Consider the following 72,089-nt stretch of genomic DNA (forward strand, 5'->3'; position numbering starts at 1 on the left):
ATATTTCTATTAACCAATCAAAAAAGGGAGGGTTTGGGGGGATAGAAAACTACTGACTGAATCATCTGTTGACTTGGGCACCTATGGTTAAACACACACACATGTGTGCATGCATGTGCAGGCACACACACTAGCAAGATTCAGCCTTGACTTGTTAAAGGGTCATTCACATCACATGGACTCACTAGCTTAGATGATTGCTTCATCCCTTACATAGCTTGGTCTGCACAGTTGTGGCTACAGTCACTTCAAGGCTCTCCTACTAGTTTACAACATTATAAGGGTGTTTTTTTATCAGCAGAACATTGGCGATAAATGTCTATTAGTCAAAATAACTGCGGCAGTTTTATAGGGCCTGTGTATTTTCCCACTGCTTCTTAAATTACCAAGAATGTAAAAATAACCAATAGTCTGACCTTTGAAATCATAAATTGGATAGGCTCATCATTAAAATATATTGTAAACGTGTTTCCCATTACTTAGCTCATTTAGCACATTCAGCAGCAAGCCTTCTGAGTTTTGAGTTTTGTTTTTCTTTTTTACTTCACAGAAAGCACTAGATTATTTTTTTTTCAAGACAAGAGATACTTACAAGAGTAGAATATAATTGGAATGTTGCTAATAGATTGTTATTAACCATCAGCATAAATAATAAAAATATAAAAGATGCAATAGGATAAGAAATTATTTGATTTTGTATTAATCATTTTGATAGTTTTCATTGTGAAATGTTAACATAATTTGTTCAATTTGAAAAGTTGTATGACTACATCACATCCATAGAGTACAAAAGCAGCAACTAGAATTAAGGTTTACAATGTAAAAATGATTACCCTGAGGGCTGAAGAAATGACCAATAATAAATGAAGAAACAAATAAAAATTATTCCAAATACAAGGAACTTCAAGTTTATCTATGTTTATTATTAATATTAGAATATTGCATATTGAGTAGTATAAGTGAGCATCTATCTATTGACATTTTCTTCCCTAAAGCAAGTTGACATCTTTATCCTCAATTTTATTTACCTGAAAAGTATTTTTAAAGTTTAAGGAAATATGTACATTTTAAAAAGTAATCTTTTGTCTTAACCTCTGTGTATACTTGGGATTTTCTGTGATATAGTTGAAAATACTGAAATGCTATGAAAAGTGTGGAATAAGTATGTGGTCTGTGAGTTACAAGATCTGGTCACAGGTCACCAGGCAGCGACATCATGTCAGAGATATTTTTCACAGATCTCTTGCATGAATCACAAAAATTAAAGTGATGGGCCACAGTTAATTATTATCAACTGGAGTTCAAAGATGGATTGATGAGCTGAAAAGATGACCAGGCAGAGTAGCAGTAATCCCACTGTCCTTGTCACACACAGTTGGGATTTGGTCTACATTTAAGCATCCCATTTAATGTATTGTAATGTGATTTTAAAGGGGGGAGATTTTAAAGAGAGTGTCACTTCAATCTCAGTTTACATGAATGCTATAATCCAAATTCACTTATCCTACATTTTTAAATAATTAATACATGATGGGATATAGTTGTTTATTATAATCTTCAAAATAAATATTCCTTTATGTAAAAGACAGAAGACTTTTTTCATATTGCTCTTTCAGGATTAGTCAAGGATTTTAAAAAGTGTAAGTTGATCTCTTACTCTGGGTACTTAAAGAGTCCTGTAACATTTGCTTCAGACTAAGCTCTTCTGTGCAAGGTTTTTCCAACACACCCTGTCGTTTCAACATTTTTTTTATTGCCTTAAAAGTAAAGCTAGAACAGGGAGGAAATCTAATTACAAGTAGGTTACATTTTAGAGAAAAGTACTACATAGGTATAAAACACTACTATTAGAAGATTAAACCCTGAATTTAAAATAAGGAAGCCTTTTCCCCTTTCTTTTCATCTTGGGAAATATTGAGTGGCTTATAATAAGCCAAAGGAAATGAAAGCGTCGATGAGAGAGGCTTGCAGGTGGTTGATAATGGCCAACATCGCCTGCAGTTTGTTGAGGAGTAGGACGTAGCTTCAAATCTATATTGTATTTCAGAAAGCATGACATAAAGGTAGAAACATGTTCCATTAAAATTAGATTTTAAATGTGTTTCATTAAAACAAGATTTTGCAAGCTATCCATATGAAGTCTAGGTTCTTGCAGGCAGAAAATTGAAGCATGTGATTTCTCAAAGAATGGGTAAAAGTTCTCTGTTTCTTTGAGTTGGCTATTTATCATTTGTATGTAGCTCCTCTTTTTAATAATGATAGTGGATAAAAACCTCAACAATAAAATTTAGCACCTGTTACTGCTTACATAATCTCGTTCATTCAGCCAAACGAAAGACAAAGTAGTGGATTTAGAAGCTCTCAACTATACAGTCCACATTTGTGTTAAGTCAAAAATGAAATCACTAACATGAATGAGAGCAGGGCAGTGTAGCAGGTAACCCATAGTATTCTTACAACAAATATGAAGCACTGAATCTATGTCTTGAAATGAATGGTTTGTTGTCCTTCCAAAGAAAGAACCCTGGTATTATTATTCTGTTTTTAAAGTAATTTTTATCTAAAATTTACATAACTCTTTCTATCTCTCTCTCTCTCAGTTTGAATAGATATTGTGGTTGTTTAGAAGCATTTTTGAGTTTCTTAGTACACTCTAAATGTACATTATAATTTCCACCTCTTCCCCAACACTTCCCTTCAATTAAGTGAATTTTAGTTAATGGGGTAAACAAATAGCCCACTTGAGCTTTAAAGCGTTTCCCAATACTTAATGTGCAATGTAATTTAGCACAAAATAAAAGTGAGTTGAAAAATATGTATATAGTTCTCTCTTTTATATTATTAGCTGTATAGCAATCCTTGATGAATTACTCAACGTTTAGCTATTTTGTGGTGCCAACTCTTTAACTAGATTAGAATGTAACAAGTGCTTTAATAATCTATGGAACATTTTAGTTTCTTTCATTCACATTTTCATCTCAAAGTCTTAGATTAAAAACACTATGTTCCTTATACTTCAAAGTCATACATGAGCTAGAAATTATCCTAACTATAAGGAACTTTAATCCTAAGGTTATTCCTATATTCCCATTCCTGGTATTTGAAAATCACATTTGAAGATATAAGGCATACTGATTAGGAATTAGGGTTTTGAGAAGGATTGCTTAACTGCTTCAAGACTCAGTTTTTTTCCACTGTAAAATGGAAAATAATATACCCATCTCACAATATTATGATAAAAATTAAGTGAGGTAATTCATAAAGCATTTAACAGTGGAGTTAGCTCCATCTCCAGGGACGATGTGTGAAGTGAGGGACAGGTTGTGAATAGAAAAAAGAAACATATCTTACTTGTCTATTCATTGGGAGGTGCATCCTGGGAGCTGCAGACCTGCTGCTGCGCCTGCTGTCTCTGCTCAGGTGGGTGTAGTTAATCAATCACGTAACTGAAAATCGAGGTTACCTGTTTTGTGCCCCTGCGTGGACGGCCCCAGAATGGAGTAAACATCAAGGATCGCTTTTCTCCTGCCACATGTGTGAGCTGGCTTGTTGCTTCCATCATTCTTTCTCTGTCTATGAGAGGATCAAACTCCCAGGGGAAAATATCAAAGTCATCGTCAGAGTGTGAACATAAAAAGTGCGTACTGAATGGACATTTTGTTGTCAAATGGTACTTGCTCATCTCTCTTGCTTCAGGGCCATTCCTGTTGAGAAGGCAGATGGAAGTAGTGAACTTGACAATTCCTAGAGGCACCTCACATTTCCACAGGGAGGAATGAGCTAAAATTTCCAGAGACTGCTTTTGTTGCGTCCACAAACAGGAAAAAAAAAAAAAACAAAGTAAGTCATGTATCTGGAAATAGGTATTCTGTGTTCTAGCTTGTACATAACCTCAGTGTACAAGTAGTTAATTTATCTGAGCCTCAGTTTTTTTATACATAACTCAAAGTTATGGATTAGTTTATCTTGAAGGTCCAGCTGGGTTTAAAATAATGGGAAAATTTAGCAGAGGCACAGTTAAAGTACTAGAGACTAAGCCAGCTCCTATAAATGGCCTGTCAGCTCACTCATCTTCCTAAAGGACTTGAGGCATGATTGTCCCTTCAAATAAGGGAAGAAACTTAGTTGAATGCATATGGACCCAGCTCTGTCAATAATACAGCATTCTGGCTAATGTTCTAGCAAAACCTATGCTCTTGACCACATTATGCATTGGAGACAATTTTACCTGCTGGCTGGCACTTACCTGAAGTTGTTAGATCATATATAATGAATCAAATGACACTCAGCAATTCAGACTTTAGTAACAATGCCAGTATTTAAATATTTTACTGAACTTTTATCTCTAAAAATATCTGGAAATCTCATGAAAAGCTTTTTTATTTGTTTACTTTTCAAGTACACAAAACTGCAATAAAGCAAAAGGCAACGGAAAACAGCCTTTGGCTGGAGACTTTTCTCTGCTTCCTAATTTTACTCAACTCAAAAGCTCATCTTTCACAACTGTGGAAATAGTAACTGTGGTATTAGACTAATCAGGAACAGTAGAAAGACTAGGATGACTAAAATAAATTAGTCATGGAGTATTTTTACTTTCATATAGGTTTGGGGTTCAGTGCATCTTAGTGATGAAAATTCCAGTATGTTTAGATTCTATGTAATCTGATTTATCAAACATAATTCAAATTATCCATTCCTAAAATGTATCTGTGTTTGCCTTTCTCCAAAGTATAAAAAATAGAATAAATTTCATATAGTAATATGTATCAAAATTAAAATTGAAATTACTTAAAATTTTTAGCTTCTTAAATGACCAAAAAATAAAAATAAAAAAACACAATGTTTTCTCCTAGGAATCTGGTAAAATACAGTGTAATCACATTACTGTAACTTTATTTGTTCTCTAGAAGAAAAAATCAAGGAAATAACAGGTGCTGGGTTAGGTAAGTCTCTTGTGGTTGTAAAAATAACAATGAAGGTTTAAATGGGAATACTCTAAGAACGGGAAGTGTTGGAAGAGCATATTGAAGAATAGAATCAGAATTCACATGGGATAGAAGGAGGTAGACTATTTACCATAAATCATCTAGATACTTAATTTGAAATCAAACATGAACCTGAACATGTGTCATATAATCTGGCTAAATACACCTGGGTTTTATTAAGATGGTGTGAGCCAAAGACCACAGTGTTTCAGATAAGCTTGAGCGGGTCATTTGCTTAAGTGAATAACAAACGTACTGCATGTCTTGCAAAATAAAACCCCCAAATCCCAACACACCAACTTCAAGTAACTAATTAATGGACTGAAGTTTCAAACACACATTATATTTGGAAATCGGTATAATGCAATGTTTAACGGCACACATTTTATAGTGATGTATGTGGGATTCAAATCTTGACATTTCTTCGTACTAACTGTAAGCAGCTTACTTCTCATCACTTCAATTCTTTATCCATGAAATGGGCACTATTATAGTCCAGTGTTATAGGGTTGTTGTGTAAAATAAACACAATGCATGTAAAATGCATGCTGCAATGCCTGTATAAAACAAGGTAATAGCAACTTTCATTTTTATTATAAATTGAGTGTTCATTTAGTGCTATTTGTTGCGCGTGGGTCACTGGCCAGTAGTGACCATGGAACGCTGTGGATGGCTCGACAATAAACACGCGAGAAAAAAACGACACATGCACAGAGACAAACTAGTTTCTGTGGGGAAGTAGGGATGAAATGGCCACCCCCCCTAGTGGGGAGCGCGCTGATTTACCGTCCATACCTGCTTTTATTAGGCTCATGCTGCATAATAATTCAGGTAAAGTACAGTACTCATTAGGGGAAGTAAGGAACTATAGAAAACAAAGAACTCTGCCGGTCTATTGAGTTGGGGGTCAAAGAGCTGTAAGACTGAGGAACAAACTAACTTCCTCCTAAGACCCTTCTCATTCAACTGAGAGCATTCTAAACAAAGAAGGTTTCACAGTAATTTACATGTTCTTTCTTAGGCCTGATCACCCTGGGGAATCCGCACTTCTCAGTACCCAGCGGCACCACCCTGTCATTGTTTCAGGCTTAGGTGGAGCAAGGGAACTAGGTAACCAAGAGATAAGGAGATTTTTTCCCAGACGCTGAGAACTCAGACTTTGTCAAAGCCGAGGAGTGAGGGTCCATCACCCCCTTTTGCTGCAGCCCCCAAAGTCCTTCTTTTGGGGGGCCTCCCAAAGTGATCGTGCCTGGCTTAGGTCGTTCCCCCCGTGGGGAATCTTACCCGTCTTTGGCTAACCGACCAAGTTTTTTGGGGTTCAGTTATGAATAAAGCAGCAGAAGCAGCATTCCTGCCAGGGAGATAAGCTTTTGTCTCCTTGCTGGCTTACAGTTCCAAGGGCGTTCCCTTAGCCTTAGCTAGGCGGGGGTTTCAGCCTCTGATACCAGTCAGGGCAGTTCCCAACAGCTATTTAGGCTCTTTTAATCCATAGGATATTTAATTATGTTAAAATTATAAATGTATGTATCCTCAGTGCTACTTCACACATCCTAACAAATACAACCATTAACTATTTAAAAATTTTTATTGTATTTTTTCTATTATCATATAATCCCCTTATACCCCTCCCCCACAGAGAGATATATGTCTTGAATATATGCCTTGAACCCCATGAGCAACCACACTGTTGTTCATGTCCATGAGTCCTTTATCCTCTTTGCTCAATCCCTTCACCCCCTACTCTCTCCTCACCCCTTAGCTGTCTTCCTGCTCTATCTATAAGTCTGTTTGTAGTTTGCTTGTTAGTTCAGTTTGTTCACTAGATTCCATATGGTATTTGTCTTTCTCTGACTGGATTATTTCACTTAGTAAATCATCTCCAGGTCCATCTACATTGTCACAAATGGTAAAACTTTCTTTTTTACTGACGAGTAGTATTCCATGGTGTAAATATTCCATAGTTGTTTTATCCACTCATCTACTGATGGACACTTCTACTGCTTTCATATCTTGGTGATTGTAAATAACACTGCAATCAGTGAACATAGGGGTGCTTATGTTTTTTCAAATTAGTGTTTTTGGTTTCTTGTGACATATTCCCAGAAGTGGGATTATTGGGTGAAGGCAGATCCATTTTTAATTTTTTGAGATATCTCCATACTGCTTTCCAAGTGACTTACCAATCTGCATTCCCACCAATGGAGCAAAAGGGATCCTCTTTGCCCATGTCCTCACCAGCACTTGTGGTTTGTTGATTTATTGATGATAGCCATTCTGATAGGTATGAGGTGATACCTCATTGTGATTTTAATTTGTATTTTTCTGATGATTAGTGACTTTTCATATGTCTATTGTCTGTTTATATGTCTGGAGTATTGTCTATTTAGGTCCTTTGTCCATTTTTTAATTGGATTTTTTTTTGGTGTTGAGTTTTGTAAACTCTGTAAATTTTGGATTTTAACCTCTTATCAGATGTACCAGTGAATATGTTCTTCTGTTCAGTGAGTTGTCTTTTCATTTTGTTGATTATATCCTTTGCTGTGCAAAAACTTTTTTTAGTTTGATGTAGATCCATTTGTTTATTTTGTCTTTTGTTTCCCTAGCCTGGGGAGATATATTCTATAAAATACTGCTACGAGCAATGTTTGAGATTTTATTGCCTATGTTTTCTTCTAGGATTTTTATGGTTTTTATCTAACATTTAAGTTTTTGATCCATTTTGAATTTATTCTTGTGTATGGTGTACGAAGGTGGTCCAGTTTCATTTTTCTGCATGTGTCTATCCAATTTTCCCAACATCACTTACTGACTAAACTCCCTTAGCCCATTGTATGTGCTTGCTTCCTGTCAAATATTAACTGACTATAAAGATACAGGTTTATTTATGGGCTCTCTAATCTATGTGTCTGTTTTTATGCCAGTACCATGCTGTTTTGATTACTATGGCCTTGCAGTATAATTTGATATTAGGTAGTATGATTCCACCAACTCTGTTCTTCTCTTTCAGGATTGCTGTTGCTATGTGGACCCTTCTGTGGTTCTACATAAATTTTTGAAAATTTTGTCCTAGTTCTATGAAATATATTATTGGAATCTTGACAGGAATTGTGTTGAATCTATAGATTGGTTTGGGTAGTATGAACATTTTGATGATGTTAATTCTTCCTATCCATGAACATGGTATTTACTTTCACTTATTTGTATCTTCTTCAATTTCTTTCATCAGTGTCTTGTAAATTCCCAAGTATAAGTAAGTCTTTTACATCTTTGGTTAGGTTTATTCCTAGGTATTTTATTCTTTTGAAGCAATTGCAAATGGGATTGTTTTCTTGACTTCCCCTCTGTTAGTTCATTATTGGCATTTAAAAATGCAACCAATTTCTAGATATTAATTCTATATGCTACTACTTTACTGAATTCATTTATCAGTTCTAGCAGTTTCTTGGTATTGTTCTCTATGTGCAGTATCATGTCATCTGCACATAAAGGAAGTTTTACTTCTTCCTTTCCAATTTGGATGCCTTTTATTTCTTCTTCTTTTGTGTAACTTTTTAAGAATTTTTTTATGATAAACAGTGGTAAATTTTATTTTACTCTTCTTTTATATCTATAGAAAAGTTTCAAGTAACTAAAAAATGGCCTTTGCCAGACTTACCAAGTGGTTATATTTTTGCCCCATTTGTTTTATTACATGTTCTCTCCTCTCTTCCCCTTGCCTCCCCTCCCCATCTCTCTTTTTTATTCTCTCTCCCCATCCCTGCCACACACACCTACACTTTCTGTTTGTTGTAAACATGTAAAAGTTGAAGAAATTGTTCTCTTTTACTCTAAATACTTTGATGCATATGTCGTAAAACTTCCCTTACATAAGTTTAGCTATCAAATGCAGGAAATTGAACATTGATATTATACTGTTACCCAATCCACAGTCCATATTCGAATATGATGAATTGTTTCATTATACCTTATATACCTATTTTTCCCAGTCCAGGATCCAATATAAGATCATGTATTATAATTTATTTTGATGAGCCTTTAGTCTCTTTCAATCTGAAACAGTTCAACATTTTTAAAATCTTTCTTGACATTAGCATCATTGAAGAGTACAGGTCAGTTACTCTATAGAATGCCCCTCAGTTTGTTTCTTTTTTGCTGGTTTTCTCATGACTAGATTTAGCTTATGTATGACAGGAATACCACTGAAGTGATGTTATATTCTCCTCAGTGCATTTTATTAAGAGCTGTGTAATATCAGTTTATCACACTTTTGATAATATTGTATTATTGATGAAAATGAAGTTAGGTGCTAAGTTGGTTAAGAGGGAAAACACCAGGTGTCAATTTTGACTAATAAAGAGATACTTTGATGCTAGAAGAAAAACCAATTACTGAAAAATTTCCAAATTTTATAAGCTCATAGATCAAAGAATCTCAATTTAAAGCAGATTTAATATACAGAAATCATACTATCATAAATTATGATCATATTTCTGAAAGTAAGCTTTGAAAAGAGACTCTCCAAAATGGCCAGAGAAAAGTGATGCACAGAGGAAAGCAAGGTAAGAATGACTCTTGGCTCCTCCTCAGGTACTATGCCCACCAGAAGACATTGGAATGACATCTTCAAAATACTGAAAGAAACAAACTGTCAACCAGGAATTCCAAATGAAAATGACCAGGAAACACAATGTGAAAATATCCTTCACAAAGGCAAACATATTTTTTTTTCAGAAATACATTAGTTGAGAGGATTTGTTGTTGGCAGATCTAACTAAAAGAAATAAAAAGGGAGTTATGTGGGCTAAAAGAAAAATAATATAGGATGGAAACTCAGAAACATAAAAATGGAAAAATAATGCTGAAAATGGTAAATATTTTCTTAAATATAAAATACCTTTTTTATTTTTAAATTTCTCAAAAAGTAATTAACTATTTAAATAAGAAAGTATTTGGGGGTTAATAACATATGTGTAAGTATAATGTATGAAAACAGTAGCAATAAGAGTGGGGAAACAGAATCCATTGCTGTGGGATTATTGTGGGATTATGAAAAGGCATACTATTATTTCAAGGAATACTGTGGTGAGTTAAATATGCATATTATAACCCTGTAGAAACCACTTAAAGTTTAAGAAATTCTACTTAATACTGAGAAAAATGAAATATATTCACCGAATCCCAGAAAAATCAGGAATTGGGAATAAACCACAGATAGAAGAATACAAAACAAATGTAAAGATAGTAGATGGAAACTGTGAGATGGCAAAGACTTCAATAAAAAAAAAATCAATGGATAAAAAAAGCAAGACCCAGCTATATACTGTCTATGAAAGACACACTTTAAATCTAACGAGAGTTATGTTAAAAGCTTGGAAAAAATATATCACACATAAGAAAACCAAAGAATGGACTATATTACTATGATACTTTAGAATAAGAAATGGTACCAGAGATAAAAGCAAATATTTCATAAAATAAGTGCATCAATTAAACAAGAAGACCAAATAATCTTAAATGTCTATGTCTAAAATGTTTCACAATACATAAGCAAAAACTGAGAGATCTGAAAGGAAAAACAGAAAAATCTGCAATTATGTTCATATTACTTTCAGTAATTTAAAGAATAAGTAGACAGAAACTGAATAAGAATAAAAAGTTTAAATGAATTGTCTATTGATTTTTTACTTAATTCATATTAATAGAATGGTTCACTCAACAACGGCAGAACACATTTTTTTTCAAGTAAAGTGAACATTCCCCAAATATGCTATAAGCTAATCCAGAAAACAGGCAATTAAGATTTACCCTTTTACTGTCTAAAGTAAGTTGAAAAGAATTGAAGCATAGAAAGTATATTCTCTAACTTAAGTAATTAAGTTAGAAATTAATAACAGAAAGATACTTGGAAATTACCAAATATCAGGAAATTAAATGTTTTTCTAGATAATCCATGAATTACAAAATAAATTGCAAAGGAAATTATAATATATTTAAAACTAGATGAAAGTGAAAACTCAATATATCAAACATATCAAAGTATGTGAAATATAGCTAAACCAATGTTTAGGGAAATATTTACAACTGTAAATGTTTATATTAGAAAAAATAAATGATCTAAAATTAGTGATCTAAAGTTCCAACTTTAAAACCTAAAAAAATAAAATTAATATAAATAGAAGGAAGGAAAATATAAATACAAGATCAGAAATTGATTAAATAAAAATGGATATTATAATACAATGGACATGTCAGAAAATCAACTATTAATAAAATTGATAATCCTGTAGGTAGACTAAAAAAGAAAAAAAGGAAGACACAAAATTTCTAATATCAGAGATGAAAGCAGGGATATCACAAAGATCCTACATTAAAAAGGCTAATAAAGTAATATTATAAAGAATTTTATGTCAATAAATTGACTCTTGGATAAAATGAACAAATTTCTTGAAAGACAAACAAAATTGACTCAAGAGAAAAATTGAATAGGTCTGTATCTACTATGGAAGTTTGTGACTAAAATCTTCCTCACAGAGCAAACTCCAGGCCCAGTGGACATTACTGGTGAAGTCTAGTAAGCTTTTAAGGAAGATGCAGTGCCAACCTTATGCAATAGTAAAAGGGAACACTTCCTAATTCATTTAGTGTGATTGGCACATGCTGATATCAATATAAGAAAACTACAGACCAATATTTTCATAAATATAATGGCAAAAATATTACTGAAAAATATTAACAAATATTATCATGATCCAGTTGTTTATTCCCAGTATGCAAGGTTGGTTTAACAATTGAAAACTAATCTAGTTTACCATATTTTACCAATATATTTACCCTATTAATAGACTAGATTAGAAAATTTATATAATCGTAATAGATGGAAGAAGAAATAATGGACAAAATTAACTTGCATTCATTATAAAAACTAAGAACAGTAGGGCATCCATCAAATATCTACAGCTAATACCAAATGACTTTCATTTTCTTAAAGGATGTTACCATATTATAGGATCAGCATTGGATTCTTTTGCTGGAGGGTTGGATACTGCTGGGTGACAGTAGCTGGGTGTTTTGACATGAGGGAGCTCACGCTTTTGGGCTCATTCACATCATCCATCTCTGTCACTATCGTTACTGTGTTGACAATTTTATTGCTAGAGCACTGGGGTGGCTAATGATAGAGTCTGGCTGACATCTACTGGTCGAGTCATTCTGCTGTTGACTTGGTAGTGTAGTTCATTTCTACAAATGGGTGGTGTCTAGGGGGCATTGAGCTAATGGATAAAATAACAAGATCCTCATACCTTGTTCCTTCCCCCATAGGCTTAAAACTACATGCCTTTTTCTCAAGCATCTTCATCTTGGATTTCCAATGTTTCTCCTTTTCTCCTTTCTTGTTCCTGACCATTTGCTATTGCTTATCAATTCTTGTAAAGACAGCCATCACTTCACATGGTATAACAACCATGCAAGCTGAAACCATGCAAAGCTAACTGAATAATCAGTAAGAAAGATTATGATTGCTCAGTGATCTTTGAAAATATTTAAAAAGACAATAAAAACTCTTACTGATATGTATAAATATATAAAAATAAAAATTATAAAATTAATATTTATTTGGTAGGCTGTAATTTAAAATATTTAAAGTGTTTTTTTCTTTTTTGCATTTAATATTTATAGCTTCATTGAGGTATAATCAACAAATAAGATTATAAATATTTTTAAATGTACATATAACTTTGTATACATATAACATTGTAAATGTATTTACCAATATCAAGTAAACTCACACATTTACTACCTCATAGTTGCCTTTGTGTGTGTGTGCATGTGCATGCACACGTGTGGTGAGAACACTTAAAATCTACTCTCAGACTAGTTTGAGTATACAATACAGTATCATTTAACTACAGTCGCCATGCTGTACATTAGCTTTAGGAACTTATTTACCTATAACTAAAAGTTTTATTTCTTTGTGAAAATTGCTAAGAGCAGTGTGAACATCACTTGCTTTCTTCTCATTGTATAACTTGGAATATGAAGCAAGAATTTTTTTTATGCCTCAGCCTCCAACATTTTGTCCTTTAATGTCATAAAATGCTTACAAGAGTTCATACAATGTGAAGATTTTTTTACAAAGGTCACTTTTTGGGGGACATCATTCATTTCCTCACAACTACTTCTTTTCTCATGTCTGTCCACAAGTTCACATTCACTGACTTTCTCTAGCTGCATGTCTAGAGGCTTTCAAAGGGTAACAATGTCACCTTTTCTGTGGCCAACTATGCCTTCTACAACTCAAGTCTGAATCAAATCCTGCAAAAAATATTTCTATAGCGCAGCAAAAGTTTCTACCTTCTACACAGAATTTAATATAGAAGTAAATGTTCTAAAGTGGCTTTCTGTTCCTAGTGAAATTTAAAATGAAAGATGCTGAAGGGACTTACTCTTGTTATTTATTATAACCTAACTTTTAAATATGGTTCAGATTGTAGCTTCAAGCAGATTTACCTCTCAGACTCTCTTTGCTTTGCTATTACCATTTTCAAATCTTCTAACCACATCCAATTTCACATCAAGTTTTGATTTCTTTGCTGAACTTTCACCTTTGTTCATTGATTTGTTTTTTGAATTATCTAATTTAGTAAAATGTCTTGTGGGTTTACAACTGGGAGGCAAAGTGGTAACACAACTGCCTCTGTGCTCTCTGTGCTTGCACTGAAGAATAGCTTGCAGTGACCAATTGCTGTCATATTTGGAAAAAGTGATTGTTTGGTCACTGATCATGATGCACATGTTTTTACATAGTGACTTGTGGACTGAGGAGTTAGTAGCCAAGTTTGTACTTTATGGAGTTACTCATAATTAACATGCCATGGTAACTGAACTTTGAATCGTGTTGTTGGAAGAATGGTGTTAGCCAAACCACGGTCACTGAAATCTTTGTATTCAGAACCCGTGCAAAGTGAGGATTGCCTGCAAGTCCTGATAGCAGGGCACTTCTCTCTCTTTACAAAGTGGATGACCAAGTACATTGGCTAAAGCCCTGGAAAGGTTTCATTTTTACTCTTCATTTTACTCTTCAGAGTCATCATCAGGGAATGGATCTCTCCTGCTACAGCAGTGCATCTCCAGCTCACCATTGCATATCAAAGTGATTCATCCTTGAAACAAGTTTTGGCTTTTTCCTCCTCCAACAGGTTATCCAGTGCCTCATAAAGACAGGTGTTAAATGGAGGAGAGGTGTGAATACAAACTTGATAGGGGACATGGAGGTCTGAGTCACCTATTTCGGGACCAGCTTAATCCTGAACTAATTCTTGACTTAGACGCTTTGATTTAGACATAGGCGAAGCTCTTTAACAATTTACAAAAAAATCAAACACAAATAAATGCACGTGTACATATGAACAATTGAAAGATGGTAAATTACATAGTTTTCAAGTGCAGGGTTTAAAGCCCATTCTTACTGTGTACTTAATCCAGATTTTCTATGTACTAGATTTAGGACCTTTAGCAAGATGCTTAACCCTTTCATGATTCCATTTCTTCATTTGTAAAGTGAAGAGAGTAAAATGTCATGCCCTAATACTGCTTCACCCTCTGTTCTATAGTAAGTGATATTTTTTGCCACACACAAAACTTATACAGATGATTCTCCCAGCATCACTTGCAAGCTTGTGGGTGTGCATGTGTGTGTGATTGTGACTAACATGTAGCCAAAATAAACTAACCAAAACTGGCATGTGATAGATTTAATTAGCTTTCCTGAGGAAATAAACAAAGCTTACCTTTTGCCTGTCCTTATTTCCATTGGTTTCTCTGCCCTGTGGCCTGGAAGCTGTCTGTACAGACATACCTAGTTATATTGCACTTTCCTTTATTGCACTTCACAGATGTTGCGTTTAGAAATTGTAGACAAGACCAAAAAGATTACAACTCACTTCATTGCTATACTCACTTTATCATGGAAGTCAGAATCCCAAACTCACAGTATCTCCAATGTATACCCATATTGGTCATTGACCATGAAAATGAGGGTCACACCCTGGGCATGGCAGAGCAAATTGATGGGAGGACCTTGGGTTCTTGCAGACATTTTGGAGTAGAGCCCTTCACCAGACTTTGCCCTCTTCTCTTCAGACACTTGTTATGTGTGAGAGCAGTGAGCATCTCTCTTTTGTTTAAGTTACTTTTACTTAGGGTTTACTGTCACTTGCAGCCAAATAATTCAAGTTCACTTGCATAACTCATCTATTAACTAAGTAGATATATATAAAGCATGTGTATAGCTTTTAATATATGTAAATCACTAAGAACTCTGTCAGTTATTTATTTTAGCTATTATTGGTAATCATATACATACATACTCAATGAGAAACAAATTTTTCATCTCTTATTTGAGATAAATAACAAAATAGTTGACAATACCCAATAGTGGAAATGATGCTGTGAGATGTTTAAATTTAAATATTGTTCATCAAAGTAGAAATTATTCATGTTTCTTGGGTACATATAATATCTTTTATGCATAAAACTTTAGAAGGAGTGTTACAGAACAGACGGGGTTGTGGGGAATGATATACTATTACTGAATGAACCCATTCTTGTGCTCCGGGGTCCCCCACCCCATACTTGGTTTGCTTTCCCTGATGCCTGCCACCAGGGAAAGACATCTCTCAATGCCAGAGATTGGTGAAAAGGAAAGGGATTATTTATTTAAAGAGTTATACAAACTCTTAAGAGTAAAGACTTAATGTCTTCACTGAGATTCCAAAGTCCTTTAGAATACCCACAAATGCACAGCCCTTCCTTCCCCCTCTGCCCAGTCTGGGGTACTGCATCTCAGAAAAAGAAATAGAAGTTCATGGTTCTTCTCTGCCCAAGACAAATGGTCCCAAAAAGATGCTGTATGGTTACCATGCCTGTGTTTAAATCCCAGCACCAATCTTCCTCTGCAGCACTATTTTCAACTTTTCCTACAATTTACCACAGCTGCCAGCATTCCCATATTTTTCCAGCATTACTGGGCTGCCATAGTAAATCTGGGCAGGCATGGCCCTATGGCATGGAGCCAATCATCTCCAAGCTCTTACTCAGGCTCTGTAACCAGGGGGAGTTGCCTCCCAGTTACATCATGGGTTGAAGTCACTCCCATCCCCCTGGCTCAAAGCATGGCCACAGCTATTTAACAGTCCATGAAACCAGTTAAAGGTTATAGATATGTTAAATGACCATTCTAGATGTTATCTGCAAAACTGTTGCTGTGCAAAACAGCTCTCAATGGCCCTGCTCCATGTGTCCCATCCCCCAGCTCAGACTCGTGAGTGTGAGGACATCCTATATATATTTTTTTCTAATATTTCCTGGACACCGAGTTCTGAACCCATTACAAATCCCTATTCCCCCCCCCCCACCCTTGGCTGTACCCTGTTACAGGAGTACAACTTGCTGCTCTATCAAATACAGTTATCTATGATAGTCACTAAGCAAAAAAAATGAAGAAAAATTTAAATTTTATCACATTAAAATAATGCACATATATACAGTAAAAAACAAATAGTACTACAACTTTTGAAAAAAAAAGAACAACTTTCTGCTCACTCCTCTTCCTCCAAAATTTACTTTAATTTTAACTTTTTGTTCTATTAGCCTTTACATTTCTTAAAAGTCACCTAGCACTAATTTTGAATTAAAAAATTAACATCTACTTTGATCTTGTTAAAATGGATTAGAATTTAGTATACACACTTCTCCTTAACCTTCCAATATACCACAATTTCTCATGTATCAATAGTCAATGTTTACATTATTATGATTAACTAAGCAGTTTGTATAGCCAAGCCATATTGCACAGCTTCATTGCATTTCCCTTCTTTTACAACCGTTCTTTCTGGAAGTTGGAAGTTGCCTTGATTTTTATTTGTTTAACTTTCTGTGTGACTAATACTAATTCTTTTCAAACTTTCCCATAGAGCTGCCTGAGGCCCTCTGAGAACAATCACATGTATCAGTTACTCTGGCAATTCCACTTCTGTATCCATCCTGCAGCCTTCTATCTTTTCACTCCTGTTTGGCTGGTCACTCTCCAGGCAACTCACATAGCTTCCATATTCCTCTCTCCATACGCTGGCAGTTGTCTCTCCCTTGTTTCTGTGGTTTCTGGAGCCCATACATTGCTGTTCCTTTGTGCTATCACTTTGATGATAGGCTATACTAGCTTCCTGAGAAAAGGTCCATGGAGAATACATGTTTGGAAATTTTGTAAAATAAATGTATATGTTTTTCTATCAACAAATTTGGTTGCTTCTGAAAAGGCATAGAATTCTAGGTTAGAAACCACTTTCCCTGAGTTTTGAAAGCACTGCTACTTTGCTCCTGCATCACAGTGGGGATGTCAGATGCCATTTGATGACATCAGCCCTTCATAGGTAACCCTTCTTTTTCCCCTCTAGAAATTTCCAGAATTTTTCATTTAGCCCTATTTATTTATTTATTTTTAAATGTAATTTTTTACATTACCTTTTAGTCTGCTTATACTCCCTCTTCACCCCATAATGACCATGTCCATGGACAAGGTTGCCCATGTCCATGAGTCCTTTTTCCTTTTTGCTCAACCCCTCCACCCGCTAACACTCCCACCCCTGCCACTAGCTGTCATCTGGTCTCCATCTATGAGTCTGTTCTCATTGTTCTTGTTAGTTCAGCTCATTCAGAGAAAATACTAGAGGAAAAAAATCACCAAATTTTTAGAAGCTACAAAGTGGATTGATGAATGGTAACCAACTTGGCAGAGCAGGGAAAGGTGAAATATAAATACCCACAGAGGGAAAAATTAAGAAGCAACATTTAAGACTAGAAAAATCTGGTGTAACAGGTTACCAATAAAGTCACAGATGAGGGAGAAGAATGGTTTAAAAGTTTATATAGGAGAAGTTGGACCCCATTTACCCTCTGACAACCTATACCTCTATCACCTTTCCTGACTGTAGCATGAAGCTGAGATTTGCTCTCTGGAGAAAGCTCACAGAAAGTCTCTGTGTGTGAAACAGAGGCAAGGGCACATGGAACAGACTGACAGCTGTCAGAAGGGAGGAGTGGGAATGGATGAAAGAAGGTGAAGGGATTAAGAAAAAAATATATAATTTTAATTACCTATATAATTTAATGCTATTTGTGGAAGTATTGGAGATAAACATATATGTTTAATGTCTATGCCTAATAAAGGGTCTCAAATATTATTTTAACCTTTTCTCTTTTTTTTGTACTGGGACAAAGCTGTACATGCACATTTATCAGATTTTTCCACCCTCATTTGTAGGAAGAAAAACACTGGTATTTTGGGGCCAACAGAGAATAAAAATGAAATAGATTATAGTTACACAGTTATATTTTCCCCAGTTGGAAATCTCTAAAGACACTTGCCAGTGCAAGAATTTGTAGCACTTTGCCTAGGCTCTGCTACTGTTCTGCTTCTCATTCCTACAACTCTTACTTTGCTGTATTCTATGAGGGTTGTTTCAGGTTCTTCCCAAGATGTGAGTAATTCATACCACTGCTCTTCAGAAAATTAATCTTAATCACCCCAAATCTGCCTGGGTAAGCTACTTCAGATAAACATGTAAATGCTTCAAGGGTGGTAAGAGGCCATATAGGCCAAGGGAAGGGATCAGAGAGGAGAGTACTTAGGAAAATAGTCTGCAGGACATAAGGTAAATGGATGAGAATGTGGGTGGGTTTATTGTCAGGAAGTGACAGGACAATAGGTGGGAGAGAGAGATAGGTATTTGGGCTGTTAGCCAAGTAAACTTTGAATTTTAATTGACAATTAGTTTCCCACTTTACTAATGTGATCATTTAAGATGTAATTTCATTGAATGTAAACAGTTCAATTATATGTAAAAGCTCATTTTGCAATCCCATTTAATTTCAGATCCGCAGATTTGTTTATTTTCATTGAAGAAGTTTACATGTACTTCTAGCAAGACCTAAATATATCCCTCCATTCTCTCTCCTTTAATAAGGAATTTCTGATTTTATTTAAGGTGGCAATATGCCACGCTAAAAGATTATATTTCGCTTCTTCTAACATGGGTCAGACTATATGATTATGAACTGTACAGTTAAATTTAAATGGAATTGTTTTATGGGGACTTCTTGAAGTTTCATATCCCACTTGCCTGCCAGGAAAGTATATGTGGTCCAGAGTACCATGGAGGCAGCGAAATATCCAGAAAGTGTGGGTACAAACATGGAGGGGCCCTGACAACCTCAAAGTCCCTGTGTCCCTGATCTTGGCATGCCTTCTTCTGGCCTCACCGTGTGTGAAGAAGTTACTGTATTTAAATCATTCTGTTTTGATGTAGTTATATTCTGCTGAGTATATCTGTACTGAATTCAAAAGAGAATCTAGAGCATTCTTGTGAAAACTTGACTAAGGATCACAGAATCTTAAAACATTTATACTTTATGAACTGTTACCTAAACTTGGAGATCATTTTATGCTAACAAAAATGCCTCTTCTTAGAGGCTTCCGGGCAAGGTGGCAGTGTAGGTGACATGGCTCACCTCTTTGCACAACCACATCAAAATTACACCTAAAATATAGAACAACCATGACTCAGAACCATCAGAAATTGAGTTGAATGGAAATCTGACAATTACAGAATTAAAGAAAGCACATCCATCCAGACTGGTAGGAGGGGTGCATATACCTAACAGACTGGTCCCTCACCCATCTGGGGTGAATAAAAATTTAGGATGAATATCTCAGAAGCAAAAAAGCCCAGCCCCACACCAGGCCCACCCAGGCCAGGCATCCAGTGCCATGAAGATAAGTCCCCACAATTTCTGGCTGCAAAAACCAGTGAAGATTGAGTTGATGGAATAAACTTCTCGAGCCCCAAGAAGTTCCTCTTAAAGAACCCACACACAGACTCACCTACTCAGACTCCCTTTGAGCTCCAGTGCTGGGTTGGGAGCTTGAAGGGCACCAGTGGCACAGTGGGAGAGGCTGAAGTGTTTGGCATCAAGGCAAGCAGAGGCCATTGTCACTTTTCTAAGCCCTCCATCCTGCAGAGCCATGGAATCGGCAGGCTAGTGCCATATTTGAAACACCAACACACTGGCTAGTACTGTTTGACCTACCTTGAAGATCCCCAGAGGCTCCACCCCACCCAAATTATGGGCCCACCCAACCTGCTTTTCCAAATGAAGGGCAGATCTTGGCTCATGCTCCACAACTTCCTAAATCCTCTCAAACAAGCAACAGCTGGCCTCAGTGAGCTCCAGGCCAGGCGCTAGCAGCAGCCAGATTAGTTTCACAGCTTGGGTGCACCTGGGAATCTCTAAGCCCAGCACAACTAGAAGCCACCTCAGGTTGCTTTATAGCTCAGTCAGGTTGCCCTGGGCAAAACTCAGGTGGGGGCTGACCTTGGACCGCACCACCTGGGAAACCCTAGGGCCAATGCACCCCGTGGACAGCTACAGACCACCAACCTGCCCCACCAACCTGCCCCTGCACAGCTAATCCTCCCCAGAGGGTAGAGGGTGGTAAGTGGTCACGGCAAGTCCTTGCTGCTGACTGGCCTGGGTAAATTCCTCCCATTGATCTTCCAACAGCAACCAAGGCTCAACTATAAGAGGAGGGTGTACCCAGCCCACACAAAGGGCACACCTTGAGTATCCAGTTTGGGTGATAATGGGAGGCCGTGCCACTGGACCCTATAGGACAGCTACTACATTAAGGCATACTACTATCAAGACAGGGAGTCATAGAAACTCTGCCTAGTACATAGAAACAAACACAGGGAGGCTGCCAAAATGAGGCAAAGAAACATGGCCCTCATGAAAGAACAGATCAAAACTCTAGAAAAAGAGCTACATGAAATGGAGACAAGCAATCTATCAGATGCAGAGTTCAAAACACTGGTTATAAGGATGATCAAGGAACTGAGTGAGGACTTCAGGAGCATAAAAGAGACCCAGTCAGAAACGAAGGATACACTAATTGAAATAAAGAACAATTTACAGGGAAACAACAGTAGAGTGGATAAAGCTGAGAATCAAATCAATGATTGGTACATAAGAAAGCAAAACACAACCAATTAGAACAAAAAGAAAAAACAATCCAAGGAAACAAGAATAGTATAAATGGCCTTTGGGACAACTTTAAGAGGTCAAGCATTTGCATCAGAGGGGTGCCAGAAGTAGAAAAGAAAGAGCAAGGAATTGGAAATCTATTTGAGAAAATAATGAAAGAAAATTTCCCTAATTTGGTGAAAGAAATAGATATGCAAGTCCAGGAAACACAGAGAATCCCAAACAAGTTGGATACAAAGAGGCCCACTCCAAGACACCTCAAAATTAAAATGCCAAAGGTTACAGACATCTTAATAGCAGCAAGAAAAAAGCAGAGATTTACCTTCGAAGGATTTCCCATAAGACGATCAGCTGATTTCTCAAAAGAAAATTTTCAGGCAAGAAGGGGCTAGCAAGGAGTATTCCAAGTGTTGAAAAGCAAGGACCTACAACCAAGATTACTCTATCCAGCAAAGTTATCATTTAGAATGGAAGGGCAGATAAAGTGCTTCCCAAAGTAAAGCTAAAGGACTTAATCATCACTAAGCCATTATTACATGAAATGTTGAAAGACTTATATAAGAAAAAGAAGATCAAAACTATGAACAATTAAAATGATGGTAAACTCACAACTATCAACAACTGAATCTAAAGAAAAACAAACTAATCAAACAACCAGAACAGGAACAGAATCATAGGTATGGGGACCATTTGGAGTGTTATACACTGTGAGGGGGAAGTGGGAGAAAAGAGGAAATAGTGCTGGATCAAGAAGCATAATTGGTAGGAATAAAGTAGACAGAGGGATGTTAAGAATAGTATAGGAAAAGGAGAAGCCAAAGAACTTACATGCACGACACATGGACATGAACTAAGGGGGTGAGGGGATTGCTGTCAGGAAGAGGGATATCGAGCAGAGAGGGGCAAAGGGAAAAAAGTTGGGACAACTGTAACAGCATAATCAATACAATATACTTTAAGAAAAAGAAAAAAAATTCTTGCTTTTATCTTGAAGCAGAGACCTAGCATATAAAAGGCACTGAATAAATATTTAAGTAAATGATCATATTGCTTAAATTTTAATTATTGAGGGCCTACATAAGTATACAGAAATAAGTACTTTGTCTGCCCTAATGAGTTTCTATTTTTATGAGTGATGTAAACAATTAGCACTTATGCAAGATGAAAAGAATTAAGTCTCATAGCATAAGCATATGCAAAGTGTTGAGTTGTGGTAATAAAGTGACAGTCCCATAAGAGTGGGATTTAGACCTTGACTAGAACAGAGAGTGATAAAACAGGGAAAGTAGATCTGGCAAGATTGTAAAATCATGATAAGAAATGTTAATTTTTTTTCTAGCTAATTAAGAGACATTCAATTAATTTTTGCAAGATAATCCCCATGGCCATATGAAAAATTTCCTGCAGAGACAGAGACTGAAAGCCAAAAGATAGTCAGAAACAAACCTCTGATTTTCTCACACTCAACAGGAAGAGGGAGAATTAATCTCACTCTTGTGAGTCCCATGGGGCTGAAGTAAGGGCAGAGTCCAACAGGCAGAGAAAGACCATTGGAAAAGGAACTGTGGATGGACAGAAAAATAGAGGGACCATTTTGTGGACTGAATTGTGTGCCCTCCCCCAATTAATATCTTGAGGCTCTAAGCCCCAATGTGAGTATATTTGGAGATGGGGTTTTCTAGGAAATAAATAATATTAAATGAAGTCATAAGGGTATATCCTAATGCAATAGAACTGGTGACTTTTTTAGAAAAATGGGGGACACCAGAGATCCCTCTTTCTCTGAGCAAATAGAGAAAAGGCCCTGTGAGGACACAGTGAGAAGGCTACATTCCAGGAAGGAAACATCACCTGAAACCAATCAGGAAAGCACCTGACCTTGGACTTCTGGCTTCTAGAATGTGATAAAATGCATTTTAAACTAAAATGAAGACCTGAAGAAACTAAAGATCTGAATCTATGACTCACATAAAGAAATCTGGAGATGAGGTCTTCGAGGAAACATGGTAGGTATGTGTTTAGGCATAAATTGCTGACACGCTGAATTCTGTACCATAACAATTGAATTATGGCAAAGCTCAAGCTGTTCAAAGCCATAATACCCACCCTGTGTTCATTTCTTCCCATAGTGAACTTACCAGACAAGATAAAATTGTCAAAACAAACTCACATGAATCATAGTTCTTGTCCAACACCAAACTACTAATGATTCAAAAGATACAAATAATAAGCAGGCACACGTAGTATTCCTTTCTTGAGGGGCTTGAGCCTTTAAACTAGCTTCCTAATTGTCCTTTGTCCCACACTGGGAGTCGAAAACATCCACCAACAATATGTGGTGTGCATGTAGCTCAGCCACTTAGGTTTAGAGCTTCTTAGTTTTTACAGATGTTCAGTGTCCCATAATTGCATGCAGTCCAGATTTATTTATAGTAATTAGTATAGAAAGACAGATATATCTTGCTCAAATGATCTTTTAGATAACAACTCTACAGAAACTACCATTAGCATGTTTACCAGGAAGTTTGGTGGACAGAGCTCAATATTTCCCACAGTCTGCTGTTAACTCTTCTCCATCCAACGCAGCCCCCTTCTGGAAGGAGGCAGGTTAGATAGTGGAGCATGGCTTCTCCATCAGGCTGGCCTGGATTCAAACAATGGTTTACTATACTTGGCTGTTCACGCTTGGCAGGTTACCTAATCTATCATTACCTCATTTATTGATTTGCACAATGGGCCTAAGAGTGATTGAATTTTCTCCACTCCAGTGAAATTACTGTGGAGATTTAATGAGTTAATAAATGTAAAGTATTTACATTACTACATGGCATATGCAGAATTTTCAATAATATTAGCTAACAAATTTAATGTTACTATGATTCTAGAAAGAGGGTCTGTGAATTAGACTGTTTTTTTTGTGTGTGTGTGGTTGTTGTTCTATCTACCATCACTTTGTATGAGCTCCTTTTCTGTTCCTGATAAACATGTCATAAGTTCTCCTTCTTAAAGGGAAACCTTTGTGTCTTTTTGCAAGTCTCATCTCATGATATCTTTCTTAACAGGATAAAGAGAGAAAATAGTCCCCAAATAAAGAGAAAAAAAACAGGATAATAAAGTATCATTCAGGGTTGGTCACTTCTCTGGTTTATCTCAGCAAACCAGGGCACAGTCCTCCGAGTACTGGGATGAATTGTATAAAGCTCTAACGAGCTTACAGAGAGACAAAGTTATATGCTTGGCTTGAAACTTTCTGAAGGGTTTTATCAGTGATGATGATGTCTTTTACTCAGCAGCCTTCTTACTATCCACACTGGTCCAGGCTTAAAAGGTCCATATTTACTGAATGCTTATAATTGCTTCTCAATTCTATTGTGCCTCACATTTTACTGCTTCTGCCCTTGCACACCATCCATTTGCTACCCAAATTCTTCAAAATTAGCCAACTAAATTAATTAGCTGTCCAAGTCACTTCTTTCTTAAAAGTGATCTCAGACTCCAAATTTCCCCCAAGATAAAGTCAAACTCTTTTACAGGAACTTGGGGCTTGTCAAAATATGATTCCAACACTCACTCTTCAGTGGCTTCTTTCACTGTTCACTGTGGCCTAATCAGCTCCCCAGACACCTGGAGGTGTCCTGATCCCTGAAGACATCACGTGGCCCTTTGTGTGTTTTGTTTTAATTTCTTAGCTCTGTGACTTTGACCATTCTCTTCCCTGTACTTGGATTGCACCTCAGGTTGAAATCTTATCTTTAATTTCTGATTTCAAAAAAATTCCTGATTCTCCTAGGTTGTTGGTTCCTCTCTCCATAATTCACTTGGCACAGTGGTTCTCAACAGAGGAATGTGGAAAGTATGAGAATTTCTCAAGAGACTTGTTCAAAGTATACCACATTCCAGTATTCACATCTCCCTGAGAATTAATGGTGAAGTCTTTTGATGGGAATACTTTTTTATAGCAGTTAAAGTAGATCATTGTTATTTATCCACAGGCCTGTTTCTAATTATAGACTGAGCCCCTCAAGGAAAATAAAAAACTCTATCTTGGTCACACACACATCTACCCTACATACTATAGATACTATAAAATTATTTCTTATATTGTATCTATACTTTTCTATTATACCTATAATGTACTCATTTTATCAAATTTCAGAGGAAGGCTGTTTCCAAACATAGTTAGTAAAAGTTTCATTCATGGTGATGGAGATTAATATAGAAACTAACTGTATATTTAAGTTTCTATAGAGATTGTGATCTATGAATTATAAAGAGCATTTTTTCATTTCTCTTTTGTTTTAATCATAATAGTTCACTCTACAAATACCTTTCACAGAGTTTTATAGAAAAATAGAGAAAACACTGTGGGTGTGCTTTCTGTAACACATAAATGACATGTAAAAAGTATGTGTTATTTGCCTTAATCATAATAAGTTTATTTTAAATGTACTATTCAGGGAAGATATTTGATATATTCAATGGCATATAAGCTATAATCTATTAAACATAATTTTCATTTTTCTGAAAAGCCAACTGAAAGAAAAATGAGAGCCCTCTGGTGGGCAATACTTTAAGTTATAAATGTCATATAAGGTATTTTCCTGATAGGATTTTCTAAATATCAAACAAACATTATACTTCTAAATAGCTCAGTAACAAAAAGTTAAGATGAACTTTAAAAATTATTTCAACTAGTTAGGTAAAATTTATGTACATTAATTTTTCACACAAAATATCTGATCTAAGTAACTCAAAACAAACAAGAACAAAAAAAATCATCCTCTCACATTGAGTTTAAATAAAATAATCATAAAATAAATTAAAACTCAGAAAAATGATGAAATTATAAGTTTTGAAGTGCAAATTATACAAGGGACAGATGTATTTTTTAAAATTTATTTCTAATTGAAGTAAAATTATCAAATCATAAAATTAAATATTATGAAGTAAACAAGTGTATGACATTTAGTATGTTTAAAATACTGTGTAGCACCACTTCTACTTCCAAAACATCTTTTTTAAACAAAATTAAAACCCCATATCCATCCTTCTTTTCCCCTGTCCCTGGAAATCACCAACCTGCTGTTTATCTCTACAGACGTACCTATTCTGAGTATTTCATAGAAATGGAATCATACAACATGAGACCTTTTGTGTCTGGCTTCTTTCACTTATCCTAATGCTTTTGAACCTAATTCTTTTGTACCATAACATGCATTATCACTCTATTTATGGCTGAAAAATGTTCACATATGTATATGTATACAAATTTATTATCCACTCATCTGTTGATAGGCATTTGGATTGTTTCCACCTTTTGGCTACCGTGAATAGTGCTGCTATGAACACTAGAGTAAGAGTACAGTGGGTCCTAGAATAATGTCATTTTGTTCAATGTCATTTCATTACAACATGGATGAGATGTCATAGGAACTTCACTCTTGATTATATAACAAGATTGGTTTCATTTATGTGTCATTTCACTACAGTTCCAAGAACTTATCAAGGACTTTAAACGAGGACTTGTATCTAATTTGAGTACCTGTTTTCAGTTCTTGGGGGCACAAACATGGAGAATTGCTAGATTATGGTAATTCTATGTTTAACTTTTTGAGGAACTACTAAGCTTTTTTCCACAGCACCTGCACCATTTTACATGCTACCGGCAACATATGAGGGTTCAAATTTCTCCACATCCTGAATAATGCTTGTCTTTTTTATTATACACAAGCTAGTGGGTATTAAGTGGTATCTCATTGTGGTTGTGATTTACATTTCCCTAATGCTTAATCATGTTCAGCATCTTTTCATGTGCTTACTTGTCCTTTGTGTATCTTTTCAGACATGTATATTCAAGTATTTCTGTTGTTTATGATATTGTAAAGGGTGTTGTTTCTCTAATTTCCTTTTCAGATAGCTTGTGCAACTGATTTTTGTGTTTTGATTTTGTTTCCTAATGTTCACTGGTCTCATTTAGTAGTTCAGTTGTTGTGTAGTCTTTAGGGTTTACTATATGTAAAATTATGTCATTTGCAACAGGAACCATTTTACTTCTTCTTTTCAAATTTGGATTCCTTTTATCTTTTTTCTTATTTAATTGATCTGGCTAGTGACAACCATATAATAAAATGATAGAGCTCACATCTTAGAAAATTATAACAGGTAAGATAGCTAAGTAGCTAAATATGTCCTTAACATACCATTATAAAGAATAGAAAAATGTACTTACTCTTTTATTTACAATGGACTTACTCTCCAGAATATATATGTTTTGTTATAAGCTCTGTTAAGTAGTCTAGCTTGTAAGGAATAATTTGAGAGGAGTAAATTTTAAGATTTGTGCCTACTGATTTATAGTTTATTGTAATGTCCAGGCTAGCTAACCTCTATAAAAAACTATACCTAAAACAGTTTTTATATGAGTTTTTGAAATTTATTTTGGATAAAGTATAACACGTTTCTTTTTTAACTTTTTAAAAAATAATTTTAAAATTAAGCATTTCAGTTATAGCCTGGTCAAGTATTCATTCAAAGGTATTTTAAATATTAAATTTCTTCTCACAGATGTTATGTCTATTTTCTTCATTATCTTCTCTTATTACCACTCTGTCTCCAGTATTGGTTTTCCACCTTTGCAAGTATATACTTGGGTTTATAAGCAGCATAAATGAAACATTAATCTCTCAAGTGTGACATCAAAATTCTGATGTACCTGTTCACTAACACTGGAAAATGCAAATTATCTCCTAACAATATGATGCTCTTAAAAATGATAGTTGTGTTTTTTTTCAAGTATGTGCTGAAGAAAATAGATCATAGTTTCTGGAATTCCAATTCTTTTTGAATATGTGTGTTGAAGAGATTAAAGAGTATTTCTGGAAAAGCAGATCCCTCATTGGACTCATTAAGTATTTGTTTCCTAAATTTGTATTTCTCCTCTTAGGATCAAATCTTCCCATCAGTGTCTCAAAAATTAGTAAAATATGATTTGATTCCCAATGCTTTTTGTAATGGACTGAAGTGTGTCTTTGGCAAAAGTCAGAGACTGAAGCCTAATTCTCAGTATTATTTTAAGGCCTTTTAGGAGGTAATTTAAGTTAAATAACGTCATAGGACGGGACCCTAATCCAATAAGGCTGAGATTGTTATAAGTAGAAGGGACACCAGAGAGTTCTCTCTCTTTCTACAGCCGCACAAAGAGGCAATATGAGGACACAGTGAGAAGCCAGCTGTTTGAAAATGAGGAATAAAATCTCACCAAAAACCAAACTTGTGGGCATCTTGATCTTAGATTTTTCCGCTTCCGGACCTGTAAAAAAATAAATTTACATTGTTTAAGCCACCTAGTTTATGGTTTTTGTTATGGAAGCTCTAGCACATTAAGACATTATGAAATCTGTATTACTCAGAGTGCCCCAGAGAAATAGAATAGGATGTGTGTGTGTGTGTGTGTGTGTGTGTGTGAGAGAGAGAGAGAGAAAGAGGGGGGGGAAGAAGAAGAAGAGGAGGAGGGGGAGGAAGAGGAGGAGGAGGAGGAAGGAATGAAGAAGAAAAAGAAGGAGGAGGAGGAGAAGAGGAAAAAGAAGAAAATTGGCTCACATGACTATGGACCCTGGTGAATCCAAAATCTTCAGTGTGGACAAGCAAGCTGGAAACAATAATTCTAGATAAATTTTGAAAGCAGTGTGATGAAGAATTCTGTCTTACTTGGGGAAGCCAATCTTTTTGTTCTATTTAGGCCTTCAACTGATGAGATGAGGCCCACATATGTTATAAAGGGCAATCTGCTTCTTCAAAGTTCACTTTTTTAAATGTTGATCTCATCCAAGAGTACCCCTCATGTTGACATATGAAGTTAACAATTATACCTTTCAAAGGCATTTTAAAATTATACTGAATTTAAGCAATATGTGATCCAAAATTACAGCATTGCCTTCTTTTAATTTTGTGATATCTCTTTTGAATTTTGAAATATCATTTCTATAAAAATCCTGAGACATACATACAATATAGATTTTCTTTCATTGGGTTAATCATGTGTTTCAGAATATGTAATTGCCTGAGGAAATGATCTGCTTTCAATGAGTGGTTAAGAGTATTCTTCCTACATTTGTTTAAATAGCTTGTTATTTTTTCCTTTTATAAATTAATTTTATAAAAGATAGGCATTCATGGAATAGGCACTCATAAAATAGATGTTCGTGGAATAGGCATACAGCATGAATATGTCTTATCAGAAATACCTATGTGCACTGAGAGTCTCAACAATTAGCCTCACTACTGCTTGCAATTGTTATTCTTCAAATGGAATTTCATTCATTGTGACATGACAGAGTTAAAATATAGTTCAGTATTTAGATAATATTAGTATCTAAAAAATCAACTTTGATATGTAAGTTGATGCATTTTTTAAAAAGATTATTCATATTCACTGAGAGGCCCTTTTGACAAGGAAACATTTAAGGCCAAACATATCTTTTATTTTACCTATTTGATTAGCCATAAAAATATTATATGTACCTTTTAATCTAAACTTACAGTTATGAATAATCAAGCTGTTTCTTTTCTATAATGAATTTTGGCACCATGAACTCTATTGTCCAGAACTGATGTAATTTGTAGCCTTACTTACTTTTTACCTGTTCTGTCACCGGTTGCCTGTGTGCCAGTAGGCCTGCTTGTATTTTGTTTTCTGAAAGACAGTCTTCTTTCCTTCTATATAATTAAGTTAAGACTTTATCTGGGAGAGCTGTACTCTTACTTTCTTCACTGTGTATAGGAGACCATTCTATGTGGAATGGGCCCTGCTCCCACTCAGAGATGCACAGGACCCATAATCACAGATATGTTCTCCTGTGGGAAATCAGGCCTGCATTGTACCTAGGCCACTATGAGACTTGCTTTTGCTAATATTCCCTCACCCTGAATTGAGGCAGCAAGTGCTTACTACAACTTTCTAAAGTCTGTACTAAACCTCCCCAGTATGGAGTGTAACCAGTTCAACCACTTTTACCTTTGCATTTGCAAATATCCTTCTTCTGTGATGTGATTAGTGGCATCCTCTCCTTTGTTTTCTGTAAAAGGTAACCACCTAAAGTGAACCTGTGCATAGTAAATGAGAAGCATCATGTAATGTGACCAGAAGAGCAATAAAAACTTGTCAAGGCAAGGGCTAAGGCTTTTTCCTCCTCTTAAGAGAGAAGTCGGGCTGTCCCTTTTCCTCCACAGGACTTGATAGTCTGTGTGATTTTCTCATATCTCATCCACAATGTTGCGGACCCCACAGCCGAGTCCGCATCAACCTTGTGCTACTTTATCCAACTGAAAGCATTCACTCAGTGCCACTTAATGATTCAAAGATTATAAGGGAAAGTGTTGTCTTAGCTGGGGCTGCTATAACAAAATGTAACATGGTTTATCGGTAACAGAAATTTATTTTTCACAGTTATGAAAACTGGACACCTGAGATCAAGGTCCCAGCATGATCTGGTTCTGGTGACAGCCCTCTTCTGTGTTGCAGATGGCTGACTTCTCACTGTATCTTTCTGTGGTGGAAAAAAACTGATAAAGTTCTCTGTCCTCTTATTAAGAGGCCACCAATCCTACTCATGAGGACTCTGTCATCATGACCTAATACCTCCAAAGGCCCTACCTTCACACACGATCACATTAGGGATTTCATATCAACATAAAAATCTTGGAGGTGAGGGGTGGACACAAACATTTAGTCTATTACAAATGTTATTATAGTATTTTTGATATGGTTTTTGCCCCCAGTAGAGTTTTTTTCTTTTTTAATCCTCACCAGAGGACATTTTTTCCCATTGCTTTTAGAGAGAGAGGAAGGGAGAGGGAGAAACATCGATGCAAGAGAGAAGCATTGATCGGTTGCCTCCCATATGTGCCTGGACTGGGGATCATAGTGCCCAGACGGAGCTAAACCCACAACCCTTTGGGGGCAATGCTCCCACAACTGAGCTACACCAGCCAGGGCAACCCTCAGTACAGTTTTAACTAGCCTTTATTTCTTACAGCCTTCTCAGTTTTCATTTCACTTTTCAACGATAAGAAACACCTATATCTTTTATTCTAGAAAGCACTAGGATACTTGCAATACTGATTTTTTTTTATTCCTGAAAACTGGCCATTTCATTTCTTAGCTCATATTGTTCTTGTATCAACTTTTTTGCGTGCTACCAAGACACACTAATAATATCGCTTCCTGAAGTCTTTGTCTAAAACAACACACTAAATCAATACATTACCTTCTGTCCAAGTTATCACAGGAGACATATTTACTTAATGTTTTGCACAGAATAATATGGGTTGTCATCTTTACAGAATCCTACAGAAATGTCCTTGCTACCTATTGCCCAGGACTAATATCAATGACATGATATTTAGAATTTTTTATTAGCACCCCATTACTTGGCACCAATTTCTGTACCAATCAATACAGCTAAGTTATGGTATGATAACAAATGATCCAAATATCTTAGTGATTTAACAAAAATGTATTTCTTTCCATGTTACATATGCATTTTGAGTCAACTGCATGTATTTTTCACAGGACTCAAGCAGACTGAACTGACATTCCTGGTGCATGATGATTTCACAGTGGACAAATGAAAGAGAAGGTAATGGGCAAGAGAACAGAGCTTACAGCTTTTGTTCAGAAGCAGCACAAGTCACTTTCATTCATATTAAACAGACCAAAGCTAGTTATATTGCCAAACCTGAAGTCACTGGGGCAAGAATGAATTATCCTCTCATAGAGGAGTGTTCCATAGGATAAGCTCTACTGAGAGCAAAGCAAAAGTATTGGAAATTACCATAATATGCTACACATTTTTAAAAAATGAGAATACCTAACACTTACTGAGTATTTATTGTGTATGAATCATTCCTCTGAGTGCTTCATCTGTGCTAAAATCAGATGGTGGTTACAATACCATTATGTAGGAAATAGTACTATCCCCACTTTCCAAATAGATGAAGGAATTGAGGGAAGAATAGCCAAGAGTTTATTTATGTAAAAAGGCACATAAATTGCCACACTTACATTTAAAATAGGATTTTTAGTTTCAAAGTCTAGGCTCAATTATTACAGGATATTAGAACTCTTTATCCTGTTCATAGAAGTCATACATAGGTATATTTTACAAAAAAGGGTATTGGAATCTTCCAAATCCTCTGCCAAGTTTATTTTTCCCTATACTATGGCTGCTCATGTTTTTACTTTCAGGCCAAATGTGGATTAACTAACCACAGAAATTGTTTAGAAAAAATTCACAAAACTATCCTATCATTCAAAAATAATTATGACCCACTGACTTGCCAGTAGGTAATTCCAAAATTGTGTTGTAAACCTGAAATGGGTAGTTTTGTTTTATATTTCTGTCATAATAGATAAAAAAAAACTTCATATATGGAAGAAAGGTTCAAATATTTCATTAAGTCACAAAAACAATTTTTTCATGACCAGTTTCTTTAAACATTAATTAAGATGCCCTTAAATGTAAGCATTTGTGGGATATTAAGAAAAAAAGTAGTAGGGAATGCAGATATAGCTTATTTTAACATCATCTTTTTAATAGATTAAGAAAATTTCAATTGAAATTTTTTACTGAGTGACTTCCATAAGTCTAAGTCTCTTGGTAATTAATTCCTTCTAAGAGATGCAACTACTCAAGCCCTTAGTGACCTATATAGTTGTACATTCTGACATGTGTTTCTGGACAGCTGAATACATTTACATTGAATGGTGTTTTAGGTGTGTGTGCATGTGGGGAAAATACTGCTGATTTATTCAGAAGAGTGCAAGTATTCTTAATCAAAACAGAAATATGGATTAAGTAGTTACTGATAAAACACTGTACGAGTTTCTAATTCATGGATTACAATTGGTTTAAAGGAATCACAAGAATTTAATATATCAAAGATCTTATTTGAATTATGGCCCAGGAATTACATTTGAGAGGTGATCACAGAAAGATAGATGCAGTGAGAAATTTGAGTCAGGGCAGGAAGAAGAGTCAACACAAGAGTGTGTTATCAAGGTCACTGTACTAGACAATGGGGCTCAATTTTACCAGGATCTTCTGAGAAGCAATCAGAATGCCTTTAGAAATTTTCCCTCTGAAGGATGGGTTATTCAAGCATGTTTATACAGGCTCCCATCTCCTATTATCGAGGGTGGTCCAAGAGGTAGTAACTCTGTTACCCTTTCTGCATTTACAAGCCAGTTAAGGACAATCCTATAGAATTAGAAAAGGGCAGAAACAAAACATTGCTCTGTGCACTGTTAAGAAAGAAAGGATCACTTGTATGGCATGCTGGACCAACATCTGTGGCTTAATCAGAGCTTGGCCAAAGGGCTGCGACATGGGATAATGGAAACATTTGCTACAATTTCCATCTCATGTGTCCTGCGTGAAAACCACCCTGCCACTGAGTTTGCACTGTGGTGGGAACGTAACCTCTAGGCACCACCGTTACTGAAGACAGAGGGTAACTGACTGACACCCTCCAAATGTTTTTGAGTACTAATTTTGTGGTGGGTAGTCTTTGGTGGGCACTGCTGTAAGACACAAATATGTGCATGATTTGGACAAATATCAGTCAAAGTTAGGGTAAAGTATGATTGATTTGTAAATCATTCAAAGTAAGTGTACTAAAAGAATGATGCATGGAGGAAGTGATAATTAGATGGTCTTATTAGGTAGGTTTAGAGAAAAGATATTAGATTTTTAGGGTATGTGTTAAGCTTGGAAAAGAATGCATGGTCTGAAATAAGTAGAATATCTTTAAGTCAGTGTAAAGAGATTGATCTTGGATAAAGAAGGACATCAACTTTGATAATATCCCAATCATAGAAATACATGCAAATACCAAATATTGGTTTTGAACTTGTTTTTTATTTTAATCTTCTGGAGAATAATATAACCAAATATTATATATATTAAATATAATATATATATTTGTATTATATAAATTTTATATTTATATATATTTTTATAATATAAATATTTATATATAAAATATTTTATTATATTATTCTTCAGAAGATATGTTTCTCTTTCACATATATCCTAAATTTGCCTGGTACTTCCACCTTTATTAGTCACCAAATATTTTAGCTTCTGGTATATTCCTCCAGAGTACTTTTCTCATGTAACTAAAACGAGCAAAATAAAAAAGGTGAATACTAAACATAGTGTTATACCTACCCATTTTTTACTTAACACTATCTTGAAGGAATTTTATGTTTCTTCTTTTCTACCTTTTGTATATTTTGTATATATAGTCAATAGAGCATCCTTTCTTAGTGTTTACCTTTATAATATCAAATGTGCTTATATTTCTGCAACATGATTTGTCAACTTTAAATGCTATTGTTTGATTCCCAGAAGTTTAACAGATTTACTGCACTTACCACCTTTTTATCTCTTTCTCTCCCACTTTTTGTTTTTATGTTTAGGGCAGTGTATTGACATAAAACATTTATGATCTATTTTGCCTTAGTACTCTCCTGGGTCCTAATTCTATAGTTAAATATATTAAATGCTCATCCCAGTCTTTTCCTTATTTTTTCAATTATTATTTGACTAGCTGAAATTCACTCTCATTTCATTAAACATATATAAAGAGATCAAGAAAAATATTTCCTGCATTCTTATATTTTCAAACTGTAATCTTTTTTCTTAAAAGTTAGCTTGGCTGGATATAAAATCCTTGAGTCCTAATGTATTTACTTCTTTATTTTGTAGGTATGTTACTCTAAGATAATCTCCATTTTTTGCCACAGCCTAATATTTTTTCTTCTTAGGTGATCTTTTTGTTTGTTTGTCCAAATGTTTTTGTTTATTTTCCTCCTGGCCTATTTCCTCTGGTACACAATGTGCCTTTACAATTTGTAAATTTAAATTCTTTTTTTTTATTTTATTAATGTTTTCAACTTGAACCTCCAAATGTGTTGTTTTTCTTTTTCAGGGAATTAAGTAATGTATATTTTCAATCTTCTTTGCTTATCTTCTACATCACTATTTCCCCTCTAATCTTTTGTAGCTCTTTATTTTCTATTTTTTTAATTCATTTTTTCTCAGTTCCATTCTCTGTGCCTTTATAATAACTTCAACCGTGTCTATTATTCTTCACTCTCCTTTGAATATCATCACTATTTCTATGATTATGTTTTCTTCTACTTCTTTCTTGAGTTCTACTGCTCATCTCCCATATTTTTTATCTTTTCCTTTACCATTTATCCTCCCCTGCCCTCTTCCACCTGTACCCTCCTCGCCCCCACCCCAGCAATCACCACATTGTTGTCTGTGTCCATGATTTCTTTCTCTTTATTTTTTTCTCTTTTGCTCTGTCCCTCTGACCCTATTTGACTAATTATGTTGACTGTACATCTCTTCCCTGAGCTTTTTCAATTTTAACTTTGGAGTACACTGGATCTCTCTGTGATTCTTCTCTATACTTCCTCTTGCACGTTTTGCTTCATTTCAGGTGCTTTGTCCCTATGTACTTTGGAGACAGTAGGAAACAAGAAATATGTGTATGTGTGTATGGATATATATGTACACATGTACTTATCTTTGTTAAAATAAACTTTGCAGATTTCTTTTCTTTTTTTTTTTTTTGGTGATTTTTATGGATTCCAGGAGAAGAAACTGCCTTATGCAGCCATGTTCCTGCTATATGTCCCAAATTTTGACTCCTCTTATATTATTTCTTAATTCTCACATGAAAAGTGGCTCTCCCATTAACTTTATTAGAATGGTAATTAACTCATGAGTATAAATTCAGTGCTATGTAAAATGACTGTTATCACGACAAACTGTCATTAATAATCTATTCATTTTGTTAGGCAAGCTTAGAGTAAAAGACTGTCTATGTATAGAAGTTATTAAATGTTCTTTTTCATAATAGTTCACTATGCTGAGGGCTAATGGAACAATGTACATAACTTAGAAGTTCAATTTCTTGTACATTTTTCTTAATGAGAGTGGTAGAAATGATTAATTGCTTATTCTGATTCACAAAGCCTCTCACTGGACCAAAATAGCCAATTTCATTATTTCGATGATTGTTTACACTGATGAAGCCTCTGCATGCATTCCAGTTGTTCACCATATGTGCAGTGATTTTTATAAACAGAATACTTTCCTCACAGCTACTTAAAATATGTATAACACGTGCAACCAAGACCTTTTCTGTCGGTATGAGGGGCTATCAACACCAGTTATCTTCAGTGTTTTTCTTTTAAGTATAGGAGAGGCCAAACCATTATATTTGTTCTGCCATGGAGCTCCTGACTTGTTTGTACACAACAGCCATCTGCTACATGGCTGGAATACCAGCCAACCACAGAGACATTATTTTTTAATTAGCAAGCGATCCAACTACTGGAGTTGAAAAAATATTTGGTAAATTACAAGTATAAGACAGCTCAAAGTTCAACAAGAAAGAGATAGGGACTCCATAATTCCCTAAATGCTCACTTTGATTTTGCATTGTTTGGCATGTGTCTTAATGTCAAGATGCTTCTTACATAAGGTTTTAGTTTAAATGTAAATGAATTAACCAAAGTTGGCACGAATTAAATTACCTTGTTTCCTTAGCCTCTCTCTATTTAGTGAGAAAATAGATGCTGAAAAGGTATAGTTAAGGAGAACTTTTAATAAAAAATATTAGCATACATTTTCAAAAGCTGTTATTATTTGTTTCAATTGATTTATATTAATTAACTTAATTTTGCCAAGAGGAAATCTGCTAAATACCCTGAAATCAAGTAAAAACCACATGTGAGAAAGACATAAATTATGCTAAATGACACTGAAATGTGGAAGAGTGAAAAGCTCCCCTTTAAAAACTCTGGGAGGTACTAAATAAATGAATAAAATTATTGCAAAAGTGCATGTTTATTAAGGAAGCTATTTTGGAGAAAGAGTATTAATTAGTTGTAATCACAGAAGGGATGACTAGCTATTTTATATTTTTAATATACTTCATAATTTATGCAGTTTCATGTAGCATGTATGTATTTTTCAGCCAGATTTATTTATTTCATTACCATTAAGTTTTGAATAATAAGCATAAAAAGACCTTTTCTCCTTCTCAATCTAACAAATATATCACAGACAAACATCTAATTATAACGTATGTTAAACCAATGGTGGTGGGCAGGTAATGGAGAGAGAAGAATATTTATTTTTATATGAGAGGCATGGAGCCAGAAACCTTGCATACAGTATCTTATTACATTAGTAATATGTAAAGTTTAAAATCATACCTGCAATTTAGCCCTAGATATATCATCCCTCAGCTTTCCTGTTAAATAGCTATAAAATGGTACCAAAAATGATACAAATTTGCTAAGTGAAATAAGCCAGATACATAAAGAAAAATACCGCATGATCTCACTTGCATGTGAAATCTAAAAAGCTGAATTCATGGAAGCAGAGAGTAGAATGCTGGTTTTCAAGGCTGGGGAGGTAGGGGAAATGGGAGATTGTCAGTCGGAGGATACAAAGTTGCAGTTATATGGGATGAATAAATTCTGGAGATCTAATGTACAGAATGGCAACTATAGTTAATGATATTAAATTATATAATGGAAATTTGCTAAAGGTAGATCTCAGGTGCTTTTACAACACACACACAAGACAAAAACAAACCACAATGATGAATGTCAGGGCCTGGTTAACATACCCACTAGCTATCAGGTAGACAGAACCAGAATAAGAACAGTGCGTCCTGATCTCATCATAGCACATCTGGATATTTCTCCATTCTGCAGAGATCCACGGAAGATGGGAAGAATCTATATCTCTAATTCAGCCTGCCTCCAATGTAATATAGATCTAGGGGACCCTTCCCATTACCAGATAGTTGTTAATGTTGAGGAGGCTGGAATCCTTGGTTCCTTTTGTCTGTAATCCCTGTTTCTAGACTCTTCTATCTTGTTTTCACATTCATACAGAAATGGCAACTCTAGGACACAATTGGATACAAAGGAGAAGAAATGTCAATAGCATTGTACAAACTTGATGGTTTTATCCTAAGAAGAGAAGAATATTGGTTGCCATATTGGTTGCCATTTTGTTGGGAATATTATTTTCTCATATTTTCAAAAATTCAGAGTACCAGAAAACCAGGTTTGGAGAAGGGAGAAAATACTACATTTCTATAGGGCAAACTTCTGATAAAACATAGAAACTAGATCGAGAATTATGAACATTAGCTTGCTCCTTTGTTGACTTGCTAGATATTGTTCTAAACTCTTTATATCAATTAATTTTCCTAGAAACCTTATAAGGGAGATATTGTCATCATTTTATCCAGATTTTACAGATGAGAAAATGAAGTATAGAAAGGTAAAGTTCAAAAAACTAGTAAGTGGTTGAATTCGGATAAGAACCTAGGCAATCTGGATCTAGTGCCTGGACTTCTAATCATGGTTCAATACAGACAGCAGGACCCAAGTGGTCCTGCCCCAGACCTTCCTCAGAGAGTCACTCCAAAATCCCTAAAGACACAAAACATTATTGGAATCAGTGAAAAACACAACAGACATAAGAAAAGAAATATTCTAATGAACCAGAGAAAGAGCCACTTCTGGAAATTATCTCCTATGAGATCCAGAAGAAAATGTAAAGAAGTTATATGGAATCTTTAATATTGTATCAGAAGAGAGAAGAAAACCTAAAATCACTAGGTAAAATCACTAGGTGGAGACAAAAAAGAGAAAAGATAAGCAGATGAGGTGAAAAGAGTGGTAAGAACTTAGAAAGAATTTCAAGAAAATTAAACTCAGTAACATTTAAAATCCACAATAAACTACTTATATATAATTTAACCAATAATGAATGAACTTAGTGAGTTTGCAAAAGACTTGAGTTGAAAATTGCTGCTCCTGGAGAAAATATTAGACCAAATGAAAAGGAGTAATGACCAAATTTACATAGTAAAAATTGTTTTATGGGATGGAAAAATACCTAATGAATATTAAAAGAGTCCTTCAAGTCCCACACAAAATAAGTTAAAAGATAGTTATGCTAGATTAAAAAAATAAAGGTAAAATATGCCTGCCTTCTTTGTGAGTTCAAATACTTGAGTACTAAGGGAAATTATCAAATGATCAGTTTCATAAAACTCATCCCTAAAAATGTATGGGCCCTGGGCCCAAGGCTGAGACGATAGCAGTTCCTCAACAATATTTTCCATTTCTTGTACAGTTTAGGCAGCCTATCTCTTCTTTGTTCAATTTTGGTCATTTGTATATTCTAGAGAAACATAAAGGCAATCAAAATTTTCAAAGTTTACAGCTTAGTTACTTATTTTAAAATATTTTAAAAATATCTCCTCCATACCTGTTGTCCTATACCCTTTCTCATTCCTAATGTTATGCCTGCAGTTCTATCTTTTCACCTGCCAGCTTCTCCAGAGACTTGTTTATGTCACAGGTCTTTTCAGAGAACCAGCTTTTAAATACAGTTCACAATTCCACTGTTTCTGTTTTCTTGTCTTTTGGCTTCTGCTCTTATTTTTATTACTTCCCTGTGGGTTTCTTAAGCTTAGCTTTTGTGGGGTGGGGTGTTTTCACTAATTTCTTGAGCTGATTATTAAATTTGTTTTCATTCTTTCTTGATTAACACTAAAAACATTTAAGGCTACATTTTTTTTCTTCAAGTATCCCATAACTTATAGTGTAGTTATAATATCTAACTAGTCTGCAACTGCAATTTTTGTTTTCTCAGTGATACAGGACTTATTTAAGAGATTGTTAGTAAGTTTCTAAATGGATAAATATTCTGGACATTTATTTTTCTTTTAAATTTTTCTATTGTTTCTTAATTTTATTTACTATGAAGAGAAAATGCAGCTTGCACAATTTCTGAAAATTGAAATTTTGAAAGATATTCTTTCTGGTCTAATGTATAATCAGTTTTAATGATTTCATGGTAGTTAAAGAAAGTGTGTCTTCTATAGGAGTTGAAGTAAAATAATTAATTTTATTTATTGGGTTATTAATTTCTCATGCATCCTCTGTAATAGATATTCTTGGTAATAGCTGAGCAAAATTAGTTTCTAATTTTCTTTTTTCTAATTTCTAGTATCTTTGTAACAGGGTGCAGCCAGGGGTGGGGTGTCCAAGTAGGGATTTTTAATGAGGCCTGGAACTCAGGGTATCCATGAAATATTAGAAAAATATATATTTAGGGTGTCCTCACCCCCACAAGTCTGAGCTGGGGGTTGGGACACATGGAGCAGGGCCATTGAGAGCTGTTTTGCACAACAACAGTTTTCCAGATAACCTCTAGAACAGTCATTTAACATATCTGTAAACTTTAACTAGTTTCATGGACATGTTAAATAGCTGTGGCCATGCTTTGAGCCAGGGGGATGGGAGTGACTTCAACCCATGATGTAACTAGGAGGCAACTACCTCTGGTTACAGTGCCTGAGTAAGAGCTTGGAGATGATTGGCTCCACACCAAAGGGCCACCCCTGCCCAGATTTACTATGGCAGCCCAGTAATGCTGGGAAAATATGAGAATGCTGGCAGCTGTGGCCAATTGTGGGCGGAGTAGGAAATGGTGCTGCAGAGGAAGATTGGTGCTGGGATTTAAACACAGGCGTGGCAGCCATGAGGGGTCTTTTTGAAACTACTCAACTTGAGCAGAAAAGAACCATGGACTTCTACTTTTTCTGAGATACAGTACCCCAGACTGGGCAGAGGGGGAAGGAAGGACTGTGCATTTGTGGGTATTCTAAAGGACTTTGGGATCTCCATGAAGACATTAAGTCTTTACTCTTAAGAGTTTGCATAACTCTTTAAATAAATAATTTGTTTCCTTTTCACCAATCTCTGGCATTGAGAGATGTCTTTCCCTGGTGGCAGGCATCAGGGAAAGCGAACCTAGTATGGGGTGGGGGACCCCGGAGCACAAGAATGGGTTCATTCAGTAATAGTATATCATTCTCCACAACCCCGTCTGTTCTGTAACACTCCTTCTAAAGTTTTATCCATAAAAAAATATTATTTGTACCCAGGAAATAGGGATAATTTCTACTTTGATGAACAATGTTTAAATTTAAACATCTCACAGCATCATTTCCACTATTGGGTATTGTCAACTATTTTGTTATTTATCTCAAATAAGAGATGAAAATTTGTTTCTCATTGTTTGAGTACGTATGTACATGATTACCAATAATACCTAACATCTTTCCCACCTTGATTGAGGCTGATCAAAGTATGTACTCTGAACATGTATTCTCAAAAATCGAACATCAGTTTATTCGGAGAATGTAGATATATGTAAGTACACATTTCATCATGGACCTGTAACAGGGTGCAGCCAAGAGGGGAGCCTCAAATAGGGATCTGTAATAAGATCCAGAAGAGCCTGGAGATAATTGGCTCCACACCACAGGGCCACACCTGCCCAGAATCTGGCAGCTGTAGCCAATTGTGAGGAGCCGGAAAGGGGGCTTCAGAGGAAGATTCGCGCTGGGATTTAAACCAGACGCGGCAGCCATTTGGGGGGGGAGAACTATCCTCGGCCCTGGAGGGGGAGACCATGTGCAGCCCTGCAAGAGAGAACCACACAGCTTTAGCAGAGTGAAGACTCTCGCGGCCCTGAGGGAGAGAACCACGCAGCTCTGGCAGAGTGGGGACTCCCGTGGTCCTGGGAGAGAGGACCACGGGCCTTTGCCAGAGTAGGGACCCCCGCAGCTTTAGGAGATACGGTACTCTGGACTGAGCAAAGGGGGAAGGAAGGGAGGACTGTGTCTGTTTGTGGGTGCTTTAAGGGACTTTAGGATTTTTGGTGAAGACATTAGGTCCCCACTTTAAGTTTGTATAGCATTAAATAAACGTTTCCTTTCCTTTTCACAAATCTCTGGCATTGAGAGACATCTTCCCTCGGGCGGCAGACATAACGGACCCGGGGGCTTCTTTATATTGTCCCAGGCCCCCCTTGTTTGTTCTGTAACAGACCTATACTAATTTCCTTAATATAATTTGATACAATATGACTTATATTGGTGACCATGCCATATTAATTAATACCTTTAATGCAAAATTTAATTTGGTATTAAGATTGCTGCAGCCTTTGCTTTACTTTATATTTGTTTACTTAGTATGTTTAACTGTTTAAGTTACTTCACTTTAAATATATTTATTTAAAAGCATATTTTAGAAATTTTCTTATTTTTTCTGCTAAAGGATTTTGTCTCATTTAATTTTATTTTTAAAATTTTGTTTCCAACTAGTTTGTTTAATAGATCATAATGTTAATAGCGATAACAAATTAAAATGTTTTTCATGGACACATAACTAAGTAAATTTTGAACTATACAATAACTTCTTAAAAATTCAAAATTTGCTTTAGAATATTAAAGGATCTAATAAGTTTTGAATAAAGAAATCTATTTAAGTCTTATTTTTTAAAATTTTTTAAGACTTTACTTATTTATTTTTTTAGGGAGGGGAAGAGAGTGAGAGAGAGAGAGAGACATCAGTGTGTGGTTGCCTCTCACATGGCCCCCACTGGGGACCTGGCCTGCAACCCAGTCATGTGCCCTGACTGGGAATCGAACGTGCGACGCTTTTGGTCCACAGCCCATGCTCAATCCACTGAGCTATGCCAGCCAGGGCTATTTAAGTCTTTTTAATTCTACTGGCAATCTAAGTTCTTATAATGCCCAAGAGATATTTTTTTGCATAGAAAGAGATATTTATAATTAATTGTGCTTTAAGTAAACCGCATTTATACACTTTTTTTAAAAGTGTACACAAATTTTTTAAAAAATTTAATACACTTAAAATAATTTTAAAGCAGTCTGGAGAGTAGAAAGAATAATCTTACAATTTCAACATGCTCATAATTTAAAAATAACCATTACAAATTAAATATGAGCAAATCAAATTAATTTTTAAAATTATGCTAATACAGCTTGCAGTCAAAAGTTGCTCTTGTATGTTTTTAGCTAAAAATTTTAAGAAAAAAGTCAGATTTTTAAATATGAAAAAAGTGAAAGAACTAAGCAAAACAAAAACAAACACAAACGCAACTCATAGACTCAATACCAGAGTGTAAGGAGGGTGGGAGAAGGTAGGAGAGGGTAAAGGAGGATTAATAGTGATGGAAGAAGACTTTGACTTTGGTTAAAGTACACACAGTACAATATTCAAATGATGTATTATAGAATTGTTCAAGTGAAATTTATATAATTTTATTAACCAATGTCACTCCAGTAAATTCAATAAAAATTTTTAAAGAAAGAAAAAAATAACTTAGCAAATACACAAAATATTTTTAAAACAATAGCAAAAATAAGGCTGAGCCCTGGCTGGTGTGACTCAGTGAATTGAGCACTGGACTGAGAACCAAAGGGTTGCTGATTCGATCCCCAGTCAAGGCACATGTCTGGGTTGTGGGCCAGGTCCCCAGATGGGAGCACTCGAGAGGCAACCACACACTGATATTTTTCTCCCTCTCTTTTCTCCCACCCTTCCCCCTCTAAAAATAAATAAACAAAATCTTTGTAAATAAATCAGGCTGAGTTATACTTCATCATTTCAATAATTAGATACTTTAAAAATAAATAGTAGATTTATTTCAGAGCAGTTTAATGTTTACAGAAAAATTGAAGATAAAAGAAACCAAGCTTTACTATCACCCTTTTCCTCCTGTCACCCCACCCACACATAGTTTTTCTTCTTATTAGTATCTTGCATTGCCATGGTATATGTGCTATAATCAATTAATGTATATTGGTACATTATTGTTAACTAAAGACTATAGTTTATATCAGGATTCATTCATTTTTTTAAGATTTTATTTATTTATTTTTAGAGAGGGAAGGGAGGGAGGGGAGAGAGAGAGAGAGAGAAACATCAATGTGCGGTTGCTGGGGGCCATGGCCTGCAACCCAGGCATGTGCCCTGACTGGGAATCGAACCTGCGATGCTTTGGTTCTCAGCCCATGCTCAATCCACTGAGCTACACCAGCCAGGGCTCATTCATTGTTTTGTACAGTTAAATGAGTTTGATAAATTCATAATGTCATGTATCAACCATTACTGTAACATGCTTATGATATTTATCCAGCTCCACCTATTCATTCTTTACCCTCTAGTAATCCCTGATAATTACCAATGTTTTCACTGTCTCAATAATTTTGCACTACCCATAATGCTGCACAGATACTCCTCAACTTAGAATGAGGTTATACCCAATGAACCAACCAAAACAAATATTATAATTTGAAAATGCATTTAATTCACCTAACATACCAACCATAATAACTTAACCTAGCCTACCTTAAATATGCTCATCACACAATATTCAAAAAATTCTGACTACACAATCCATTGCAGAGTATTGATTGTTTACCTTTGTGATCAAGGGGCTGACCTAGAGCTGTGGCTCACTGTCACCACCCATCATCATAAGGATATCACACTGTACATTGCTAGCTCAGGAAAAGTTCAATGTGTATGACTTTCACATCATCATAAAATCAAAAAATCATAAGTCAAACCATCTTTAAGTCAGGGACCATGATTGGTTAGAACCGTACAGTAGGTAGCCTTTCCAGGCTGGCTTTGTTAACTTAAAAATATGCATTTTAGCCTCCTTCATATTTTTCGGTAGCTTAACAGTGCTTTTCTTTTTAACATTGTCTAATATTCCATTGTATAGATGTATCAGAGTTTATCTAGTAACCTATTTCAAATCTTGACAATTATGAATAGGCTTTATAAACATATTGTATAGTGTTTTGTATGGACATAAGTTTCCAACTCCTCTGCGTGAATACCAACAAGTGTAATTGCTGGATCATATGGAAAGAGTGTATTTAGCTTTGTAAGTAACTTCCAGACTGTCTTCGAAGTGGCTGTATCATTTAGCATTCTCATCAGCAATAAATGAGAGTTCTTATTGCTTCACATCCTTGTCAGCATTTGGTGTTGTCAATGTTCCAGATTTTGGCCATTCTAATAGATAGTACTATCTCATTGTTATTTTAGTTTGCCATCCCCTGATGGCATATGATAATGAACATCTTTTCATATGCTTTTTTGCCGTATGTATGTATATGTCCTTTGGTGAATTATTTGTTCAGATATTTTGCCCATTTTCAAATGGGTTGTTCATTTTCTTATTGTTGAGTTTTAAGGGTTCTTTATATGTTTTGGATATAAGTTCTTTATTGCTATGTGTTTCACCAATATTTTCTTCTAGTTTGTGGCTTATCATTTCATTCTTTCACATTAAAAAAATAATCTTGCCAAATTTGGCATTCAGTTATCAAGAATGCTGGTTTATCATCTCAAGTTAGCTGACACTAATGTGTTAGAAAACCAAAACACCTTTTTTTATATGGAATGCTAATTGTTGCACTATTCTCTTAGTATTAATAATAGTAATAACAATAAAAGCAATTGACTTTTTTGTTGTACCAGACACTCTGCTAAGTGTCTCATGTGTATCATTTCATTAACTCCTCATAACGACCTTCAGTAGTAGTTCCTGCTGTTATTCTTATTAAACCAGTGGCAGCGTTACAGCATGGAAAGATTCCATAGCTTTCCATTGCACAGGGCCTTTCAACTCCATAGTATTATGTGGGGAAGAATTAAGTACCTAATCTCCAATTGGAACCAATCAAAAGGCTTCAGATAGAGTAGATAAAACTTTCCCCCTTTGTCTGAATTTTGGAAAACCAACATGTTTACTTTCTGATAAATGGGTGCTTAATGGTAAATATTGTTCCTAATTGTCCTTTAAAATGTTTTTTGCAAAGTTTACATTCTCATTTAGCTTTGAAATAAAAAGCTTCTTAGTAAATAGAAGATGCTTGGTTAAAGACAAAATTATGGAATTAAAGGAAATAGAAATTTATACCTCTACAAGGACTAAATTATTATGAGAGGTCAGTTCCAAATGACTGAATTTTTAGGCACTCAACATTGGGCTCAAACATGTTTGGCTGATTTCAAAGAAAAGCTATTTAACTTCTTTTGCTAATTAAGTTAATTAAGAAAAATAGATAATTCAGACTAACTCAAAATAATAAAATTAATAGTAAAAGTGAAAAACATAACCACATTTGCAGCCATGGTTCATTTTGATCATGTGCATAACTGTCAGTGGCCAGAGTGATTTGGAACAGTGTGAGCTTCTGAATTTGAAGAAGGCCCAATCTCCAAGACTGGCTGTGTAGAAGAAAGTATTTTAAGACTTTATGGATAAATGTAAGTTATGGTCATTAAGAAAAATAACTTGTGCTTATTTAATATTTGGTTTTTTTTTCTTTCCATAAACAACTGCGTGTGCAGTGATTAAGAGCATACACTTGGGAGGTAGACGCGCTTTTGGCTTTAAGCATTCATTTTCCTTTTAGGATCTATGTTGTCTGTGATCACATGGTCATCCTAACTTGTTTCCTGGTGGCTAAAATGAGGATAGAGCTAATATATATTAGTATGGTCATAAACACTAACTGGTTTAAAATGCAGGAAATACATTGAAAATAGTTCCAGCCACAGAGCTAATAATCTTAACATAGCAGCTATCATGAGGTTCATTTACTTCCTGCATCATGGCTTCAGTTTGTGGATCGTATCTTCCTGAGGAAGGCGGAATTTCTTTACAAATTAGCAGCTCACTAACTATGAGAAATACATTACTGTTCTATTGTTTAAAAAAGCATACTTGATCTTTTGGTGGTTTTAAGAACCTATCCTTTTCAAGTTCTACTTTATTTCAAAATTGATACATTTAAAAATGCGTTGGTTCACTTCACTTTCACATTCAACGTTCTTTGTACTGGGATGACAGATATAAATAAGATAATGCCTTTCCTCATCCCCTTATGTTCTTTGTAACATAGATTCTATTGAAAATTATGTTAAGATTCACTTTGTTTGGACATTTTCACCATGCCTCTTGAGATAATCAGGAAAAGTTTGCAGGTGCAGATAGGTACTACAGACTTAAGGACTTAAGATAAGGACTACAAAATTAAGAAAGATATTTAGCTATTTTAAAAATATTATGGTTGCTAATTTCATTTTATTTTCCAAAAGTATTTTTAGGACTTTTCTATTGTTACCATAGGGAAGAAAAACTACTTACTTCTCTTTTTTCTAGGTTCTTTGGCTGCTCTGATAATTAATTTGACATAAAACAGATTACTAGAAGAAAAAATCAATTGTGTATGTACAGGGAGCCCAAAGATAGGAGCATCTCCAACAGTCAGACAGTTGACACTTCTATGGAGGAAGGCATTTCACAGGAAAATCGGGAAGCAAATGTTTGGTAAACAAATGTTTGCTAGGCCATGCAGTAGGTCTTCTAAAGTCAAAAGTTATCTCTAATTAGAATTCTCTTCCAAGCATAGGCCCCCTGTCTAAATATTTTGAGGCAGTTAAGGTGGAGGTAAAAAAACTCATCTTGAATCTGTGGGGCCTTGATTGTTTTCAGCTCAAGATAATCCACACGCCCAGTGGCATGTCCTGGGGCAGCCTTCCCTGAAACCATCATTACGAAACAATAATCTAAGATACTATGTTTTTTTGTGGAGGTTTTTGTTTTGTGTTTTTTTCTTTTCTTTTTCTTTTTTTTTAATTAAATAGAATATTGTCATTCACTGCCTTTATAATTCTATGCCTTGGTGTTCGGGAGAGAAAATTCACTTTCAAAATATAATTTTAGAGAAACCATTAGTAAGTTCTCTGATAATCAGATTCTTAATACTTCTTCCTATCCCCTTCTCTACTGCCTTTGACCAAGAATGCAGCAGTTGAGTGAAACACCAAAGGAGTATGGCCCTTTTGGAGAAAAAGTATGGCATAACATTCCTTAATTTTCAGTACAGTACACATGAATACTTCATTCCTACCTGTCTGAATCTAAACTGCTACTTCACTATGGTATTATGATGCCTTAACCAGGAAACAGAGATCAGCTTTGAAAATTTAAAGGATTTTATTTTAAAATCTTGAACTTGTTATTTTAATGGCTGAAAATGCCATAGAGTTTAAAGTATTTGTCTCAATATTTGTAAATCTTGGTATGAAGCTTAACTTACAAAGAATGTTCACTGACCAGATGACGGTCAAGCTACCTTGGTAATCTTCCAATTCTCAGGCCTTAAACCCTAGCCACCAAGCATATGTGAAAGGAATCCCTCCAAAGTGCTCCATGTTAAAGAGAAAAATAACTTAATTCAAAAAAATATATGTCAAAAGTAATTACTTCTTCAAGAAAATTTGATCAATACTTTTGAGGAGAATGAGATGACTACACTGATGTTCTCAGAAAGTGACACTAAACATAGTATGTCTTCCTTTGAATGAATCACGACGGAAAAAGAAGCCGCTGAGAACAGAGCAATGTGGGTCACCAAATATGGCCTGCTGAGGTTTTCAGTGACCTAAAAGCAACCTGGGGATGTTGGGGAGAAAAAGCAGTGTTTTGATAGCTGCAGAATCGGCTTGTTGAACTTTTTCACTCCTATAGGGTTTCTATCCTCAGGAAGCAGGTAGAAGGGAGGAGGATGGGTGGGAGAAGGGGAAGAGTGGAAGGAGGAGTGGGGAGGAACATGATCTGGAAGTTCTCTATCTATCAATATTACTCTTCAAAATCACTACCTGTTCCCCTATAGGTATTATCAAAAGGTTTGTTAAAAAAATGCATAAACCTGCCTTCAAGCCTTGGTTTCCATGTTTATTAAGTCACAAAATCTCTCTTTTTGGCAAGTCACAAAATCTCTCTGAGTCCAGTTTCCTAACCTGTAAATTGAGCATTATTTTTTATGTCTTAGGATTTTAGGATGATTTATGTCTTAGGTTTTTAGGATGACTTTGTGAGACTTACATTTTTTGAAGACAGTATCTTCTACCCTTGTTTGTGACTCCAGTTCTCATTTAGTGGTTGTCACAGAATAGGTGCTCAATAAATACTTGCTAAATAAGTAAAATAAAATAAAATTAGGTATCTGAGTATAACTTATAAGAACTTAAAATCCTATATAAATGCTAATTATAAATTCAAAAACTGACATGAAATATCAATCCTTATTATCTCAACAAGTTTAAATTGATTTGCTGTGATTTCATACATAAACACATGCTTTTAAAAAGTGCTAAAATATTTTTAAGTAAATTCTAGTCATAATTCTAGATAGAAAAATGTTATTATGTCTGTCAATGCTCCTGAAATGAGTGATGATGTGATAAAACTAATGTGCTACAGTGACTCTCTGGTTTCCTCAAAAGAATATGGCACAGACTGACCCCAAATACTGAATGCCCATTGCATACCACATCTTACAAAACTAGACATCTTCTCTGTTGATGACAGATTCTTCATTCTTAAAGATACAACACAGTGGAAGCTACCTAAAGAGATCATCTGCTGGTCACAAAAATATATTTTTAAAAGGAGCCACTTAGCAAAGTTCCTTGCTTCTTTAATATAAAATCAAGGATAGGAAGTCTAGGGGTCTTTAGTTATTTTGTTTCCATTTTCAATTATTATTTAGGAATCCTATATAGCCAAAGACTTTTCAGAATAAAATTAATATGCACTGCTAGAAAAAATTGGAATATTTTAATAGTTTTTCTCCAGTTTAATGTTTTCTCATACCCCACACTTTTCTTTTTCATTCATTTGACAATGTGGGTGTCATCTGGTGGCCCAAATCTTTCTTTTCAACTTCTTACCTTCTAACATAATATTATATCCTGTGTCTTGCTTTATTTTGTAAGACTTCAGATACCCATTTCTGTTTACAAAAACCCTTCATGCTATTTAATTTTACTTGCATCTGATAAACTGCTTACTGCTGCCAGGGGGAGGGAGCTGGGGGTGTGGAGGAGGCTATAGGGGGACACGCGGTGATGGAAGGAGACCTGACTTGGGGTGTTGAACACACTATACAGTATACAGATGATGTGTTGTGGAATCGTGCACCTGAAACCTGTGTAATTTCATTAACTGGCATCACCCCAATAAATTCAATAAAGAAGAAAGAAGAAACACAAATAGAAAGAAAGAAAGAAAACCATGGCAAGGAATAACCAAATACAACAGCTGAAAATACAGCAGTATTTTAAATTTTACATTGATGTATTTTTTTCTATTTGGAGTAAACCTAAAAGATGTGAGTGATCTTTATAAATAAAATTGTAAAATTTTGTAGACAATAAAATAAAGTGAACAGATTTCTTTATTTCCAGAAAAAAAATTCAGGAAGATTCTTATAAGACCTGTAAGATCAAAAGGCATATAAAGAGAGAATAAATACATTCTTCTTCTCATTTCTATAATTTACTTCTGCTCTAATGGAATAAGTTCAACAAAATATCTTGGCCAACATAAAGTTACTCAAATATGGGATCAAAAAAGTTAATACATTTCTAATATGTATATGCATGTGATTAAATGATGTCTTCTTTTTTGTGTACAATGAGTTCTATAACAGTAGATGTCTTTAAAAATATACAGTTAGAATGATGCTTTATAACCTATATGTACATAAAAGAAATTCAATTTATTCACTTTAATTGATTCTTAGTTTTCAGTGTTTATTCATTCTGTTCATTCACTAGTACATGAACTCTCAAATCTCTTATTTTTTGGGAAATATGCAGAAAATAATATTTATTATGTGTTTATCCTAAAACTTTCTAATAACATATTTTGTGATCAAACTTTTATGACCATGTCCTGACTGGTGTGGTTTTGTTGGTTGGGTGTCATTTCACCAAGCAAAAGGTCAGTGGTTTGATTCCCAGTCAGGGCACATGCCTGGGTTGCAGGTTCAGTCCCTGGTCTGCATACATACAGAGGCAGCCAGTCAATGTTTCTCTCTAATCAGTGTTTCTCTTCCTCTCTTTCTCCCTCCCTTCCCCTCTTTCTAAATATTAAAAAAATAAATAAACCCTGGGATCAAATATATCGCACATATGGTACATAATTAACAATTTAAAGTTAACAAAAAATTATGTTGTCTTTGCCAGCCCACATTTTTTCCACTAACAGCAAATTTATTTTTGTACATGAATTGTAATTATTTCAATGTAGTTTATGAAAGACTTTATTTCTCATGTGACAACCTGCGTGAAGAAAGATTTTGTTTCATTTCAGCCAAGAGTGTGCACAGATTGGATATCTTCTGTATCTCATGCAAATATTTTCCTAGTCTAAATATACTTAAAAATAATTCTATATATTTATAGGCAATGACTACTTTGTTTTAATTTCCATTTTTCTAGAAATATAGGAAATAAATAGAGACCTGTCTCATGGATTTGGGTTGTATATCTAAGATATACACTCATCATGAAACAAATTGTTCTATAATGTAAAAAACATTTTGTTACTTAAGACAAACATTTAGGATTAAGAAAAAAATTAATTAATTTTTCCTTAAGTTTATGGAGTTTTCTTGAAGTATAAATGAAAAGAAGAGAAACTTTGATAGATGAGAGCTACATGTTTATACAAAATAGAAAGGATCTGTAGGGAAAATATTCTAAAACAATGAAAAGGAAAAACAGATGTCCACCAGGAAAACAGCAACAGACTGGGTGATCATAAAAATGTTAAGATGAGAGAAAGAGGGCAATCAAGTAAGCAAAGGAATGACCAAGAAGTTAGAGTAGGGAAAAGACAAAAACCACACAGTGGTGGAGAATTAGTGGCAGGATAAGAGGTCAAGAGCCTCACAGGCCAATTTTGGCAGAGGAGCTATTGCTGCTACCCTCATTCCATTTAAGATTCAGCTTATGTTCTGATACCCCTAGAAATTAGGAGTTACTGAGATCAGCGTTATTTTTTCCTAGAGAAAAAGAAGTGAAACCAGAGAAATTAAAGAGAAAAGAGCAGCCTAGGGACTGGGCTTCCATGAGTCACTGCATACCTGCAGATGAGTTTAACAGTCAAGCTTCTTAGAAACCAGGACATTGTATTTACAGTAATGCAGCTGGAGGCACATGTGCCTGGGGACCGAGTGGGTTTCAGGAATGGAAGCTCATGCTGACAAGTTGGCATGGAACTGCACTTATCTTACTGTTAATCCAGACTGTCACAGACCTGTTCTACTACTAGCTTGCAAATGGCAGGATCACCTGATGTGAAGGAAGACTTGAGGTGTACTTTAAGCTTTACATGCACCTTGGCATGCATCCTTTTTATACTTTAGTTTTACTCTTGAACTATTGCAAATGCCCCCATGTCTTCCCTCCTTTGCCCCCTTCCACTCAGCCCCTGCCCCCTTCCCTCTGACCATCGACACACAGTTGTCTGTGTCTGTGGGTTGTGCATATACTCGTATGTTCCCTGGCTAATCCCTGTCTTCAACTCCAGTCTCTCTACATGTCCAAAAGCCCCTTTTTGGTAGCTCAGTATGCCAGAAATACCCACATCTACTGGACCTTTCCTAAACTAAACAGCCAGGAATGAGCTATTAACTTAGGTTCATAACTAAAATTAATATGAGGTACGGATAGGCAAGACTCTGGGGGAGTCATTATCTGTCTTGCAGATGCAGCGGGTGAAGAAAGTACAGGAGTAACTGTGCATCTGAAAATATTCATATTCTTTTGGTCCCAGTCCAGATCCTGACTAATAATTTTGAAATGCTGAGGACAGAAGTTAAACAGGCATCTAGATCCATGTCCACTAGGGAGCCCTTGATCAGCTAACAGCAGGCCAGCAGTGAGAAAAGCTATGAATCTTGAAGCCAGGCCAAGAAAATAAAACCTAGTGGGTTTGGGCCTGTTGTAGGCACTAATGGGAAGACAGAGCCCAGAAGAGGGTAAAGGCCAAAGTCTAAGAAGCAAGGATTGATTGTGAAGCGAGGCCATTGTGTGAGTGCAAGTTGCACAAACTTAACAAACTTTCTTCTCATTAGGGGCTTGGGAACTCTAAAGAACAAGGACATAACTAGAGCCTTATGTGTGTTTCTGTTTCTCCTGCCTCAGTGCTGATGAGAGACTAATGGTGAGAAGTAGGAGGATACGAAAGCACTAGAAGCAATGGGTCAGGGTAACAGCTTATTTGGGGCCAACTTTTAAAATGCTTAGGATTTGAAAAAGGTAATATGTTATCAGTTAATTAGCATTTCATTTGCTACGTAAACTAAGGTCACCCTCTTGAGTTTTTTAAACATTTCCAGAATGATCTCAGTGATTATTATTTGTAGTTTATTTTCCCAAAGGATTTTCTTTCACCTTTAATATTCAAAAATTCATCATGGAAAATATCAGAATGTATTGCTTTCTCTTAATACTTCACCACTTTTTCTATTACAAGGAAGTATTTTGAGATGATTAGGCCATTAAAAAATAGAGCTAGCTCTAACATCTAACCTTAGTATTAAGTAAAACTCATTGCATATTATGCAGAAATATATCTACACTATAACATGCATAATAGATTAAAAATAATAATTAAGATTCATGTATGTTTATAGCTCACCCCCTCATGTCTTAACTGATTCATTTATATATTTTTAAAAGGTTTTATTTATTTATTTATTTTTAGAGAGAGGGGAAGGGAGGGAGAAACAGGGAGAAAAACATTAATGTATGGTTGCCTCTCATGATGCGCCCCCTACTGGGGACATGGCTCCCAACTCAGTCATATGTCCTGACTGGGAATTGAACTGGTGACCCTTGGGTTCACAAGCCAGTGCCTAATCCAGTGAGCCACACCAGGCAGGGCTGATTCATTTATATTAATTCACTTAAATCTCACAAGGTTTTTGAAGTAGATTCTACCATCATATAGTTTATGGAGAGGGAACTGAAACACAGAGAGATTAATTAACTTGTCTAGGGTCAGTCTGTAAACTTGCAAGATGGACTTCAAACTCAAGCAGTGTGTTCATGGACCTATTCACTGTAACTGTACTACTCTTGGAGGGGAGAAGTACACATACCCACACCCACACATTTGAAACATAATGTTTCCCCTGAGAATCAAAGTGAGATGGAATTAACAAAATAAAATGATGCTAGAGAGCTTGATTGGAATGATATTCCCTCTGGAAAAAAATAAAAGCTTTAATCTCAACAGACCCCTGAAGGCCATTTAATGCCCATTCACCAGAATCTAGGCAACCTAAACAAGGAAATAAATCTAACAGTCACAGAATCAGGTAACAACCTATTGAGCTAATCAGCCATCATTTACCTACTAGGTCTGTTACCAATGACATATGCAAGTAGGATTCTTGTTATAGTCTTAGGAATAAACAATGTTCCAACTTTTTTCTTTCATTTTGTCCTAAATATCATACTTTGAAAATATTTCTTTGAATTCACTATTCATTCAAGGCAGACTTGAAGAAAGGACATTTTAAAAAAAAAATTTTATTCATTTATTTTTAGAGAGAGGGTAAAGGAGAGAAAAAGAGAGAGAAAAACATCAGTGTGTGGTTGCTTCCCTTGTGCCTCACATTGTGGACCAGCCCACAACCCAAGCATGTGCCCTGAATGGGAATCAAACCCACAACACTTTGGTTCACAGGCTGGCCCTCAATCCACTGAGCCACACCAGCCAGGGCTGAAGAAAGGACATTTTTATCTTTAGCTATGCAACTCATTGATCCATCTTGTTGTGTCCCTCTTCTGGGCTCTCAGCTAAACAAACTGGAGCCACTAATAAATTTCATGTCTGAGGCAAGTGGAGCCTGAAGAGATAGCTTCAGTAAAGCTGTTTCAGAGTCCTTGTCTCTCAACTAACAGCCTACCTATGATATATTACATATTAGCAATTAATAAAATAATTTAGAAAAGCATTTTGTGTATTACCTGCATGATTATTTCCATCCTCAGCTTCACATTGCTATGGGCTTCTGCTACTCAAAAACATTACATCTGAAGCTAAATTTAAATCATGCATCAGAGTTACCTAAGGATAACAGGTAGCCCTGATACCAACTCTGTAATAACAAGGAAAATGAAGGCAAAGGAACATTAGCAGCATGGCTGGATAGGAAGAGAATAGAGGCTTAAAAATACAGGAATGAAAAGCAGAAATTAGACTTGAGTGTATGGGAAAAGAAAATAAAAGACAATAGTTGAGAATAATTTAGAAGAGGTTTCTAAATATAGAAGATCCAAAAGGAGAGAGAGTGTTTACTGCATAAACAAATTTAAGGATCTGGATTTCCAGCCGCATTAGGATAATTTAAATGAAGTGAAAAACAAAAGCTAAAAGAGATATAATTTGGTGGGCAAAGAAAGAAAGAGTTAGAGCAATGTTCTGGATTTTACTGCCAATGTTCCAGATTTACTGTCTAACATTTAAATCTTGAATTTATTTTGAGTTGATTCTTGTGTGTGGTATACAAAGGTAGCCTATTTTAATTTTTCTGCACAAATCTGTCCAATTTTCCCAAGAGCATTTATTGAATAAACTATCTTTAGCCCATTGTATGTGCTTGCTTCTTATGTCAAATATTAATAGACTATAAAGGTATGGGTTGATTTCTAGTATCTCTATACTGTTCCATTGATCTATGTACCTACTTTTATGCCAATACCATGCTGTTTGGACTATTAGAGCCTTATAATATAGTTTGATATTAAGTAGTGTGATTCCTCCAACTTTGTTCTTTCTCAAGACTGCTGTTAATATTCAGGGCCTGTTGTGGTTCCATATACATTTTGAAATATTTGTTCTAGCTCTGTGAAATATGCTATTGGAATTTTGATAGGAATTGCATTGAGTCTGTAGATTGCTTTGGGTAGTATGGACATTTTAATGATGTTAATTCTTCCTATTCATGAACATGGTATGTGCCTCCACTTATTTCTATCTTCTCAGTTTCTTTCTTCAGTATCCTGTAATTTCCTGTATACAAGTCTTTTACAACCTTGGTTAGGCTTATTCCTAGGCATTTTATTCTTTTGAAGCAATTGCCAATGGGATTGTTTTCTTAGTTTCCCTTTCTGATAGTTCATTATTCGCAAATGAAAATGCAACTGCTTTCTGGATATTGATTTTGTATCTGGTACTTTACTGAATTCATTTATCATTTCTAGTAGTTTCATGATGGAATCTTTAGGGTTCCCTATGTAAGGTATCATATCATCTTCAAATAAAGACAGTTTTACTTCTTCCTTTCCGATTTGGATGCCTTTTATTTCTTCTTCTTGTATGATTGCTGTGGCTAGGACTTCCAGTACTGAGTTGAATAAGAGAGGTGAAAGCAACATCCCTGTCTCATTCCTGATTTTAATAGAAACATGTAGTTTTTGCCCATTGGGTATGATGCTGGCAGTGGGTTTGTCATATATGGCCTTTATCATGTTTAGATATGTTTCCTCTATTTCCACTTTGCTGAGAGTTTTGATCATGAATCAGTGTTGGGCTTTATCAAATGCTTTTTCTGCATCTATTGATATGATCATGTGGTTTTCATCCTTCATTTTGTTTATGTGGTGTATTGTAGGGGACCAGTTTGTTCTGGTCTGGCAAATGTGACTCAGCTCTGTATGGAAAACCTACAGAAGCGAAGTGGTGGGCAGGAACCAGACCTTCAAACTGAGTTTTCCTGTGGGAATCAGGCCTAGAAAGTGAATTCAGACTGTTATGGCTTGCTCTTGCTAAAAATCCATCACCCTGGTCTAAAACAACGAATGTGTATTGTTTATCTTCAAGGTAATTTCCAAAGCCTGTGTGAATTTTCCCAAGGACAGAGCTAATCAGCTTACTGCCATCCCCCTCTGGATGTTATTTTCATTTCCTTGGTTGTACCTAAAATGTAGACAATAATATTCTATGTAATAGATAATCTTTCTTTGATATAAGACCTGAGAAAAACAATAAAAGCTTGTCTAGGCAAGGGTCAAGGCTCTCTCCCCTTGAGAGCGTAGCCATGTGGTTCCCTTTTTCTCCACAGGATTGCTATAGCCTGTGCATTTATTCTCGTCTTCAGTCACAGTAGGCGGACTCTGCTGACCAGAATCCACCATAGTGTATCACATTTATTGATTTGCAAATGTACCAACCTCACATCCCCAGAATAAATCCTTATTGATCACAGTACTGATCACTGTATTAGGTTTGCTAATATTTTGTTGAGGACTTGAGCTTCTATATTCATAAGGGAGATTGGCCTATAATTTTTTTGTAGTGTCTTTGTCTGGTTTTAGAAATAAGATAATGCTGGCCTCATAAAATGAGGTTGAGAGTCTTCTCTCTTCCTGAATTTTTTGAAATAATTTGAGAAGGAGAGATGTTAGTTCTTGAAATGTTTGATAAAGTTTACCTATAAAGCCATCCAGCCCGGGTCTTTGGTTTGTTGGAAGTTTTTTAAATTTTTATTACTGATTATATTTCACTAGGTGTAATGTGTCTATTTTTCTGATTTTTTCTGATTTAGTTTTTAAAGATTGCATATTTCTAGAAGTTTATCCATTTCATCCAGGTTGTCCATTTTGTTGGCATATAGTTGTTCTTAATATTCTCTTATAATCTATTGTATTTCTTTGGTGTCGGTTGTTATTTCTCCTCTTTCATTTCTAATTTTATTTATTGGGTCCTCTCTCTTCTCCTTAGGCAAGGAAAACAAAAGGAAAAATAAACAAATGGGACTATATCAAACTGAAAACTTTTTGCGCAGCAAAGGAAACCATCAACAAAATAAAAAGAGAAACTCACTGAATGGAGAACACATTTGCTGATACATCTGATAAGGGGTTAATATCCAAAACTTTAAAGAACTTATAAAACTCAACATATACACACAGACACACACATAAAACAATCCAATTTAAAAAATGAGCGAAGGACCTGAATAGACACTTCTCCAGGGAAGACCTATAGATGTCCCATAGACATATGAAAAGATGCTTAAAGTCATTAATCATCAAAGAAATGCAAATGAAAAGCACAATGAGATATCACCTCATACCAGTCAGAATGGCTATCATCAATAAATCAACAATCAACCAGTTCTGGTGAGGTTGTGGAGAACCCTTTTGTGCTATTGGTGGGAATGGTGCAGCCATTCAGATTGGTGCAGCCACTATGGACAGCAGTATGGAGATACCTTAAAAAACAAAATGGATCTGCCGTTTAACCCAGTGATTGCGCTTCTGGACGTATATCTGAAGGAACCCAAAACACTAATTTAAAAGAACATAGTGCCCTATATTCATTGCAGCATTATTCACAATCATCAAAATTGGAAGCAGCCCAAGTGTCCATCAGTAGATAAGTGGTTAACACAGCTAAGGGACATTTACACAACTGAACACCACTCAGCCATAAAAAAGAAGAAAATTTTATCCTTCATGACAGTACAAGTGGACCTGGGAAACATGCTAAGTGAAATAAGCCAGTCAGAAAAAGACAAACACCAGATGATATCACTCATATGTGGAATCTAATGAACAAACTGAACTAACAAGCAAAATAGAGACAGGCTCATAGATAGAGAGCAGGCTGACAGCTCTGGTAGGGGTGTTTGAGGGTGGATGGATTGAGGAAGAAGGAAAAAGTTCTCTTGGACATGAACAACAGTGTGGTGATTGCAGGGAGGAGGGGGTGAAAAAGGGGGTAAATGGAAATTGAAACATACATTACAAAATGAGGTGCAACTCATTTTGTGAAACAGAAAATAAGGATTTTATGCCAAAATCCATATAAAAATTGGTGTGGATACATTTCATGAATTTTTTCCCCTATGCTCTCTCAAATTGGTTAAATGTTTGAGCAATATCCCCTATTCCTGAACATTTACAATAAGATAAAGTGCATTGCAGTGAATTAGAATTGTCATTCATATCAATTTATTGGCATTAATTTTTTACTATTTAAATGTTATAACTTTTACTAGCTATAATTTATAGAAATATTTTATAATTTATAGAACTAAATTACATTAAATTATTTTATAATTTATAGAATTTATTTAAAGAATAAATTCTTCAAATAATATATTATTTTCACATTATTGTAGAGGCCAAATTAATAAATCAATTTTAACTAGAGAATTCTTTGAATTTGAAATACTCAAATAAAACTATGTGTGTATATACTAATACATATTTAGACAAAAGAAAATACATGTAAGAAGAAAATAATAAAAACAGCAATAACAAGTGATTTTTTGTTACCTAGGTTATATATTTTTCAATTTGCTACCTAGGTATATGGATGTAATATAGATTTTATAAAAATCAGATTATACTATAAATACAGGGTCTGACACAAATAATGCCCTGCTGGTAATCTATACTAAATCTTTTATTACAAAATCATAAGCATGTAATTCTGTGTCATAATAATACCACACTCAAGCATGCCATATGATACTCAGAAAAGGTTAATTTATGTTTATTTTCAAAGAAACATGAATTTGGTATTAAATTATCATCATAAAATATTAATAAACATGTTTATTTTCTGTGATATATTTTAAGCTGTGTATATCTTTAACTATTAAAATGTACCTATAATTGAATGCTAAGCTGGTATATAATTTTATAAAGTTTTTATTCAATGTTATAAATTTACATATGTACATATAAACTTTAATCAAAATGATATATTTTATCACTTCCACAACATGAGAAAATGTTTAATCTTCATGAATTTTTCCACTGCATCTGGAATATTGTCCATATTCTAAAGTCAAGGCAAATATAACTGTTAAAATGGTCAAAATGGCAGTGACAAACAAACAGTTCAGAAGTGTATGTATGGGAAATAAATCTGCCTTGTACTCCTGGCCTCCAACTCACAAGAAACTGTTACCAGTTTCTTGGGTCACAAACATTAAATATGCACAAAAATTTATGACACATATCAATTAATAGATTCAATTACTCAAATTTTGTGAATATAAACCCTGCCAAATATCTGTCTATAACTCCTGGACCAGAAAAAAATATGTCCAAGAATCAGATAATATCAGCATTAAAGGGCAAAAACTTGGGGCATAAAACAACACTCAGGCATAGAGAAATGGGGTTCTAGTCTCTTCTTAATTATGTTCAGAAGATTAGTTCCTACGATGGTAAACTCAAAGGAGACAGAATATGGACACTTAACAAGTGACCTTTTCATCTTTCTCAGTAAAATACTTCATACCAAGTCGACAGAATGAACAAGGCTAGCAGACTAAAATCACTGACACACAGGTTGGTCATTTAGTGAGCAGATGAAAAATATTGAAAATATTAAAATTTTAAAACTATAAAATGGTCAGAGATTATCTGTGCTGTGTATTATAAAGCTATAGTTGTATATAAGAACATTTTATATTAACTATATTATGTAGTTATATATTAATTATATATATTAATATATATATTATATTATGTTATGGCATGTATCATATGTATTGTTGTAATAATGCATATTAAAATACAAGCTTGATTCATTCCTCCTAATCGAGTTAGGACATTCCTTAAAACAGGTTGTTTATTTATCTCAAGACCAATTAAAAAGTGCCATATTTAATCCACAAAGTGTAATGTATCTGGTGAAATGTGAAATATGAACTATCCACCTTCTCAATAAATGCTGTCAAATTAATTTTAATCTGTACTCTCAGAGAAAATTATAGTTGATGAAGTCTGTTTCCTAGATGTAAAAGTATAGGAAAAATAAACTAATGAATAAACAATAGAGGGAAATAAACAAATTGTGCAAGGGCTGGAGCATAATGAAGTTTTTACTGGAAGAAGTGGTGCTGACCGTAAAGTATATCTGGGTGGCCGAACCACAAAGGGGTGATGCCATCAACTATAAAACTGTATATATTATAACATAATTACTTTTTCACCACTCTTTTATCTTGTTTTCTTCTTTTTCTAAGAAGTCTGTAACACATATTATAGAGTGTAATTTATGGTAATCTTTATAATGATGACATTTGCTAAAAGGCAGCTTATGGACATTTTCAGTAAGGATAAATTCTTTCTGACAATATTTTATTTTAAAAAATCAGTTTTTATTTCCAGATTTTTTATTATATCTCTAAATTCTTATTAAAGTATAAAATTTGAATGCTAAGATTTGGTTTGATTTTAAATTTTTAAATGTAAGTTATGTTTAACTTTTTAGAATGTAAGACTTATTTAGAGATAGTAAAGGTATTTTTATAATTTTGTCTTCTGGGTTATATTATAAATAACAATATTCAGCATTCTGGCATAGTAAATGCCAGACACTTGAATTATTTCTTTATTCTTTTTAACATTTTTTGAGGAAGACATCATTCTTATCCCATATACTTAGCCAAAGAGGAAGATGAGTTTTAGAGAAGAGACAAAAGCATGGTTACAGAATTAGAAAATGCAAAGCCACAATTAAAACCCGAGTTTATCTGATTCCAAGGCCCACCCATGATCAGCTATTATACTATATTATCATAGAAGGAACTAATTTTGTCTTTAATCTACTGGAAAATTCAGCAATGGCAGTGAGGCCTGATCACTGCCTGGCTGGGGTTGTAGATGCTACGGTGTTGGGTGAAATGCACAGGGTGCTGCAAGGTTAGAAAACATCCAGATGCAAAAGCCTTTTTATGGACTCGATGCCTTGTCTTCTTCCATGCTAGTTTCTATAAATGCACCGTTCAGTGTGAAGTTTCAGAAACATTCTTTAAAAGAGGAGAGATGACTGACTTCTGCCGTGTTCTTATAATTAATGAGTTCCTTATCCCACTATTAGTGAAATAATTGCAAATAATACTAATTACTAATTTTCTGTCAATGTGTGGAAGCAAATGCTATTCTCAAAGTTGAAAATTATAGTTATGTTATTGGTCCAATACTATATAGCTCCCTCTCCAAACACTACCCCACCCCTATTTCTCTTTAACTTTCTAAGCATATTAGAGATTAGAAATAAGGACTTTACAAAGCACATATTTAGAAATCTATCTTATGTAATCATCTATATCAACACTATCAATAAAAATATAGTGTGAAGTACACCTATAATTAAAATATTCTAGTAGCTACATTAATAATTTTAATACATGAAACTAATTTAATAATAAATTGACTTAACCTGATAATATTAAAATGTCATTTTCATATGTAATCATTAAAAGATTACTAATACATTTTATGTTCTATTTTTCATACTGAGTCTTCAAACCCCCGTGTGTATTTTCCAGTTACAGGATATCTCAGGGTGGACTAGGTACATTTAAAGTGTTCAATGGCCACATGTGGCTAGTAGTTGCCATATCGAAAAGTGTAAGTCTAGGTAGTTTTAGCTAGTCTTCTGGTTTGTAAGTAACATAGTTTAGCCAAAACAGGAATTTACTGGTTCAGTAAAACCAAGAGAAGTCCAAGGAACAAATATGTAGCTGGGAACTCAAGAAACAATAGAACGTGGAACTTGACCATTTCCAAGACGTTTTTTGCTTTATTCTTCCACACTGTCCGGTGGCTCGCTCCACACCGCCGGTCACATGGCCCCCAGCAGCACCCCACGTTCACACTCCACAGAAGGTTATTTCCATGTCTCACACCTATGAGACCAGATCTCTTCAGTTTCTTCTCCACGGTCCCAAGAAAGACACACCTATTGTTTTGGCCACCTAATAAAATATCGTAATCAGACACCCTTGTTTTACTGGAGAACTGCTGTTTTCCAAGTCCAGAATAATTCTGGTGGGAATGAGAATTTGTGGCCACACTTTCTCATAGGGATAGGTGTGCAATCCAGACTGACCTATCAGTGTGCTACATTCCTCTAGAAACTGTGATTAGTCCTAATAAATATACAACCCAATCAGTACAAATTAGAATCAGTTGAGGAAAAATTGAAATGGATGATGGGTGAGAGTATTTTATGCTATCTCCAACTGAGAGTGTGAGTTAAAGAACATTATAAGCTTGTGGATGTGGAGACTCATCATTGCTGCCACTAGGAAAACACCTGCTTGAAAATACTGTACAAACATGGGTTCTCAAATGTCTCCTATATAATTGGTCTGGCTTGGGTCAATATGGCTACACAAAAGTAAAATAAAAAACATTCAACCCTGGCCAGGTGGCTGAGTTGGCTGGAGAATCGTCCCAGACACCAAAAGGTTGCTAGTTTGACCCCTTGTGGAGGGCACATACCTAGATTGTAGGTTTGATCCTTCCTCAGGAAATATATGGCAGGCAACTAATGGATGCTTCTCTCTCAACAGTGATCTTTCTCTCTTTCTCTCTCTTTCCCTTCCTTTCTCTCTAAAATTAATAAATACACTTTTGGGTAAAGATTAAAATAAAAAATATGCAGACCAGTTCTAGTAATGATATAATGGTTTATTTTGTATTGAATTAAGCCTCCTACAAATGATCACTGTTAATGTTAGCCAAAGTACACAAAGGAACTGTTTGAAGGCATTGAAAAGCAACTGACTCAGGAGAACTTGAGGGATGGAAATTATTGAGAAAAGAGAAGCACACAGGTAAAGTTCCACATTAGCGTCACTTATTCTCTGAATGTAATTTCCACATTGTGGAACAGGGGCAAAGAACTCATACAGAACGAGGTCATTTCCCCAGCTGAAGAGATAGAAATTGAAGCTTGGTGCAAAGGGGCTGCAACTTGAGGAACAATTTTAAGGAAAAGTGGAAACAACAGAGAGAGAATAAAAATCTTTATAGATATTCTTCATTTGTCTTTTACTATTTTTTAAGATTCACATGTTCAAGGCAAAACTCAAAAAAAAATTAGGTAGAAAATATCAACTGGGAGAATAAAGAGTTGATAAGAGAGTTCACCTGTGTGGTGTTAGTAAAAAATATTGTAATTCAAGCCTCTCCCTCATTTATTAGTGTCATGAAGCTTCATATACACTGCATTTCAATTGAGACATCAGAAATGCTGTACCCTAGAAGTTAAGGGGCAAAACCTGGGAGTTAGAATCATGTTACAGGACAAAGGGCTATGTCCTAATGGTAGGGGCACAACTAGGTACATGCTGCTGAGATTTCAGGAAAGAAGGCCATTCTAAAAACTTTTTAAAAATGAAAGCAAAGCATTCAAAAGAAAACAAGAATTAAAAATCTTCATCAAAGTAATTAGAGACATACTTAAAAAATTAAGTGGAAAATCTAAATAAAATATTCAAAGTATTAAAGGAAAAGAATAGCAAATCTAGAATTTTATAATTAGCTATTGCCTTTTTAATAAGAGGTCAATATAAAAATATTTCCAGGAACATTACCATGCAAAGACCCACTTGAAAAAAGACAAAAACAAAAACAAAACAAAACACCCTTGGTGAGAGCATTCTCCAATAAGAAGAAAAATAAACCCAGCAGGTCACTATGACTTGTGCGAGGAGAAGTGGTGAGCACTAACCATACAGACGCCACAGCACACACACGCGCCATGCGCGCGCGCGCTCGTGCATTCTAAAGAAACAAGGAAGAAAGATAGTCCATGTAGCACAGAATAGTTATGAAAAGCAGATAATACCTACAGGGGTTGTGGAAGGGAGTTGACAAAAAAATAAAGTCAATTAGTTTAGATGTAAGATATAGGACTGGAGAAGTTTCATAACTGATAAAATAAAAACATGAAGTTACTCTTATAGGCTTTACCCAACTCTACACTTTTTCTTTGCCAAAGCATTTGTCTATACCTAACTTTCCATTTGTCTATTAGCAACGGTTAATTATCATTTTCTTCCTGGTACAATATAAGCTGTATGAGAAAAGAGGTCTTATCTGTTTTACTCATTAACTTTTCCCCAGTGTTAAAACAGAGCCAGACACAAAGTATTTATATAATGTTTGTTGCATGACTCATCATAAGCAGTCAAAAACTAAATGGCCATATGGAAGTTTTACAATGTAATCAAAACAATAAATATATTAAAGGTGTTATCTGATCACAAAACAATAAAATTAGAAATTACTAGTTAAAAGGAACTTTTAAAAAGCCCCTAATGACTAGAAGAAAACTAAATGATGTACTGTGAAAAAAAATATTGAGTTAAAGAAAAAATCTTGAGTTAGAAAGAAAATCTTTGGAGAAATTATAAAATAGTAAAACCAAACAAAAATGAAAATACTGCAGTTTAAATTTATTGTATACAGCTAAAGCAAAATGTGGAAAAAAGTTATAGCCTTATGTACATTCATCATAAAAATATTGAAATAATGCTAATTTTATTTTTAAAAAAGCAACAGAACAAAGCCAATGAAACAAGAAAAATGCAATGAATGTAATGACAAAATCATTTAAATGAAGAAATAATGAAAGATGAATAATGTTGAATTGATAAAAAGTAAAAATTTTGTCAAAGTTTATTAGGACAAAAAAGTAATACAAAAATGTATCAGGAAAAGAAGTGTAATCTCAGATACAGCAGAGATTTAAAAAGGCAATATTAGAATACTTTGAATAATATATGTTAATAAATTTGATAGCCTATAACCATTGTTTGCAAACAGAGGAAGTGTCAGTCCATGGCTGGCACTTGGAAATCCGTGGCAGTGCTTATGATTCTCATAATCCTAAGATACAATTGGTATATTTAATGTCCACAGTCCAGGATGGAAAACTTGAATTATTGAAAGAAGTTGAAAAATTAATTAAAGATACACCATTTTTTTTCTTTCCTATCCCTGTTCTCTTACTAAAAAGGAGAGCAGGTCTATAGGGTTTTACAGCTGAATATTGCTAAACTTTCAATATGTGGAAATTTCTACCTTATGTATTTTGTTTCAAGAAATAAAAAAAGGGAACATTCACTAATAAATTGTATGAGACTAGCACAAATTATTCACAAACCAGCTAAGAACAGTATAAACATATGTGACAGACCATTTTTATTTTAAATCAAGAAGTAAATGTCTTAAGTAAATTTTATTTAGTGTAGGAGTATGAAGTATACTAGGAAAATAGGGACAGTTCAAAATTATGAACTATTATTTTAAAGCACCTAATTTTTACCTCATATTATTAGAATATTACAACAATGTATATAAAGTCTTTTATAAAATTAATTACCTATACAATTGACCCTAAAACAATGCAGGGTTTAGAGGGACCAGCCCCTGGCTTAGTCAAAAATCCACGTATTAACTTTTCATTCTACCAGATTTTAACTCCTAATAGCCTATTGTTGACCAGAAGCCTTACTGAGAACATAAACAAGTCAATTAACATATGTTTTTATGTTATAAATGTTATATACTGTATTCTTACAATAAATTAAGCTAGAAAAAGAAGAAATATCTCAAGAAAATCATTAGCAAGAAAAAACACACTTACAACACTGCCCTAGGTTCATGAATACAGTCAAAGTCTATTCATAAGACGAGTCATCTATCAGTACCTACATAGATGTTGTCTTATATGATACAAAACACTGTAGTGTTGTTATACATATTACTAACACTACACATAAAAATAAAAAGATAATGCAAGAAAGAAATTTATATTTATTTACAGGTATAATGATTCATGCATTGATAGTGAAGAAGCAATGATACGACTGTTTCATGGTAGCCTAGTGTAGTCAATATGATTGCTTCACAATTGTCTGACCCAGGGGTCCCCAACTTCCCTCTTCCCTGTGTCCATGGTGTCACTGGAATTACCAACTGAGCTCTGCCTCCTGTCTCCCTCTGCCTACCCAGTCCATGGAAAAATTGTCTTCCAGAAACCAGTCCCTGGTGCTGAAAATGTTAGGTACCACTGGCCCAGCCTAGCCTATATGCTAAGGAGTGAATCATTATAAAAGTGTTATGGTATATAATACTACAGTCTTATTCATAATGCAGTATTGGAAACATTGGTGTTTTTTTTTAAAGCATTTACTTGTCATGTAGATAAGATACACAGTTCCTACTACTGAGAGAGAGAGCGTGCCAGAGCAAGCATACTGTGTGGCAATGTAATTCTTTGAAAGCAAAGTTCTAAAACAGTAAGCAAACAAGCCCATTATTAATTTTACATTAAAAATAACTCAGGCAGGAAAACTTAGTGTAACTTTATGGAAATATGTCATAATTTCTGTCTGACTTCTTTGCTTATTTCTCTAAAAATGTTTTTGTAAGGTTCCAGTCCTCTCTTCCACTGTTTGCTTTAGAGGCAGTGTCCATTCCATGGAAGAGTCTGTGTGGTGTAAGAAGTTAAAAGCCATCTGGAACAGTTGGAACACTTCTGCCAGGTTGTCTATTGTCAGGTAGCTTGTTTTCTGGCTCTGCTTCTTCTGCGTCTCTGTCCTCGTCACCTGGCACTGGTTCAAGGGCGCTCATCTCCGGCAGGTTGTCTTCTGTCAGCTCCTCTGCATGGTGTCTATTAGCTCTTAGATTTCTCCGAGACCTATACCTTGAAACCCTATACCCACCACCACTAGCTTTGTTGCCACATCCACAATCTTTTTCATGATATTCTGGATTAACTCTGTTATAAATCCTGTGAAGGCATTCACAACATTTAGACAACAGAAAAAAAACAATGGTTTTCTCCAGCAAGAATTTATTGTTGGGGCATGATGGCTTTTAGGGCTTTTTCTATAACAACACTGGCATTTTCAGTGATGTAATCCTTCCAGACTTTCATGGTGTTCTCTGTATTAGGGTTTTATTCTACAGCGGTGATCATCCTTTTTACAGAGTACAGCCTGTAATGAATCTTTGAGGTTCTTATCTAGATGCTGAATTAGGGACATTGTGTTTAGGGGCAAGTAGACCACATTGATGCCTTTGGTATTTAACTCATGGGGTTCTAAGTGGCCTGGGGCATTGTCTATCATTAAGAAAAAAAACTTTAAAAGGCAGTTCTTACTGAGAAGGCACTTCCTGACTTTAGGGACAAAGTATTGATGAACTCAACCCAGAAAAAAATGTTCTCATTGCCCAGGCCTTCTTGCTGGGCAGCCAAAAGACTGGCAGCTGGTGCTTATTTTTTCCCACTGAGGCTGGAGGGGTGAAAGGAGGTGGCAGCTTTATAGGTAAGGGAAGACTTGATCATAACCCAACTGCATTTGCACAAAACAGTACAGTTAGTCAACCCTTGTGGGGGAGCTTTGCCCGCAGAGCCCCCTGGCTGCCACGGATGAGAATAAGTCTACCAAGATATGATCTGCTTGGGGAGGAAAGGTGGCCGATCTCTCATAGGAGAAGGGCCAAGAGCCTTTTCCTCAATGGGCTTTTATTAGATTCATTTTGCACAGGAATACAGGTAAAACTCATTAATCATTGTCAGGCAATAAGGATCAAACAATAGATAACAAAGAACTCTGAGGGCCTATTTTGAGTCAGGGTCTGATAGTCAAATGGACCGTAAAACCTTGAGGAACAAACTCACTTCTTGCTTGGACCCTTATTTAATTGAGAGCATTCTAAACAAAGCAGGTTTCACAGGATTTCACATACTCTTTCTTAGGCCTGATCACCTTAGGGAACCCACTCTTTACAGCACAGGGCTGCACCACCCTCTGTCATTGTTTCAGGTTTAAGTCAGGCAGGGGAAGTAAGGCTGCCAAGAGATTAGAAGACTTCTCACAAACAGAATGAGGACTCAAGCTTTGTCAAAGCTCAGGGGCAAGGGTCCGTCACCCCCTTTTGCTATAGCCCCCCAAGTCCTTCCCTGGGGCCTCCCGGTGATTGTGCCTGACTTAAGTCATTCTCTGCTTGGGGAATCTTACCTGTCATTGGCTAACCGATCAAGCATTGGGGGCCAGTTATGGATGAAGTAAAAGGAGCAAAAGTGGTGCCCCTGCCAGAGAGATCAGCTTTATCTCCTTAGTGGCTTATGGTCCAAAGGTTGCCCACTCAACCTTAGCCATTGTGGGGGTTACAGCTTCTGAAACCAGACAAGGTGGTTCCCAACAAACCCTTTCTTGCCTTACATCCTGGCCTTGCTTTCTTTCTTACTGATAGATGTCCCTTGTGGTACTTTTTCCAGAATAGGACACTTTCATCTGCATTAAAACCTGTTCAGGTGGGTATCTTTTCTCCTCAATGATTATCTTAATGGCGTCTAGGAGTTTGCTGCCCCTTGGTCAGCAGGAGCTGCTTCTCCTGTTACCTTGATATTTTAAAAACCAAACCTTTTCCCAAAATTATCAAACCATCCTTTGCTGGCATGAACTTTTCCAGCTTTAGATCCTTCACCTTTCCTTTGCTTTAAGTTGTCATATAACGGCTTTCTTTTCCTTGAATCATAACAAAGTCTATAAATATACTCTTCTTACAGAAATCCTGTATCCACATAAAAGCTGAATTTTCAATACAAGATAAAAAGATATTTTGCAAAAATAAAAGCAAGATTTTTATGCCAGCTGGCATAGCTGCAGCAATGACTTTATGAATTTCCTTTTTTCTGTCTTTTTTTTTTCTTTTTTTTTTTTAAATAATGGTCCTTACACTGAAGTCATTTCTCTTGAATAGTGGGCAACTGCAGCTGCAGACCTCAATCTGCATTAGTACATATTAGGCAAATTCAACTTTTTCTTGTAACGTCATGACTTTTTTCTTTTGCTTCTTGGGAGCATCTCCATTATCACTAGTGGTACTTCATGTGGGTCCCATGGTGTTATTCAGACTTTACAGTATTGCACTAAACACGATGAAAAATATGCGAGAACTGCGAGAGACCATTTTTACTGTGGTGCACAATTTGCTGAAGAGACAAACTGCTCACATGGGGATAATTAGCATCACATGGCAGTTTAAGCGGACGTTCAAGACACTTGAGCTCAACACAGTAACAACAGGAGGTGGCTACAAAATTATTACAGTTTTATAGTATGCACATTAATGTTATGCAGCTGTAATTCACTGTACCTTAAAATTGTTTACATTTCTCTCTACTGAGAATGTCACCACATGTCTGTGTTTGTGTAAGTTTTGATAAATTTTAACTTTTTATAATAAATTTGTATATATTTTACAGTAGCAAATGATAAAAAGGACTGGTATCTACATAGTTTTATGCATCTGTGTCATACTTTTTAAATTTTTCAATATTTCTAGGCTTTGTCATTCCTCTGAGTTTTGCAAATTGTCACTAATTTAAACAAAATTTCCCTATGTATTAATTTTTAAAAATCTGAGTATAAGTGGAATTGTGCAGTTCAAACTTAGGCCATTCAAGGGTTAACTCTTTATGATTTTCAAATTTCAGGAAAAAAGAACTACATCAAAATTTCTTATCAATAAAAACCTGTATAACTTAAACCTACAGAAAGCATTCTTCTTAATGGAGGAAATTTAAATGAATTGAGATCCATAAGATCAAGAATATAACATCGATATTCATCATCACAATCACTTTTTAGAATAAGTTAGAAGATCTTCACCAACTGCTGTGCTCTAAAAGTTTTCATCCCCTCTAAATTCCTCACTGAAATCCAAATGTCGGAGCTAATGATAGTATCAGTAGGTGGGGTTTGGGGAGGTGATTAAATCATGATGGCAAAGCTCTCCAGAAATGTCATTAATTCTGTCATGAAAGAGACCCCAGGGCTTCTGATCAAGATGGTGGAGTAGGTAAACACTGCACTCACCTCCTCCCATGACCACACTAAAATTACAACTGGACTACAGAGCAAGCATCATTGAGAACTACCTGAAATATAGCTGAGCAGAAGTCCCACAACTAAAGGTATACAGAAAAGCCATGTTGAACTGGAAGGAGGGGCACAGACACAGAACTAGCTGGTTAACCACTAACCACACCCCCACGGTGGTTAAAAATTAGGAGGGGAATCTCAGCTGTGGAGGTTACCCCTTAAAAGTGAGTGTTTCCAGCTCCATACCAGGCTTCCCCCAGCCCAAAGTTTTAGTGCTGGCAAGAGAAGTCCCCATAACTGTCTACAAAAGCCATCAGAGATTATGGCTGCATCAGAGAACGAGACAAAGAGCTGCTGGGCTGAGGGGTTCCTCAGAGTTTTCCAAGGAACTCACTTTCTCTGAGCTCCAGCACTGGGCAACAGCTCAAAAGGTGCCAGGGACATACAGGGAAAACTGAATTTTCTGGCTTCAAGGCGAACACTAGAGGGGCAGCTTCTCCCAGACAAAAGTGCTGGCAGAAGCCATTGTTCTCTTTCTTAGCCCTCCCCCTGAAGGTGTATGTGCGCACAATATCTGAGTCTTCATTATTCTGGCTAACACTCTTCACTTCACTCTGGTGATTCCCTGAGACCACACCCTATCTAACTTTTGGGCCCAACCAAGCACTTACACTGGCTTTTCTATACAAATGGCCTGATTTGGCTAATGCTGTGAACTTTTCTAAAATCTCTCAAAGGCTCACAAACCACAAACAGGTAGCATCTGGCCTCAGCATGCCCAACACCTCTTGCTAAGAAGCCCCAATGCCATTATTAGGGGCAGTCAGCTTCAGTTCATAGCTTAGCCTCTTCCAGGCACCTCAAACCCAGCACAAATGGCAACCATCTGAAGATCACTTTGTAGCTCATACCAGTGGCCCCAGTCAGGGCACAGGCAGCAGCTGACTTTGGCCTACACCAGAGCGCCTCCCAAGATGCTTTGGATACAAGATACAGTGGCCAGCTTTAGATCAAGTCAAAGAATAACCTGTTATCGAAGAGCAGTTGGACTCCTAACGCCCTCTGCCACCCTCTAGGCAAAGTTCCAGAGGCAAATATTTGGTGATGAAGGAAAGCAGTCTTTATTTTAAAGCTTCACAATTTTGGAATAACAGCTTTCCACATTCATTAGTCACTTAAGCCTACCAATTAAGGCTAAACTCTTTAACACCTGAGTTCTCCTATCTTTTCCCCCTGTTAGTTTTTAATTATCTTATTTCTATAAGGTTAGTTTATAAACTAAAACAACATAAGATACAAAAGCTACATAATTTTGAAAGAATGGCAGGCGTCTGCCTCAGAGGTCATTCCCTCTAGATCACCCAAAGAATAACCCTGCCACCCTCTGCCAGGCCAGGCTGATCCTGAGCTGTCCCTGGAGTTCCTTCTCATCCAAAATACCATCTGTTGGGAAATTCAGGCAGC

This window comes from Phyllostomus hastatus, unplaced genomic scaffold (genome assembly GCF_019186645.2).
Source record: "Phyllostomus hastatus isolate PE091 unplaced genomic scaffold, TTU_PhHast_1.1 phas_scaffold_39, whole genome shotgun sequence".
NCBI lineage: Eukaryota > Metazoa > Chordata > Mammalia > Chiroptera > Phyllostomidae > Phyllostomus > Phyllostomus hastatus.